The sequence below is a fragment of the Sciurus vulgaris genome (assembly GCF_902686455.1).
Source record: "Sciurus vulgaris genome assembly, chromosome: 5".
In the NCBI taxonomy this organism is placed as follows: Eukaryota; Metazoa; Chordata; class Mammalia; order Rodentia; family Sciuridae; genus Sciurus; species Sciurus vulgaris.
This window is the reverse complement of record NC_136465.1, coordinates 151,740,259-151,812,347: the sequence shown is the minus strand read 5'-3', so window position 1 is coordinate 151,812,347 and position 72,089 is coordinate 151,740,259. Positions and strand designations below refer to the sequence as shown.

The window sequence follows — 72,089 nt, the reverse complement described above, 5'->3', positions numbered from 1 at the left end:
AGAAAACTTGTTTGTGGGTCTTTTGAGTCACTTGTCCTCAATCTCTTATGACCATCCACTCTTCTGAAACTTTTCAGGATTAATTTGTATTATAGTCTGAATGTGTCCTCCAACTGTGGAGACTTAGTCACCAGTGTGACAGTGCTGAGGAGGGGTCCTCATGGATGCCTGCATAGACAGTGACCTTATAAAAAGGGTTTGAGGGTTTGAGGTTTGGGTTGCCCCTACCTTGTCTCCCTGTCCTTCTGCCACTTGAGAATGTAGCATTCATCTCCAGCTGGAAACCAGAGGCCGGAATACACAATAAGACCCCATCTTGGAGACAATGACCAGACCCTCCGGGAAACCTTGATTTTTAACTTCCAGGCTCCAGACAGTGAGAAATTAAATTCTGGTGTTCATAGATGACCCAGTCTCAAGTATTTTTCTCAAGCAGTACAAACATGAGATTTCCTGTTCTAGAATTTGATATAAATGAATTCACACAGTTCTATAAGGCTTCTTTTACTCATCATAATGGTTTTGAGATCCTTCCACATTGCATGTCAATAATTTAATTAATTAATATACAATATTGTCTTTTTTAAAAGCATATGTATTTTGATCCCCTCTGCCTTTGCTTATTATATGTTTAGTTCACTAGCAATTTATGGAATGGTCAGTATGTTTAGTTTTAGATCTAATCATTTTACTATTTTTTTTGTTTTTGTTTCTCTATTCCTTTTTTCTTTTTGTTACTTTTTTGTGTTTAAGCTTTCTGTTTTATCTAATTTTTAGTTATATATCTCCTCTTTGCAATGTTTAGGTTTTGCCCCATGAATTGGAATATACAACCTCTATTTTCTTAGATAATTCTGACTTTATATTGCATTTTCTCCATTTTTGATAACTCATGTTTGAATTAAATGTTTTCTGTTGGTCTAATTATTTGAAGGAGGTTTTTTCCAAAGGATGGGCCAATGTTATAGTCCAAGCTGGTGGAAAATGTTTTTATACCCTTGGTTGCTCTGTGTGGGAAGTTTATTAGCTTTTACTTATCCAAAAATATTGAGGTCAGCAGCTGGCAGGCAGCTCATAGTGATGTGAAGATCTCTCATCTCCCCTTCGACTGATGTGCAATGTGGGTTTTCTGTATGATTTTCCACCTTCTCAAAACCAAGCCAAACCCAAGGAAGCTCCCTCCATTTCTAGGCACCCTATTACCATTTTGTTGCAAACAAAAGCCAGTTGCTTTTGAATCTTAGGATTATGCCACCTACTTAAGAGTAAGCAGTGTTTATGGCATTTTTTATTGAACACTCCAACCACAAGTATTTTCTCTGCAGCCCTGTTGGTCTCCACTCTGGACAATCTTTTCTCCTAGTCAAGGTCAGTGTAGCTTTTTGATACATCTGCACTTTTGCTTGTTTATATTTATAGAATGGATTTCTTGCTTGTATTTCTATACTTCCTTATTGCCTCTTGATGATTATCAGAAAAAAGAAGGGAATAATAATTTTACTCATCCATACTAAAATAAATAATTCACCCTTCTGGTATCTCATTTTCTTTTTCACCTATTTTATTTTTTATAGCACATATTTAAGTTTTATTTGTTTTTTTCTTTGTTACTCCAACTTGGAAGTACACTTAATGAAAACAACAGTTTTGACTATCTCAAATGTTTCTGCATCCACAGTGCACAGAAACACTTCTAACATTTTAATTGACAATACTTTTTGTGATAATATGAATTCAGGAAATACCTGTGTAAAACCAATCTTCACACCTACATAAAACTAATTTTTCTTAAAAGTAGGTTAGATTTCCAATTGGTTGAATGAGGTATAGGTTTAGACCCAATACACAGAGTTAAATTTTATTTTTAATATCTACATGTATGTGCACACACAATAAAGGCACCCATGATTTCACATAAATCGTTATACTCCGTATAGGGTTAAATTTTTAGAAGAATCATTTACATTTGATTCAATAAAATGTTAAGAAGTAGTATGGGTTTATACAGATATGATAAAAATCACTCAAATGATTTGGGAATGATAAAAGTTTGTCAAATGCTGCTTTGATTCATATATTTATACATCACTGGGCTACATCAGTCTGGGACTATAAAATAAAATGTTATTCAAATTGCAGTGACTCTTATCTTCTGCCTGCCCAGACATTCTTTCCCCAGGACGTTTCTCCTCCAGCATTACTGGCGAGATCTTTTCCTACTATCTCCATCACTGTACCTGATCAAAAGAATAAGAACTCAGATGGGTCTCAACCAGGCAGCCCACAACTGTTGAACTACCAGAGGAGATACAGGAGGAAGGAGGAAGATGTTTTCAGGGTTCTCTGTTTTCATTGGATTTAGGTAATTTTTAGTAGGGGTGGCAGGCTTAAGGAAAGGTAGGCAGAGATGAGATGGATTTTGAATAAATTTCTAATTTCCTCTTTTTCCCCTGCTTCTCTCGCTTCCCTAGTTTCTCTTTTTCTTGGTGGAACTGCTTCCAGACAACTCTGTTAAAGGCATGTAACTGAAGATCCACCACACATTATTCCATATCTCTTCTTTCCCATTCCAAAAGATAAATTAGCTCTACGAATGGTCACATTTCAGAATAAGTGGCATGATCCAATGGCTTACTAATATGCCAGGAGATAAAGTAGTTAATAATGAAGTTGTATTTAAATTCTTATTTCTTGATGTTCCTAGTATGTGAAGCTCCTTTAGAAAACCTACCAGGAAGGGCGATGGTGTTCAGGATAGACTATTAGCATTCCTTGGACATCTACCTAAATAACTCAGAGAGCAACATAAATTCAGATACAAGTCTTTGTGAGTTACAGAATAGTAACAATAACTATCAGTGTTAACAAAACTATTTGCCAAATACTCCCTGTGCACTGGAAGCTGTGCTACATACTTTTATATGCCATATGTTACTTAAATAATCAATCCTCCTGTTAACCATAACGAGGGGTCTTATTTTGTCTATTTTACTTGAAAAAGATCTGAGAGAAAAAGAAATTGTGAGCTTTTCAAGATTTCATAATCAGTAATATTGAATATCAGAGATCACCTCACTTCCTAGCTGAGGCTCTTCACCCTGTGTGAAGAATGATATGCTTTCAAACTTTTAAGTGAATAGGAGCTAAAAAGGTTAATTTTATGTGTCAACTTGGCTGGGTTGTGATGCACAGCAGTTTGGTCAAACACTAGTCCTGATGTTGCCATGACATTTATACTCAATTGACTTTACATAAAGGAGATTACCTTCAATAATGCAGATAAGGCTTATCCAAAAAGCTGATAAACTTAAAGGAAAACACCGTCTCAAGACAATAATATAGAAATCCTGCTTGAGTTTCCAGCTTGCTAGTTGCCCTAAAAGCTTCAAAGTCAAAGTTACATCAACTTCTAAGTTTCCAGTTTGCTAATCAGATCTAAGAATTATAAATTTGAAACCCCAATATCGCAGTGGCCAATTCCTTAAAATTAATTTCTACAGACTATACATATACACATATATTTAATTGGTCTTTTTTATTTGGAGAAACAGGCATAGGAGGCACTCACACCTATCCTAACTTACATTATGTACTCAGTTACTTCTAAGGTAGTGAGTGTGTTGGTCATAAAGGTGCTTAAAATAGACTTAGTGTAACAGAACCTACAAATATCTTCCTGTGTTACATAGTGACCATGTGAACCATTGTAAACTAAATTCTTCATGCGCATTTTTCAAAAGTTCTAATCTCTTCTATGATTTAAAACTATACCTTGTTTTTAAATTTCAGGCAACATCAAGAATATCACCTTGTGTTACAAAAGATTAAAACATCGCCCCTAGCCCACTGCTGCTCTCCCAAAGCTTCATGATCCTATTCTCAAATTCTTCTCGATAAAGTTAAATTCATTGACTTTAATGACACAACTGCATACCCTATGAGAGGTATTTAGTTCTATATATTTTACATTCTTAGATGAGATTTAAATTCCCTACCTTTGTAGAGGTTCCAAGATTCTATGTGCAATCTTGGTAAAATTTGTTGGTGTGCAAAGAGATCTGCTGTTCCTCTTTTCTGCTCGAATTCTGAACTAATTATGGTCACCAGTAAAATCCAAGATTCTTGGTTAGTTTAAATGAATAAATCTTGAATATAAATATGTCCCAAATATTATATAGAACATATTGGCAATTTAAAAATTGTCATTTATTTGAAATTTCAGTAGGTATGCTATATTTTATATGCTAAATCTGACAATACTTAATAGTAATTAATTGATAAATACAATTACATAGTAAGTAAAACAGAACAGAATATCTTATTTGCTATTGGTATGGTAATCAATAATATTGATGAAATAATTAACTCTTCCCAGAGAGTTTTGATTTTAATACTGATGTGATTACTGTAATAAATTCTCATAAAAATGATTATAGAGCTCTGGCTTTTCCAGGTGGCACAATTGAATAGATAACTTATTCAGGTGCAGTGGGGGTTGATGGCCAATAATACTTTAAACTTAAGAACTAAATATTTTAAAAAATAAAAATTGTATAGAATAAAGAAAAATGGCATTATGTGTAATTTATACACATGCAAATGAACATTATTAGTATCCAGGTATATTTGCTTCCAATCTTCTATGTGGAGTGTGTGTGTGTGTGTGTGTGTGTGTACATTTATGCAGAATGAGTGAGATACAAATATACATGTGCGGAGTGAAGAATTAATATGTTCTTTCTGTTGCTTTCTGTCAGTCTCTCTAGTTTTGAAGCTTATCATGTTCCTTTATTTTTGATCCCCTATGATAACCTGATATGACAACATTTAGTAAAATCTTCTTAAATGAATGAAAAACAGGCTATTATGAAATGATGAGTAGGAGAAAAGTTAATCACTCACTGAGTGGCAAGAACGGTACTTCACACAGACCGTGTGTTCAGTAAATGGTACCAGCTTGAGGACTGATATAAGATGTACTGAAGAAAAAATCTCAAGCAGGATATACAAAGGAAGATAATAGGAAACAAATTTGAGTTTGAAGGAGTCTTGAGAGTCTCGATGAGAAAAATGATTTTTTGAGAAGGAGGAGCAACACATAAAAACAAAGGGAAAGACATAGATGAAGAACCTGAGGTGGGAAAGAACTTGTTCATTGGAGGAAGTGACTGACAGGTATGACTTAACATCTATGGGAAGTGAAGTGTGTGATTGGGAAAATGAAGTGGGCAAGGCAGGAGGCCATAACAGAAACATAGCCATGGTTGTATTACGGATTTTATACTTAAGTCTAAGTAGAAGAAAGAATCCATGCTTATTGTAAATGGCCAATGACACCAACAGAAAACTTAAAAAATAACAGCAGTATAAAATTATACTAGACAATTTAAGGAAATTCGAACCATGGACAACATATTAAGTAAAAATATAAAATTCTATAATTCTTTTCATGAAAAAGTGCCCTCATTGTTATAAACCAAATGTCTAAATTTTCCCAAATAAAGCAGAAGCAGTTCTGATTCCAGAGATGTTTATTTGGTGATTTAAATGAGACAAAAGATGAAGTTGGTCTTCACATGCAATGTGTACGTCAACCAACGTACCACATACTCACTTTTTCAAATATTTTGTTAATTACTAGTAAATATAGTAATAAAAATCACTTTTTAAACTCCTTTTCTATGGTATATTTGTTTTTAATATCTAATATAATTTTTATTAACAATTATGAGATGATAATATTTTTAAACATTAAAGATTGAATTATAAGATTACTTATAAGATAAAATAAGGAGAAATCAAACTTATTAGCAACTTGTAAAAACTATACTAAATACCATCCGAATCTGCAGAGTAAAATTAACAGTTGGGGAATACAAAGTTTGGATGTTTTGGAATCTGAATCAAGCTTAGAATTAAAAGGTTATTCACCTACACCAGTTGGGAAAGTCAAGCTGAAAATATATCATTTTGTAAACAAATCCATGAATTCATTAAACAATTTAGAACAATTCATTTAACCAAGTTAGACAACATAAAGAAACTTCAGTTAAAAGAAGACCAGATATTAATCAAAACAGAGCCAAGAGACATTGGAGTTAGAAAACTTGGTAGCAAAGCTTTAAGACTGTTGACATTAACATGCATGAAAGTCAGAAGTCTAAGAATATTCTGTAGTAAGAACATCATAAATGTACTATGTTATACAGTTTTCCTGCTTTGGCACAAACCTCTTTTGATTTCAAATGTTTTCCTTACCAAAAAAAAATATTTGCTAAAGGATACAAAATTTATTGAGTTTATGTATAAGGCAGACAGTGTGTGGTTGCAATTACAGACTAATGCAGAAACCCTTCCTTAACTAGAAGTAGAGACAGTGGGAGGGATAGTTACCTTAGCAATCACTTCATTTTAAGACAGTCTACCCTTAGCCCAGTATGATCCTTTATATTTAGTCTATGTTCTAACTGCACCCTGAGAGCTTTGTAAGGGCTTGTCTCTAGTACAGTGCCTGTGATAACAGTAGGAGCTTAAAAAGGAAAGCAAATCAGTGAGTAAATGAATATATTAATTTGTGTCATTGATATAAAGTAAAAATACTGAAAAAAATTAAAAGTTTTAGATTTACAGAAAAATAGCTCAGGTATACAGAGACCCTTCTGCACACACTTCCTCTATTATTATCTTGCATTAGTATGGAACATTTGTTTTAATGAATGAATCACTATTACAAAGTGTGCGTTGTTTATATTATAATTCACTACTTTTGTTGTGTGGTTCTATGGGTTTTGACAAGTGCATAATGTCCTGTATTCACCATTACAGTATCATATATAACAGCAGCAGTGTCTTAAAAATCCCTTGTGCTTCACCTGTTCATCCACAATCACCCTTTCCAAACTGTTGTTCTGGCAACTGTTGATATTTTCACTGCCTTGTAATTCTGCTTTTTCAGAATGTGATATGGTTGGATTCATATACTATCTAGACTTTTTGAATTAACTTTTATTTATCAGTGTGTATTCAGTTTTCCTCTAAGGCTTTTGGACTTGTTAAATTTTGCTTTAATTTCTGAATAATATTCCAACTACACAGAAATACTACTGTTTATTTATTGATTCACCTATTAAAGGATGTCTTGATTGCTTCTAGGCTTGGACAATTTTGAACAAAACTGATATAAAGAGTATTCCAAATTCTTCCTCCCCATCCATTACAGCATTGATGTTGCTCATTTCATTTATTCATAATCACCCAATGCATTTTTGTTATTATTATTTTGAATAAACTTATTTGCTAGATACATTTTGCATATAAGAAATGAATAATTTTATTTCATCATCATTTATTCCTTCTTTAACGATCCTTCTTCCTTTATATAGGTCCAAGTTTCTAACCTATATCATTCTCCTTACCTTTAAAAAACTTTTAAAATTTCTTGCAAGACTGATCTGTTGGGAACACTTCCATCAATTTACAATTGTGTGAAAAGTATTTCTTAATCACTTTTAAAAGACAATATCAGTGGATACATAAGTAAATTTTATCTACTTTTCCAAACACAAAAAATGATAAGCTAGAAGGTAAGAAAAACCACTTTGAGGAGACAAAATAGGCATCAGAATAAGATTCAGATATGACACAGATTGTTAATTATTAGAGAGAGGATGTAAAAGAATTATATTTAATCTGTTGACAATGTTCATGGAAAAGTTGATAACATGAACAGATAATGGAAGGAAATTCTAGAAAAAAAGATATTTCTAGGACTCTAGGATTTGTGTTTCTCTTTTATTCCACACTTCAAATATTTCACTCTCTTGTTCCTGTGATTTCTGTTAAGAAGTTTCATACAATCCTTATTCTTAATCTTCTAAAGATATTCCCTTCACTATTGAATTTTTTCAAGATATTTCAACAATTTTCTTTGTCTTTGATTTTGTGCACTTTATATATGATATTTCCAGGTATAGACTTCTTTGATCTTTATCTTACTTGGTTGTCTGAGTTTCCTAGATATGTTAGTTGGCATCTGTCATTAATTCTGAAAAAAAAAAAAAAAATCTGTCTTTGTTACTTCAAATAGTTCTTTTTCTCCTTTCTATATTTCTAATACTTCTGGTGTTTTTATTAGTTATATGTTACATCTTTTGTAATTGTTCTACTATTCTTGGGTAATCGATTCCTTTTTACTTTTTTTTTTTTTTTTCTCTGTATTTCACTTATAAAAGTTTCTATTGATAGATCTTCAGGCTTTCTGATTCTTTACTTGACCATATTAAGTCTACTGCTGGGCCTATCAAAGATATTCTTTAGCTCCATTACTGTGTCTTTGCTTTCTAGAAAGTTCTATTACCAATCTGTTCTATAATGTTGTATACTTTTTCATTAGTATTTTTAACATATTAACCATAATTGTTTTAAATTCTCTATTCGATACTTCAAAATCTGTGTTATATCTGAGTCTTATTGGGGTCCTACTTTGTTTCTTCCAACTCCTTTTTCTTGAGCAAGTACTCAATATACATATGATTAAATCTCAGATTTTAGTACACCTAAGTTCCTGGGCTACTGTTTCAGAAGTATCCCCTAGACTTTTCTTTTTTCCCCTCCTCTCATGTGATACAGGAAAACTAAAGGGGACTGATATTTGCTGATTCTGCTTATTCTGGGTCAGATAAGGCTTCGTTAGGTTCGGTGTCCATGGAGTACAGTGTGTTGTTATTTTGACTTGGACTTATTTCAAAATGTTTACTAAAGATAATAGAAGAATGGAAGGATCAAGAAAATAATAAAATTTCTTGGAGTGAAAAATGATGGCAATGGAAAAAAGAAAAAGAAATTTCAAGTATACTATTATTTAAGAAAAACATTTGAACACAAATAATAATTCAAAGGGGGCTAAGCTGAGGGAAGTAACCTAAAATCCTGTTCTCTATCAGCTGGGGTGTGGACAGGTGAGGGCATTCATCATCAGAGCAGTCCAGAGGTCCACAGTGGCAGATGCCAGGTGACTGCACAAGGCACACATAGGGCAGAGATCATGCTACGAAAACAATAAGGACAGCAAAGCATTACATTTTTTTTGTAAATAATTAGCACCAAAACAATCAGTATTTTAGCCAGTTTCTGAAAACCATATAGTGAAAAAACAGATCAAGTTCATCAGTGTAGGAGGTTAGGTAGATTTGCAGGCCTACGAAATCACACTCAAATTAACTTAGTACAAATTTACCACACTCATGATCATTATTATCAGGCATTCTCACAAAAGAACCCTTCCTCTACAGCCTTCAACTTTACTTACTTTTGTTAGGGCTCACACAAGTGCACATCTTAAGTTACATTAAAAAATTTGTTTTTCCTTTTAAATGTCCATGTAGGACCATGCTTTTAGGTTATACACTCTTGCCAGATATTTAAGATCCAGGTGGTCAAAACTGACCTTTTTTCTATCTACTCTTTTTTGTTTGTTTGTTTTTTAATTAAAAATCATAAATTTACATAGGGCAATGTTGCTTGATTCATTATTTTTTCCCTTCCCCCCACCCCTCCCACCCCTCTTTTCCCTCTATACAGTCCTTCCTTCCTCCATTCTTACCACCCACCTTATCTCTAACCCTAAATCTAACCCTAACCCTAAAGCTAACACCTCCTATCCCCCATTATATGTCCTCATCTGCTTATCAGCGAGATCATTCGTCCTTTAGTTTTCTGAGATTGGCTTATCTCACTTAGCATGATATTCTCCAATTTCATCCATTTGCCTGCAAATGCCAAAATTTTATCATTCTTTATGGCAGAGTAATATTCCATTGTATATATATATGCCACAGTTTCTTATCCATTCATCAATTGAAGGGCATCTAGGTTGGTTCCACAGTATGGCTATGGTGAATTGAGCAGCAATGAACATTGATGTGGCTGTATCTCTGTAGTATGCTGATTTTAAGTCCTTTGTGTATAGGCCAAGGAGTGGGATAGCTGGGTCAAATGGTGGATCCATTCAAAGCTTTCTAAGGAATCTCCACACTGCTTTCCAGAGCAGTTGCACTAATTTGCAGTCCCACCAGCAATGTATGAGTGTACCTTTTTCCCCACATCCTCACCAACATCTATTGTTGCTTGTGTTCTTGATAATCGCCATTCTAATTGGTGTGAGATGAAATCTTAGGGTAGTTTCGATTTGCATTTCTCTTATTACTAGAGATGTTGAACATTTTTTCATATATCTATTGATTGCTTGTAGATCTTCTTCTGTGAAGTGTCTGTTCATTTCCTTAGCCCATTTGTTGATTGGATTATTTGTATTCTTGGTGTAGAGTTTTTTAAGTCCTTTATAGATTCTGGAAATTAGCACTCTATCTGAAATATGATTGGCAAAGATATTCTCCCACTCTGTAGGCTCTCTCTTCACATTACTGATAGTTTCCTTTGCTGAGATGAAGTGTTTTAGTTTGAATCTATCCCAGATGTTGATTCTTGCTTTTATTTCTTGTGCTATGGGAGTCCTGTTAAGGAAGTCTGATCCTAAGCCAACAAGTTGAAGGTTTGGACCACTTTTTCTTCTATAAGATGCAGGGTCTCTGGTCTGATTCCAAGGTCCTTGATCCATTTCGAGTTGAGTTTTGTGCATGGTGAGAGATAGGGGTTTAATTTCATTCTATTGCATATGATTTTCCAGTTTTCCCAGCACCATTTGTTGAAGAGAATATCTTTTATCCATTGCATATTTTTGGCCCTTTTGCTTAGTCTGAGAAAATTGTATTTATTTGGGTTTATGTCCATGTCCTCTATTCTGTACCATTGATCTACCTGTCTATTTTGGTACCAATACCATGCCTTTTGTTACTATTGCTTTGTAATAGAGTTGAAGATCTGGTATTGCGATACCCCCTGCTTTGCTCTTTCTATTGAGGATTGCTTTAGCTATTCTGGGTTTCTTATTCTTCCAGATGAATTTCATGATTGCTTGCTCTATTTCTGTAAGGTACATCATTGCGATTTTAATTGGAAATGCATTGAATCTGTATAGCACTTTAGGTAGTAAGGCCATTTTGACAATATTAATTCTTCCTATCCAAGAACATGGGAGATCTTTCCATCTTCTAAGGTTTTCTTTAATTTCTTTCTTTAGTGTTCTGTAGTTCTCATTGTAGAGGTCTTTCACCTCTTTTGTGAGATTGATTCCCAAGTATTTTATTTTTTTCGATGCTATTGTGAATGAGGTCGTTTTCCTAATTTCTCTTTCTGAAGATTCATCACTTATATATAAAAATGCATTGGATTTATGAGCATTGATCTTGTAACCTGCTACTTTACTGAATTCACTTATGAGTTCTAAGAGTTTTCTGGTGGAATTTCCAGGTTCCTCTAAATATATAATCATGTCATCAGCAAACAGGGATAATTTGAGTTCTTCTTTTCCAATTCATATCCCTTTAATTTCTTTGGTATGTCTAATTGCTCTGGCTAGACTCTCAAGAATGATGTTGAATAGAAGTGGTGAAAGAGGGCATCCCTGCCTTGTTCCAGTTTTTAGGGGGAATGCTTTCAGTTTTTCACCATTTAAAATGATTTTGGCCATGGGCTTAGCATAGATGGCCTTAACAATGTTAAGGAATGATCCCACTACCCCAATTTATTCTAGTGTTTTGAGCATGAAGGGATGCTGTATTTTATCAAATGCTTTTTCTGCATCTATTGAAATAATCATGATTCTTAACTTTTAGTCGGTTGATATGGTGAATGACATTTATTGATTTCCAGATGTTGACCAACCTTGCATCCCTGGGATAAAACCCACTTGATTGTGGTGCACTATCTTTTTAATATATTTTTGTATGTGATTTACTAAGATTTTGTTGAGAATTTTTGCGTCGATGTTCATTAAGAATATGGGTCTGAAATTTTCTTTCCTAGATGTGTCTCTGTCTGGTTTAGGTATCAGGGTGATATTGGCTTCATAGAATGAGTTTGGGAGGGTTCCCTCCTCTTCTATTTCATGGAATACTTTGAGGAGTAATGGAATGAGCTCTTCTTTGAAGGTTTTGTAGAACTTGGCTGAGAACTCATCTGGTCCCGGACTTTTCTTTGTTGGTAGGCTTTTGATGACCTCTTCTATTTCATTGCTTGAAATTGATTTATTTAAGTTGTGTATGTCCTCCTCGTTCAGTTTAGGTAATTCACATGTCTCTAGAAACTTGTTGATGTCTACAAGTTTTTCTGTTTTGTTGGAGTATAGATTTTCAAAATAGCTTCTAATTTTGTTTTGTATTTCACTCGTGCCTGTTGTGGTATTTCCTTGCTCATTCCAAATTTTAGTAATTTGAGTTTTCTCCCTCTTTCTCTTTGTTTGTGTGGCTAAGGGTTTATCAATTTTGTTTATTTTTTCAAAGAACCAACTATCTATTTTGCTAATTTTTCCGATTGTTTCTTTTGTTTCAATTTTGTTGATTTCGGCTCTGATTTTCACTATTTCCTGTCTTCTAATACTTTTGGTGTTGGTCTGCTCTTCTTTTTCTAGGGCTTTGAGCTGTAGCGTTAAGTCTTTTATTTGTTGATTTCTACTTCTTTTGTTGAATGCACCCCATGAAATAAATCTTCCTCTAAGTACTGCTTTCATAGTGTCCCAGAGATTTTGATATGATGTGTCTTTGTTCTCGTTTACTTCTAAGAATTTTTTTATTTCCCTCCTGATATCTTACGTTATCCATTCATCATATAATAGTGTATTATTTAACCTCCAGGTATTGGAGAAGTTTCTGTTTTTTATTCTGTCATTTATTTCTAATTTCAATCCATTATGAGCTGATAGAGTACAAGGTAGTATCTCTATCTTCTTCTATTTGCTAACAGTAACTTTGTGGCATAAAACATGGTCTATTTTAGAGAAGGATCCATGTGCTGCTGAGAAGAAAGCATATTCATTCTTTGTTGGATGGTATATTTTATATGAGTCAGTTAAGTCTAAATTGTTGATTGTGTTTTTGAGATCTATGGTTTCTTTATCCAATTTTTGTTTGGATGATCTAGTATTATTGTGTTGTGGTCTATTTGATTTCTGGAATTGAGAATGGCTTGTTTGATGTACATGGATGAGCCAATGTTCGGGGCATAGATATTAATGATCATTATGTCTTGCTGATTTATGCTTCCCTTAAGCAGTATGTAATGTCCTTCTTTATCCCTTCTGACTAGTTTTGCCTTGAAGTCCACATTATCTGAAATGAGGATGGATACTCCAGCATTTTTGCTGTGTCAGTGTGCATGGTATGTTTTTTTTCCCATCCTTTCACCTTTGGTCTATGGGTATCTCTTTCTATGAGATGAGTCTCTTGCAGGCAGCATATAGTTGGATTTTTCTTTTTAATCCAATCTGCCAGTCTATGTCTTTTGATTGATGAGTTCAGGCCATTAACACTCAGGGTTATTATTGTGATATGATTTGTATTCCCAGTCATTTGACTCATTTTTGTTTTTTGACGTGATTTTGTTTCTCCTTTATTTGGCTATTCCTTTAGGCTAGTTCCTCCTGTTGCTGATTTGCATCATTGATTTTCATCTCTTCCTCATGGAATATTTTGCTGAGAATGTTCTGTAATGCTGGCTTTCTTTTTGTAAATTCCTTTAGCTTTTGTTTATCATGGAAGGAGCTTATCTCATCGTGAAATCTGAAAGTAAGTTTTGCTGGGTATAAGATTCTTGATTGGCATCCGTTTACTTTCAGGGTTTGGTAAATGTTGTTCTAGGCTCTTCTAGCTTTTAGGGTCTGGATTGAAAAATCTGCTGATATTCTTATTGGTTTCCCCCTGAATGTAATTTGATTCTTTTCTCTCACGGCCTTTAAAATTCTGTCTTTATTTTGTATGTTAGGTATTTTCATAATAATGTGCCTTGGTGTGGGTCTGTTGTAATTTTGTATATTTGGAGTCCTATAAGCTTCTTGTACCTGGTTTTCCATTTCATTCTTCAGATTTGGGAAATTTTCTGATATTATTTCATTGAATAGATTGTTCATTCCTTTGGTTTGTTTCTCTAAGCCTTCCTCAATCCCAATAATTCTTAAATTTAGCCTTTTCATGATATCCCATATTTCTTGTAGATTCTGTTCATGATTTCTTACCATCTTCTCTGTTTGGTCAACTTTGTTTTCAAGATTAAATATTTTTTCTTCAATATCTGAGGTTCTGTCTTCCAGGTTTTCTATCCTATTGGTTATGCTTTCTATGGAGTTTTTAACTTGGTTTATTGTTTCCTTCATTTCAAGGATTTTTGTTTGTTTTTTTTTTTTTAGTATCTCTAACTCTATTGAAATGATCTCTTGCTTCCCGTATTTGCTCTATTAACTGTTGATTGGTGTGATAATTTAATGCCTGCATTTGCTCTTTCATCTCCTCCTTCAATGCCTGCATTTGCTCTTTCATCTCCTCATTTGCTTCCCTGATTGTTTTAATTATGTACATTCTGAACTCCCTTTCTGACATTTCTTCTGCTGTGCTGTCATTGGGTTTTATTGATATAGTATCTAGTTTTGTTTGGGACATTTTCTTCCCTTGTTTTCTCATATGGGTCAGATGTCAGTGGGACTCTGTGATATTGCAGATTTCCTCTATTGGCTTATAGTGTACTTGTAGATTTTCAGTGTATCACCTCCCAGCCTTTAGTAGCCTGAAGTCTTGGAGTAAGCTTATAATGCAGTGCTTCTGAAGAAAGCTGCCCCTAGCCCGTTACTGGTTCCAGGGCTTGGAGCTGGTTGAAAGGCTCTCACTGGGTGGCCTGCTCCAAGAAGCTGGCCTTGTGGGAGGAGCCCACTGCCGGAGTGTGCAGGGGTGCCTGGAGAAGGCTCTAGCTGCCCTGCTCTACTCTAATAAGCCATTCTAATCCAGGCCTGCCACCCGGGCTGAGCTTGTCTTGGGGACTTGTGGCTGGCTCTGTGTAGAAAGGCTCTCACTGGGTGGTCTGCTCCGAGGAGCTAGCCTAGAAAGGCGCTTCCCACCGGAGGGAGCCGGGCTGTTTGGGGAAGTCCCTGGCTGCCCTGTCCTGGTCTCTGAAGCAACCTGTGGGCCGGAGCTCGCTGCGCTCTGGCTCAGGGACTTGGAGCTGATTCTGTGCAGAAAGGCTCTCACTGGGGGACCTCCTCTGAGAAGCTGGAGAAGCTGGCCCTGTGGGAGGAGCCCACTGCTGGAGTGTGCAGGGCTGCCTGAGGAAGACTCTATCTGCCCTGCCCTACTCTAATAAGCCGCCCGACTCCAGGCCTGCTGACCGGGCCGAGCTTCACCAGGTGGGAGAGACTCACCCCGTGGCTCTATTTTAGTCCAAGTCTCTCAATGCCTCCCCTTCTTGAATATGGGTTCTGGAGCAACTAGAAATGCAGTCACCCTCTAGTCTGCCATCTTGATCGGCCCTATCTACTCTTAAGAGTCAGCTGAGATTCCTCAGAAATGACTCCTGGGAATATGTGTGAAGCCTCCTGACTCCTTTAACTTTCTTCTACCAGTGGTGCCACTTGTCAGGATAAGTCCAGGTCTGCCTAACCATACGTGGCTTCGCTTGGAAGCATCAGGGACATCTGCATCTCCAGTAACCCTCCTCTTTGCAGAATGTGCACTGGTTGACTTCCTGTTCTTCAGGGTCCTCTCATTCTCCCTGATTAGCAGATCATGTGACCCACCAGAATTGTAGAGCCCATAGATGGGTCCTGTAGTCCTCTAGGTCCTAACTGATCTTAGAGGGCAAGAGCCAAAATATTGGTTACTTTTTACTTGGCCCTTTTACTTCCTTAACTTTGGTCCCAAGTTTTTGGTTTAATCAGCAAGCCAGTTTCACCAGTCTTAGAGAGGGAGTAACAGGTTATAACTTTAATATCTATGATTTTACAGATGCCCCTTACATTTAATTTGGGTTAGTATTAGCACTGGAAGTCAGCATTATATACTATCTGTCCTTGCAGTGATGGCTTATTGTCTCAAATTAACTGTCCATGCCCCACCTGAGAGACAACAAGGACTTTGGATTATTTCCCCCAACTTGTCCCTTTTCAGCAGGAAGCACCTTGGAGATGTCATCACCCATTTCTCCATAAAAATGGAATGTAGAAATTAACAGTGGTCCACCTTATACTTTGAATACAGCCCTTACTGCTTGCTGTACTTCTGCAACATAAATGAACATGTTCCATTCTCTTCCTCTCTCCCTGGTCCCCCCTAATCTCTACCCATCCCTAATCTCAAGGGATACAGGATTACCTTTCTTGCCCATTCTAGGCAGGGCTATCTGTCCCTGAGTGCACACCTACCATAGGAATGAAGTAATCCAAACTTAGGGGATGGTACCAGAAGATTTCAGAAAAGACTCTTTCAAATTATCAAGTGAATTACTACTCTAGACAGAGAACATGTGGAACGTAGCTTTTGAATCACCTCTTTAAAGCTCCCTGTTACAATCACAGCCTTTGAGACAGGAGTCTTCTGTATTTCTCCTTTGCTAGCAAAGCAATAAAACTTTTTCCTGTTTATTAAAAACCATGTCCTTGCTATTGGATTGGCATCAGGGACAAGGACTGAGCTTTTGACAAGAATGGTATTGTGATAATGATAGCAGAGACAGGTCAGGCTCAAAAATATTCTGTGCTCCTACCCCTTGAATGCCACCTGGGAGACAAAAGATTAAGACAGTTTTTGTATATTCCTGATTGTCTATATTCCCTCTCCTGGGATGAAATTTGTTGTTTAAATTAAATGCACAGATAACATTCATAAGGATTGACTTAGAATGTGAATTTAAGAAAGAAAGGGTCCAAAACTAGAAAAGATAAATATATCTTAATATGAAAAATTAGAAGGTAAAAGAAATGTTTCTGGATGAAAAAGTATTTTGTCTGTTAAAGTAATATTTATTGGCTAAAGTCCAAGATGAAGGAGGACAAACTAAGGATGTACAGTTGTGAATATCTAAGTAAGTCACAGAAGGTTTGTGGAAGGTAAATCTCAAAAAGTTTGTGTTTGTGATTAAATTGGCTATAATTAGCAGTCAGTCAAAATTATTTGAACTATAATGTACTGATATAAAGCAAAGTGTGAAAGACTGATCGGCTCTTATACCAAGATAATTTTCTTGTATTTGTTAAGTTTTATTGGTGAAACTAAGACTTAAAGGAATTAGGGTTTGCAGCTGTTTTAAAATCATAAATGATTACTTTGTACATGGTTAAACAAACAACTGTTACTTAGGTTATAACAATATAGTTGACACACTAAATATACATCACTAGATATATGTATGCATATAAGAACTGTCTGTCTGTCTTGTCTAAGTGTTATGAACAGTTTACAAAATGAAAGTTCATGTAAGTTTATCAGCAAGATAACCAATAAGTGCTCTCATTTATACATTGTATCTGACATAAAAGGGCCAAACTATCATTTGAAGACCTGTCTTTTATATGTTTGCTGTAAGTCAATTTCTGATCATTAACACTGTTCCCTTAATGTTGAAGAGATTTAAGGCTATCCTTTGATTTTTATTAACCCATGAAGACCTGTGACTATTGTTACCATACACTCTGGATTCTAAATTGTACTTTAAAAGTTAAATTTATTAAATGTAAAACTTAGGAGAGCACTTTGCCAAGTTGGTGTTCTCCAAAATAAAATTATGTGTAGCAACAGTCATGGATTTGTATAAAAATAACAAGTGGTTGGTATTATTCATGTCATTTGATGTTTTATAGCTGAGTAATCTGTTGTCAGTAATATATATTTTGTCAATAATATATGTATATATTGTATATATACAATGTGTTACTCTTCACATTGGAATTGGAATTTAAATGTATTCTTGCAAGATAATAAGGAAAGCCTGATGTGTTTAAAGATGACATTGTAAAACATGGACGCATTCTGTTACTTTTTTCACAAAAAAAGAGTTAAAACTCTTTTAGCCTTACTTTGAGTAATGTTTCAGATGTAATGTTGTATGTAATGTTGTGAAGAGCCCACCTTTTCTGAGATAAGACTCTGTCTCCACCTTATTCCATGTTAGAACGGCTCCAAAATAGGCTAGTCAAAGTTGTGTTCAAAAGATTGTTTTGATCGTAATGATTATTGTGATCTCAAAAAGGGATATAATGTATAACTAAGTAAAGGTTCAAGATTATAAAATTAAAAAAATAATTCAAAGATACAAAGGCGATATCTGCGCTGAAATAAAAAATAATAATATGCAAATAAAAAATGCACCTTTATTATTTTGAACAAACTGGTAAGAAACAAAAAGGCCAAGTCATCAAGTGATGACGTTATCAATGTTAGAGTCTCAAAAACCCCTTATGAGCCCCCAGAGAGGAAAAACAAGTGTCCTAAAATGTGGAAAACAATTAGTGTGGTTTCACATATTTTCAGTCCAGAACTACAAGTAGACAATGAAGCAATGTCTCCCAATGTTCTAAGGAAAATGTGAGCCAAGAATATCCTCCCAAACAATTTGTCCTTAGAATAAAAAGGTCACAGATATTTTCTCAAATATGAAGGGACTAAGTAAAGAGCACGAAAGAGTGCAGAAAAATCTGGAAATGAAAAGAACTGAAAAAGAGAAATGTCTCAAAATTATTCTGAGCTTAGGCAGAAAAAAATCAGTATTAAATATCACTGGGCATATATCTGAAGTCAAATATCAATGACAAAGTATTGTATAATGAGACAAAGAGATTAGTATAGAACCAGATCCGGAGACTTACAGTATAATTTAAATTATGAAATATTTTAGTTATCTAATCTTGGGGAAATTAACAACAGTTACACATTTTATATAGTTTCCAAGAAGATTAATGGTGTCATAACAGACACACACTACACATTAAAAACCCTCAAAACACTTTAAAGTACATAAACAGTGTGCAACTAGATATAGGAAAAAACCCTCATCAGTCCCTCTAAAGTACATATATAACAGAAATGGAAAGTAGGAAGAAATACAAATGTAAATAAGTACTTCCAAATATGAAATATTTTAAAATGGAAATTCCCATTTATATTTTTTCTTACAAAAGTTTATATTTTTTCTTTATATATTTTTATGTTTTTTGAGATGAAGCATCTAGGTGATTTTCACCAATTCCTTCAGATAATTAATTAAAATTAAATGTTTTAATTAAAATAAAATCATATTTTATCACATTTTGTAAAATTAATCTGGTTATTAGCATTATGTCTCTTTTACCTGTAAATATGCAACCATAATATTTTGGGTGCATTTACAAAGTGATTATTTCCATTTTACCAAAACAATTATAATCTTTAATTTTTATAAGGAGGATTATAAAAAACAATTTATTTTAAAAAATTGCAACATACCAAAATTTAAAAGGGACATTTTGAAAACAAATTATACTGATAAAATGAGCTTTGATGGTGATGACTATAATTGTAATTTTAATTATTAATCAAGCATGAATAATGTAAACTATTATGTAGAAAATTTAACATGAAGTTAAACATGAAGTTAAACATGAAGCAGAACTTTCAGCAAAAGAGACTTCAGCTCAGCCAAAATAACTTCCAGAAAGCTTTTGTGATCAGGTGCAAAGAGCTATTTTACTCCAGATTCTTTGGCTCTTCTTCACCTATTCCCTACTGAGAGTTGCTCTCCATTCTTTATTCAGTTCATTGAAGATTTTGAAATAAAGGCATTTGGCCTAACGCCTAAATTAGTTCATTTGTTTATTTGAAAATATTTATTTATTGAGTGCCTTCGCTGTGTTCTGGGCTGGCAATACAGCAGTTATTAAAATCAAGTAAAATAAGTTCTCATGGAGATAACATTTGGATGAAGGAGATAAACTAATAATTTGTGCAATGATGTCAGATAGATTTAGATGTTATAAAGAAGTTGGTCCTATTTTAAATAGAATGGAAGGGATAAAGTAAGAGGAGGTCACATCTAGCAGAGCTTGGTGAGAAGTCAGCCAATTAGGATCTTAAATTCTCCTGGTGCCTTTTTTTAAAAAGAATTTTTGAGTGATGTGTATGTGACTTGTTTAGAACTAATGACACAAAGGGAAATATTTGGGGGGTGGTTCTAGAATGAAGAATGTCCATGTTTCTTGGTGGATTTTAACCTGAAAATACATCAGACATGCAGCAGCTGTAGCCCCCTTCTCCTCTTGGAGGGTTATTTCAGGGTACTACCAAGGAAGCGCCATAGAAAAAGAAACTTGTGCTTTTAAGTTACTTAAGTCAATCAATTCCCCTTTACCTGAGCCAATTTGATGTTTGGCTTTCTCTACTTTTAACCAGAAGGAGAAATAAATGGTAGAGAAACATCACAAGTCCATGTCATTTATCTTTGTATGTAACACAAGAAAGACTTAGCTGCAAATAAAGGTAAAGCCCTCCTTCAAGAAACCCTGGAGTAACAGCTTGCAAAGTGTCTTTGGACAGCTTGACAGTCAGTTAGATCAGAAAAAAGAGTAATTAAAGAAGAACAGAAAAAGTAATTGAGTACCTTAGTCAAGAACCAGCTACTGTTACCTCTGTACAGGACACAAATGTGATGTGAAAGAGGAGGGCCTCCTTGCATATACAGGGCACCGGGAAAGCCTCTTTGCAGTGATATTTGTGTAGACACTTACACAGATTTAAAAGTGAGGCAATCATTCCAAAATAAGAATGAAATAAGAAAATAAGAAAGAAATACTTAAGTGTACCATGCTTAGAAAACAATGATCTGTCATTATTCCTAAACAGAAAGGTTGTCTATAAGTCTGTGGTCCAGAAATGGAGGCAGAGGTGCCTGACGTTAGCTTGAAATAGAAGGCAGGTCAAAGCAGAGAGGGAACTCTTTGGATCATCATCCAGGAGTCTTAATTTTACAAAGAAAAATATGAAATGGTTGAATATCTTTTTAAAAAGCAGGTTTTATATATTTGCATTTTCATAACTTCTCTAGATGGTATTTGGAGCATGCATTTTTTTTTAGAAGCACAGAAGAGGAAGCAGGGAGACTTAGTAGTATGTTTTTATTGTTGTTTTAGTATTCCAGATGGGAGATGGTGATGGGGAGAGATGCATTTGAAGTAGAACTGATTTATTTTGATGAATTGGTTGGGGAGGAAATTAATAATAATTTTTGACTTTGGTCTAGAGCCAACTAGGCAGATGTGATATCACTTAAAATGCAAAAGGCAAGAAAAGGACAAAGTTCAGGGTGAGTCCAAGAGCCATCATTTCAGGCATATTGTGATTTTCCAATCAGATGCTACTATGGTTTGAATGTCCATGTGGAAATGTAATCCCCATTGGGAACCACCAAGAGGTAGGAAATTTAATTTAAGTACAGCTTTTGGAGGTGAGACCTCTGGGAGGTAATTAGGGTTAAATGAGAACAAAAGGCTGGGGCCCTATATAATGGGACCCTGGTTTTATAGGAACAGATAAACCTGTATTAAGACTGTCTTTCCATGTGATGCTGTGGCCCACATTAGAACTTTGAAAATTGTTCCAACTGCCACAAAGGATCTCACTAAATTGGGGACAGTAGTGTCTGCCTGTAATCCCACCTGAGAGGTTAAGATGGGAGGACTGCAATTAGAGACCAACCTGGGCATCTTAGTGATACTATCTCAAAATAAAAGAAAAGGGGTTGGGAGTAAATACAAGGTCAGTGGTAGAGTTGGGTATCCCCAGTACTGAAAAATTTTTAAACACTTAAAAAAGGATACATCATCTTCTCAAATTCCCCAGTTTTCAGAATATGAACCTTTTAAACTTCTATTCTTTATAGATAACTTAGTTGGTGGTATTCAGTTATAGTAGCAGAAAACAGATTAAGACAATGTATATCCCAGTGAAGATACCAAGTTCCAAGTAGTCAGTGGCAATAGAGAAGTCTGCAGCTGAGAGTGCAATGTGGGGACCAGAGATGTAAATCTGGAAGATTTAAACAGAAGATGACAGTTTGGTGCTGTGGTTAAGAACCTAGGCTCTACTGCCAGATGGCCTCAGCTTTTGATTTTGGCTCTGTCTCTAACTTGTTGAAGTCACTTAATTTCCCTAGACCTTAGTTTCCTCTTCTATAAATGAGGCTAATGAACAATGACAGGCTCATAGTAAGTATTCAAAATGTTAGTTATCATTAACACTGTGATTGTTTTTGTTGTAATTATACTATGGAATCAAATGAGGTCACCCAAGGAGAAAGGAGAAACAGAAAAAAAACTAATCAAAAGACTAAAACACCTGAGGCACTCCAAAATTCAGAGGCCGGATAAAGAGATGGCAAATGAAGAAACTGAGAAGATACAGCCAATGAGGTAGGGAAAAAAAAAAAAAAAAATAAGAATTAAAGCCAGCATAGGCTACTCAGACACTAAGACAAACAAGAAAAAATAGTGGAATGAAGAGGGAACAGGATCACAGCAAGGGAAAACAGCCCATGAATAGCATTTATTTGGGAATTTGTTTTTTCTGTAAAAGGAGACATAGAAATAAGATAGTTGTCAAATAAAAATTCGGAGTCAGGGACTATTATTTTTAAAAAATGGGGCATAAATGGGGAAGCCAAAATTTAATGATTCATAGGTTAAATCAAGCCAGTAAAGAAACTTTAAAAATACTAGAGTGTTTTAAAATAATTTGATTTTGAATTCCATAGATTTAGTATGTGCTTGTGCTTCCATCTTGTTCTCCTGACTAAGGGTCAGTTCACTATGTTTTACATAGTGACATCTGACCTGAGCCCAGAGAATATATCTATCTTCACAGAATTGACCTCGGGAGGGGGGATATTGAGAAGGAGGACATAATATAAACATAGATCTTGAGTGGATGAAAGAGAATAAGGTTCCAGGCATCATTTGGAGAATATACATTTTAAAATTCTTGTACTATGCAGAAGCAAAGTCAAAGAAGAGGCATATTAAGTGAAATGTGGTTTTGAGTAGTAGAAAGTCAATTGTTTCTTTGATGACTTCTCCATTTTTAGTGTTGAGAAAATAAATATAGGCTGTTTGAGGACAAAACAAGTTGTAAAATAGTCATCTTCGTGTTAGGGAATCAACATCAGAAACAAAGTAGTTCTACCACATGATGAAGCTCATCTTTAAGAATTTAAAGGGGAACCAGTCACTGCTGTGTGTGAATGTCACCATTAATATAAATCGCTTCTTAGATGCAGGAGGGAAGAGAATTGAGAGTTACATTCAGCCAAAACTGAGGTTTTCCCAAGTGAGTAGGACAGAAAGAAAAGAAGAAAGGACAGAAAGTGTTTGAGCAGCATCTATGGAGTGAAGGTCTCCTGAAACAGAAAGAGGCACGATTTTAGCACCACCCTAGTAAAGATTATGAAATGCCTGGTGAAGGCACTCTGCAGGACATGGCAATGATGGTGGGTAGCAGAGTAGGAATGTGCTAACTTTACCATACATGAGAAGACAGAACCACCAGGCCGCCATGATGGATGGATCATGTACTTGGAGGGTCATGTCACTGGGGAGGATGGAGCGGGTGTGTGTGGAGGGGATGAGTGAGTGGAGAGCAAACGTCATCATCCAGGAGAAGGCTTGTCAAAAGGAGGTCAAGCAGTCAATGACAGGGAAGACCTTGTGGGTAAGCCAAATTTCATGACTTCCAGGATAGAGTTTCTGAAAAAAATAAAGAGAAGGTATCACTTGGAGGAAAAAATATTGAGAAGAAAAATCTCCACATGCTTGAGCTATATGAATGAGAAGGAACAAACAGCCAAAGCTTGAAAAGGACTGCAGAAGAAAACCTTTGTCAAGAGGCAGCCAGATGCTTTTAAGGCCAAGTAAGTACAGGGATAATTTTCTAAAGAAATTGAGGACATGGTGAGTTTTTTTATTACGTACAAGGTTTGAAAGATTCCAGGAGGAGATGACTGGATAAGATTAAGGGATATGGGCCACACAGTGCATATGGGTTCACAGTGATGATGGAAAGCCCTGAGGTTTGGACCTACTGGTGAGTAGACCTCCAGGGTAACATGGAGTCATCCTAAAAGTTCTTTTTAAGAAGGAAGCTGAACATTGCAAGCAACAGTTTTTTGTTTTTTTGCTTTTTGTTTGTTTTTTTTTTTTTTTTACTTATCATCAGAGGGGTGGGATATATCCACACCTCCTGCAGGTATAAATGATGTGGTATTTTGGGGGGCCAGGGAAAAGGGCAGGAAGAGGTGGGCTCCCTCGGCATGACTATTCCTCTTTGCTCCAGAAGAGAAAGAACAATAATTAGCAGAAAACCCTTCTGGTTACAATTAATTCTGTTATAGCAAATGGGATGGTTCTATACAAATTTTGTAAAGAGTTGCAGTCAAAAGCTTTTGTAAAATGTTTGGGAACTTAAAAAGAAAAAGAAAAACATAAAACCACAGATAATACAACTAGTCATAATAACTGATCCCCTGAGGGTTTCTGATAGCCATGCTTGGGCTCTATAAAGAAAATTATCATGTGAGGGGAAGATATTTACCAAGGACAAAATAGGCTGGAACTTGTAATTAATCCTTCTTCACTACTCAGTAGAGATTAGGTCTTCATGAGACTTAAAAACCTTGAGCTCTCCCAGTTCAAAATAGATTTTGAAATGTTGGAAAGAGTCCAAGTAAGACCAAGAAAAATGATGTAAGAAGTTATCATTCTGTATAAAGAAAGGTGAAAGTCTTATTTAGTTGGAAGAATAAAAGCTTGAAGAATTATAATTTCTGCTTTCAATCCTTCAATAAGACAAGTAGCTTAACTTTTAAATTGTCATGAAAATGGGACTTCAACTTCATTAGCAGACAGTGTTTCAAAGCCTAAGGAAGACATCATTTAAACATCAAAAGTTTACCACAGGATAATAGGTATTATTTCTGGAAATAATTTTACAGGTTCAGCCAGAGCCTTTCAGAAAGTAAATGGTACATAGATCCTGCTTCTCTGTCACCTGAAAGTATGCATAAGAATGAAATTAAACTAATGAGGAAAGAAAAAGAAGTGTTTGGGATATTCTACTAAGATCTTTTTCTTATGAACTATTTGAAAAATTCTAAAGGCTCATGACAGGTAAACAGGCCTTGAAATTAGAAGCCAAGAGCTACCACAGCCTTTATTAGTCTCTCCATATCCCTCATATGGGGATTGAAATGAGAAAACCCAATTTGGCTCTTTCTTTGTGTCACAAATTATACTGGATCATTTCACATCAGAATCTCAGTTTTACCATCTGCAAATAGTGATATTCATTCTGCTTAAGAATGTTGAGCGACCATATGTGAAGTCAGTGTGAGACCTTGCTGCTAAACAGAGCTGGCACAGGAACAGAGTTAGGGCTTGTATAGGATGGGGTGAGAATTTAAGGAAGCCAGGATGAAGTCCCTGCCTCCAGGACATCCTCTCTACTTTTTGAAATGTCTTTGTAGGCCTCATACCCTATCCACTATCACTGGTCCCATTCCAAATAAAATTGGTCCCAAGAACACTAATGCACACTGAGAACAGATCATTTGGAAGCAGAATTGGTTGATGGGTATAATGAATCAGAGTGTTATGAATAGATCAAGTGGACAAAGATGTTTTAGGAGCAGAAAAGGTTGGAAGGGAAATAGACAAGGGAGTGAGAGAATCCAGAAGACAAACATCTTCTCCCCCAACACTTTGTGTGGAACCAAATCTGCTTTCATAATTCAATATACTTATTCATTTGGTCCTATGGGAAAGATTCTTGATGCATAGTAAGTACCTGAACCCTAGATTTGTATAAAATACACCAGAATGTATGATATAAATTTCATCCTTCTCTAGAGCAGTGTGAAAGTGAACAGCAGAAATGTAATATGCATTTTCCTTCTTTATATCTGTAATAAAATTCAGTTTCACAAATCACATTAAGTATCAAGAACCTATAACAAGTCTTGAATTCAGTGGGGAAATTTTTTAATGTAATTTGATTTGTTTGGCTCTGATAGATAAAAGAGTGAAGAAAAAGAGCCTTTCTTTCCCCTCAGAACACTAGGATCCTATTTATGCTTTATTTCTACATATTTTTAGAATTTCATGCAAAAGGTTCATTGTTCATTGCTATCAAAGCATTCCAGGCAATCAAAATAATTTGGATATCTTTCTTTACATACACAAAGTTAAACAGGTAAGGCTTTTGTAACATTTACAAAATTTCAGCTAACATTAATGAAAAGTAAAGAAGATAACTTAAAACATGCAAGGTTTACGAAAATTATTTCTCATCAGAGCATTTATGAAATGCTCATTTATAGTATCCCTGAATATATTAAACTTGCTTTCATAATTGTTGAGTTTGTTATAGATGAGGCATATTAAAACAAAGTTTTTCCACTTAAAAATTTTAAGGTAAAACCTTAGCATTATAACTCCATTAACATAATTTTGGGGGCTTTATATACTATGTAATTTAATTCTGCTGCTTAGTTTGGGTGATCATAAACTAATTTGGGGTTTTAAAGACTGAGAAGGATTTCTCAAGGTTAGTTCTCCAAACAGAAAGTTGAGTGTTATATTCCACCTCCCACAGACCAGAATTCACATCCATTGGTCAGGGGCAAATACCACTGGCTCTACATCTTCAGTCACTCTGCCATTTCACCAAGTCGGAGCCAAAGGTAAGTTTTCACACTTGCTTTCTTCTTTGGTTAGAGAATTTTTTCCCATGCTATAACAACCTTTAAAAAATAATTAAACTTGTTTTAATATCTCCTTGTGAACTTTGATCCAATGAATATGGTTTAATTTTGCTGTTGATTTTATATTTATGTTATTCTTGGAAAAATCCAAAATTCTGAATCAGCTTAGGAATTAATAACATGGGGAAAATTGTTTATCTTAATACTCATAACAGATGCCAATAAAATTTCAGTAGTTTCCAATATATGCCTTAACCACAACCTTTGGCAGTAGATACAGGCACTATTGATTAATATTGATTGAAATATTATGCAAAGGGAGAAAGTAAGGATAATTCAGGTTTTGAAGATATGCTAATGATCATATGGCATCATGCATTTAGAATGACTTTTCAAACTAAATATTCTAAATCTTTAAATAAACAAACATTTTCAAATTATTCTGGAATGGTACAAACTGAACAACAAATTCAAATTTCCAAGAAACTACATTGAATGTTAATGTAGTTTTTTAACGAAACAGATAGATGCTCTTCACATATGTAAGGTTCACATAGACAACTTTATTGCTGATAGTTTTAGGGGACAAATGAAATGCAAGTAAACTCTGATATTTAGCCTTTTATAGTCACAGTAGAGGATAGAATGAGAGAAAGTATCAGCAAGTGCATGATTTCTTTGAACAATGGAAGTTGCCATAAATATACAAGGAAAATATTGTTTCAGGTTAGTGGCCACTATTAATGCTTCCCTCTTGAGTATGAAAACAGTTCATGGAAGATTTGCAAATCATACTGTTTTATTAAGCAGGACTTTGTTGGTAATCACCTAACAGTGCCAAATCTGCAATCCTGCAAAGGCCAGTGAAACAGAGGCTGAGTTTATCCAGTGTGAGTGAAAAATTTACTTGAAGAAAGCATAGGAAGGAAGGTTAAAAAGGAGCTCCTTGTACTACTTCTTATTCTCAGAGGAATTTCATATCCTTATGCCTAAACCTGCTTCATAAAGACTTTCTTTCAAGTCACTGAAGGTCAATTTGTCTGCCAGTGCATTTAAGTTTAAAAGTAATATTTATCATGAATTCCTTTTTATATGCACGTATGGTACTAACACCACATGCACTGCTCTTAAAGTGAACTCAAGAAGTGTATCCAAAATATAAACTCTTTAAAACTAAGACATGATTGATAAAAAGTTTTATAGTACTTTGCCTGCTGAATAAATAAATGATCACAAAGTAACATTTTCGATAGAACAAACTTGAATGTTTAAAATAAAGCATGAGAATTTTTTCCTAAATTAAATGTATTCAAAGGTGTATATACAGAAGTAAAATAATTCAAATTATCAGATCTTGATTGAAACCCCCTGAATAAAACATAATATTTGTTATCATGGAAGATAAGAATGGTGCTTCCCAAAGAATTAAAAATATTTTTCTAATTCTACCTGTGTGCAGGTCATTCTCTAAGGGAATCTTGCCAAATAGTGCTTTTAGACATATATTACAATTGATTCTACCTTTAAACCTTTGACAGCTACCAAGAAGTAAAATAAAATATTAAGGACTAAAGGAAATATAATTTTCTGCTCTACTCAGTTAAGAACATTTTGAAAACTATTGCATTAGATATTAATTTATGTACACATTAAATTATGTATCTATTCAGATTCTCAGAGTCAACAGAGAACTAATAGGTGTAATTTTTTTTTATTATTTTGCTTTGGAACAAGATTTAGCCTCAAATGTACAAGAAAGAGTTGTGAATTATGTCTCTGTAGACAACTGTGCTTCAGTTTCCTCAACTGTATATGGTATGACAGTTGTGATCATCATCATCTTCATCATCAACTCTATATCCCAGAGTTGATGAGTCCTAACATTTATGAAATGATAAAACTCTGAGATGCTTTAAAGTCTTTTTATGAATAAGTGTCTCACAATCTTTCTGCATTCTATTTTCTTAAAATGAGTTTCTCTAAAATTGAAAACTCCACTGTGAAAATGTGAATAATTTTGTGAATTAATTCAAACATCTGGTACCCATGGTCCTCAAAAACCATCCAAATTTCGTGTATTATGTTTATAAATTATCCATGTAAAGAAAGCAACCAGCTTGAGTTCCTTGATGTTGACATTGATTTATCATTCCTATTTGGTGTGAACTATTCCAAAGCTATTACCAATTAAATATTTATGCATTTTAATATTTTATGACTAGGAGTGTTTAAAAGATGAAAATGTTAGCAAGATTTGTTCTGGGACTTGTCATCTTTGATGCTGCTGTGGCTGCCCCAACTCCAGAGCCCTTCAACTATGACTCAGAATCCTATGATGCCACCTTGGAAGATCTGGAAACCTTATACAATTATGAACACCTACCTATCGATCAAGCAGAGGTAATGATTGCTCCCACCCTTGAGATTTTAAAGGCATCAAAAGAGGGATAGTTGAGGTTTGTTCTCTTCAAATAGATTCATGCTATTTTTTAAGTAAAGAGGTTTTATCTTAATTATTTTATAGGAATAATTTCCACAGAACATATTTAATTTTTTAGATTAAGTTGTCTAAGACTAAATGGGAAGTCTTGATTTCTTGCAATTCACTCTATTTTCATCAAATCTTCTTACTAAAATTTTTTAAAAAGGAGTTTTTGTCACACTATAACAGAACAAATGAGAAGAAAAGGTAAGAAGCCAGGATAAGGAGAGTTTGGGGCAAAGAAGTTGTGAGACTAAAATAAATGAAGAGAAAATAAAATGAAAGCAGAGATAGGTCAATAGTTTGGAACTGTATTGCCTCCAGGGAGTATGTTTCTCTGAATGACTGACCATCTCCCCAGCAATCATGTAGGTACTGGCAAGGTGGCAGCCCATTGCACAAATCTGATGTGACATGTTCCTAATTAAATTCTGGACTTTTGACATAACTAAAGGATACAGGATAGTTATTATGAATCAGGAAACAAACAGACCTTGCAATCCTGGAGTATGATTAATGTACAACATTGACAAAAACTAGTACTAAACAACATGGGAAATTACATCACCTTTAAAGGATCATAACACATTGTGGGCAGTTTGTCAAGCATATGTCTTAGAATAATTACTTTTAATATGGAATAAGATATTTTTAAAACATCTTGTTTAACTTGCATGGAACTTAGATTTATCTTGATGAAGAAGATAATAAAAATTTTCAATATTGCTTATGTTGCCTTGTGAAATGAATCAGATTTTCACAATATAGTGATCTTATGAGTCATTTTCTTCTTTTCTCTCTCTCTCTCTTCCCCTTTCTCTGTTCCTTTAAATCTGATTCTCTTTGTTCCTACCCAGTCTTCATCTCTCAGTTCCCTTTCCTCTTCTTAATAAAACTTGATGTTCAAAAAACAGATCAATTTTCTGCTGCACATTTGATTGTGACTCTTTTTTTCCTAAATCTATATTAACACTTCTCCCTGTTGGGTTTACTTCACCATTTGGCTTCTCTTACAACAATGTGCTCTTCTGTTGAGACTTTTTGGTCATGAACAAAAATTTTGCTCTATATGGCTTCTATATCACCAACCTGAAGCATCAATGTGGAGTATAAGAAGGCTTTACTGTGGCCAACTCATCTGCCATACTCCTTTATAATTATACATTTAAAAAAACCCTCAGTGCATACATGCATTTATTGACAAATTAAATATTCTAGTTTCAACTTATTTGCCATTCTACAGAAAAAGCAATCCATAAATTCAAAGAGACTTGATGATTACTATTAATGGATCCTTTATTTTGAATAGAGATGAGAAGTGGATTCAAGGTTCTATTTGTTCATTTCAGTAGACCAAATGCAGAATAGATGAAATATTGTTGGAACCAGAGCTTTCCTAGACAAAATTATGGAGGAGATGAGCTTTGCCTCAAAACTTTTTAACCCATTCCTTGCCTTGCTGTCAAGATCCTTTTTATGGCCTAAGAAACCTCAGATATTCCCAGGAGGTACTGATTTTTTTGTTGCTATCAAGAAATTTAAGCTAATAAATATATCTATACAAAGAAGATTTAATATAGGCCCTTTTCCTTGGTATTTGCTTACTCTGAAGTAACAAATTCCTGCAAGATTCCAAATATGTAGCAGTGTATCCTTACATGCACATACCCTATACAAACATCCCTAATTTTGAACAGAATTGTTCCTAGAAAATTCTAGGTCTAGTCAAATTCAGAATCCTTAACAATTGAGGGCTCCAGAGAGTCACAACAATTCCTATGGTTAAACAAAATATATTAGTTATCCTTGACTTACTCCTTTGTGATAGATTCATCAACAGAAAACTGGTTTATATAAAGATGATAATATAGATCTAGATCTATATATGCTTATACAAATATTATAATGAAAACTAATGCATTTTTAAAAGCTATATAATTTTTAAAATGCAAGTTTTTGAATTTAAAAAAACTTGCAAAAAGCAACCAAATCACTCATCCATTATCTGTGGAAAAAAAATATAAAAGCAATATGTCAGAGTACATAAATGACATGCAGAACAAAATTTAGAACTTTATCTCAGATATGGACAAAGTATTAATATGAATGATTTTACAAACAAAGAACTAGTATAAAATTCCTCATGGAAAACTGTGAAATAAAGCCAATATATGTAATCATAAGGATATATTCTAGACTTTAGTATTCCTGTTATGAATTTCTTGAATCTAGTCTTAGAAATCCATTTTGGTGTCTCCTAGAAAGCTAATATTATCTCATCTTTATGACTTAAAGTTATCTGTTTCAGATGTTCCTGATTCTATATGAAACTTTCTGGCTCAGTATGACAATATATCCATACTTGGGACAATTGGTGAAGAAAATCATGATAAATAAAGCACATGGGAAATGGTGGGATTATCATATTGTTTAGTTTTTATCTTCAGTTCTAAAGGTACATTTCTGCCTATTTTAGCCTAGAATTTATCTTATCTATAGAAAATGAATGTTGAATGCTAAATTGTGAATTTATTTTATTTTTTACTTTTTGGTACCAGGGATTGAACCCAGGGGCACTCCACCACTGAGTCACATCCCCAGCTCTATTTTGTATTTTATTTAGAGACAGGGTCTCACTGGGTTGCTTAGTGCCCTGCCATTGCTGAGGCTGGCTTTAACTCCCGATCCTCCTGCCTCAGCCTCCCAAGTCACTGGGATTACAGGCGTGCTTCACTGCGCCCAGCTAAAATTGTGAATTTATGGAATAGCTGAAAAATTCTTCTAAAATATATTCATTATCTTTCTTATATATCACAAGACTTCGTATCTTAGGCCAAAGTAGTAGGTAGGCCCTTTAGTTTAGGCATTGGATGATTAATCTTTAAGTCCTTTGAAATATGTTACAGGCAGAATTGTAAGATGCCCCCAAAGAAAGCACATGCTCTAGTGTATCTATTTATTGTATAATACTTAGCATTGTGGAAACATTGGGATATCAAACTTGTAATTAGATATGTTGTTGATTGGATTATTTGTATTCTTGGTGTAGAGTTTTTTGAGTTCTTTATAGATTCTGGAAATTAGCGCTCTATCTGAAGTATGAGTGGCAAAGATATTCTCCCACTCTGTAGGCTCCCTTTTCACATTACTGATAGTTTCCTTTGCTGAGAGAAAGCTTTTTAGTTTGAACATATCCCAGTTGTTGATTCTTGCTTTGATTTCTTGTGCTATGGGAGTCCTGTTAAGGAAGTCTGATCCTAAGCCAACAAGTTGAAGGTTTGGACCTACTTTTTCTTCTATAACTTGCAGGGTCTCTGGTCTGATACTATTCTGGCTTTGAAGATAGATAGATCAATGGGGTAAGGAATGCAGAAAGCTTTTAGATGATGAAACAACAACAACAACAACAAAAAGATAGGCAGCCATCATCTCAGGACCAAAGTCTTACAGGTAGAGGACAGTTAGAGAATTCTATTCTACATATCACGCCAACCCTGGACATCACCTTAATTTGGTCCTTTTGAGATCCTGAACAGATAACTTAGTCAGGCCATCCCTAGACTTCTAGCCCATAGTATTTGTGAGCTAAAAAAGTGAGTATGATTTTATGCAACTGAATTCATAGCAATTTGTCATGCAGTAATAGAAAATTAATTGAACTTGTAGCAACTTAGAGTTTTCTCCCTGAAAACCAAATTTTAATTATACTGCTTCGAGTCTTGTGTTTGAGAGCCCAGTGATTTAAACTAGTCAATAGAACAAACCACTCCCCCAAACCAGTGTCAGAATCTCAATTGAGCTTTGCTGATTTCTACTAATAGTGGTATATTTATTGCCACCTTAGGTGGCAGGAGAAGCCAGTAAAATATTACTTTCTTTGGAAATTTTATGCACCAATAGTATGCAGACTACTTAATGATTTCTAATAAAATCAGGGACCATCAAATTATTGGTTAAATTCAGGCTTTAGAAACAATTCCATTATAGCACTATGTACTACCCAGTGGATAAATTTGTTGGTATAGATTAGATGATTAGAATTGGTTATAGATTATATGATTAAAATATGGACTTTTTTTTCTCTAACGAACAATCCTTAGTGAAGGCTCATTACATGTCAGGTACTGTTGCAGGCATATTGCACATTATCTCATTTATTTATCACATAAAGTTATGAAGTGCTGTCATTATTCCCTTTGAGCATATGAGGATATTTAAACTAAGAGCAATTAAGTAACTTTACTAAGATTAAACATAAAATGATATATAATCATGGCAAGGCAGTCTTTTCACATCAGAGAATAATAGTCCAACAGGGTAATAAAAGATTGTATTATCCTCCCTCCTTTTTCTACCCTTTCAAATTACACTTTTAACTTGAAATTGGTTTTAACTGAACTGAATGCCATGTAGTCTAACACTCTTAAAAGAGAAAGAAGAGCATTCTTCTATGTGTTCATAATGTTAACTACAAGTAACTTTTATAGGCAGCTGACACCAATAACTAATTAAGAAGGAATGACTAAGGAATAATTATGAATAGGTATTCTCCAACAGACACTTAAGTTCTGGAAAGTGGCATAAGTGATATAAGGAAACATCATTTTTTTAAAATTTGTCTTAAAGAATTCATCAAAAGTTATATTTTTCAAAAGTTGGTAATCTTTGAGTGGTTTAAGTCGAGATCGTGCTTTTGATGAAGGTGCTTCTTTGCTGATTCCATTTTCATGGATTAGCTTATGGGTTATTGATAGTCTATTTCTCTTAGGTTGGAGAGGTCTTCAAATTGTTCCTAAGGAAAGCATTGGACATGCCCAAGAGTAGTGTCTTTTGCCAGCAGTGTGCTGAATGACAGCATTAATACTCACGGAGCCCTTCTGAAAGAGGTGCTTTTCCATTCCCCCAAATCAATTTCCTTGACTCCATGCAATGAGACTTCTCCTCACCTACACTGCATTAACCTAGTCTTACACAGTTACTTTGACTTAATTTCACCTTCAGTATTCCTATGGCTTCAATAAACACCAAGAAATGTTTTACTATAGAGCTTATGGGGCTCTCAATTACATGCACTGTAATGGACTGTGGAGGGTGTTTACAAGGAGACCACAAAATGTTGCTTATAAGAATATAGAGAAAAGTTTCTCTCAGGGTTCAGTATCAGAATTCACTGCAATGTCTAAGGAATTTGCTTGTTTTCTGAGCTCTGTAACATGTGAGTGAACGTGCTTGTCATTTTACCTTGCCTTTCCAGGGATCCGGAGCCCAGTTCTCACTTCATTCTTCCCTGGTTTCATAGAAGGTCCTCCATCTTTGTTTTCTTATCAGCCTCAGTTCTCATGAAGAGGTTTTAAAGCATTATCATATACTGTTTTAAAACTGACCTATATATTTTCTGGAATGTGATAGGGTATACATTCACAAGTAAATTACAATAAGAATATATAAGTGAGCATTAATATAAGAGTATAGGAAATTTATTGCATGAGGGATGGTTTTCTTGCCAATACTCCTCCACCAATCTTCAAATTGAGCCCAACTTTTTTTTTCATGAAGAGAACAAGTGAATAGATAGCTTAAAACCATTCTTATAAAACATTGCATTTGAAAAAATAGCACCCGACAGATGATGATGCTGTATAAGTTTCTTCAAAGTGATGCAAATGAATTTGACACAGTTTTAAGAATGGGAGAGAACTCAATGAAATCCATTGTACCAACCAACAATTGAGGAATAGCCCCTTTTTCTCCTGTGATTATTGTAATGTGGTGCCACTACAATTATCATAGAATATATGTTGGTTCACTGTGATACCAGTAATTGCTTAAGAAGAATCAATTCTGGACTATTTACAATTTCAAAGTTTATTTTACATGATTGTATATAAAAGGATCTTAACACTAGATTTTATTAATATAATAAATTCATATAGAGCTTTATTAAAATTAAAGCTCTGTCTCAAAACTTTTCTCTATATTTTAAGAACCAAAGTACTCACATTACTAATATTTCTACTATTTTTTTCTGGGTGACAAAGGTTATATGATACTTAGAATTATATCTCACTTTTGACAATATGTACAGTGTATTTTGACATTTCAAACATATGGTTTGCATGTCCAGTACCTCATGCTAGAGAGAGAAATTTTAACTTTTATCAGTTTGCATTAAATAGTTTCCTAAATATGGTGGAAAAAAAAAAAAAGCTAATCTCCCTCATCACTGGAGATACTGTGAAGAAAGTGAGGAAAGAATTTTGTTGATGACCTTTTAATGTTGCTGATAGACCTTCCTTATGGTTGTTTTAAAAACATTTGATTCTTATTTTAAGCTATTTAAAAACTTTAAAAATGAAGCAACAAAAAGCATACAATCATGAAGGCTCATTAGAAAAAAAAAATAGTACATATAGCCTTTTACAGTGACCTCTTTGTATTTGTATTATATGTTATTTATGAGACCATAATCATAAGTGAATTCACACTGCCCCTGGTAAGAAGATATTATTTACCCAGTTATTAAGAATGAATGAGAACCATAATTTTACTCAAGGTTATTCAGCCAGTAAGATTCAGAGTAAAATTTAGGCCAGTTGGTTTTTTTTTTTTTTTTTTTTTTCACTCCAAAGCAGAGACTTTGACATTAAAAAGCCTTCATTATTTTTCTGCCTTTTCTCGGTCATTTTGGCATCTCTTAACTATGCCCAATATTAAAATTTATTTTCTCTGAAATTATGCAATATAATTTCTAGCAATCAGAAAACAGTAATTTTCAAGGGATTTTAATTGATACAATATGGCAACATCCTTTAGCTTTCAGACTATTTGAGGGAGCAAGAGGGTAAAACGGTCATTCAGAACTTTAAGTGGCTTTGTCAGAAATATGCCACAATCTTTGCCAAACACATTTCTTTTCCTCCATTTTCAAGATAAAATAGAAAATAAAATGCAGCTTTTATGGCCAGGTGTTCATGGTCACATTCTTTTAAATAGCTAATATAGATCACTCAAATGAATTTGAGCACCGGACTCATGTTTAAAGCAGAATTCCATGTGCTTAACATAATTACGTGCCACATGCGAAACCCATAAGAGTACACCTTTAGTAACCTTGCCTGAACAGCACAGAGCCTTTTAACACCTTCAGAGCCAACTGTTGACACAATGTTAACAATGAGGAATAGTTTCAAGACTTATTCAATTGTGTGAAACAATTTGGAAGGAGAGTTAAATTCAAAATTCCATTACTTGAATAAAAACTTTGGCCTGTACTGAAGTCAATTTTCAAATAATAAAAAGGGTTTAAAATACTTTCCCCCCAATAAATAAATAAATACAATGGGAGACAGACCTCTAATTTAAATGTTGTCACACTGGTGATGACTTGAGCTTACTGGTCAGGAACTGCCTGGCATGGTGGGTGTCCTCAACTAGATAAGTAGGTGAAGATATTTACTTCTGAATCTGACTTTGGGCAGGCAGCCTGTTGAGATGTACACTACTGAAAATGTTAGGAAAAACTATTGGATTTGAGTGTAATCCACCTTCTTGTTGGAAACCCATCTGTCACAGGACTGTGTAACACAGGCTCTGGAACCAGATTCCCTAAATGTCGGTCCAAGTGGATCACATCAACTGTATGACCTACAACAAGGCATACAACCACTCTGAGCCTTGGCTTCCTATTTAACTATTAAAGATTACATAACATAAGAATGTTAACTACTTAATACAGGGCTTGGTTTAATACATAAGTAACTCTCATGGGAATCATTCAATTAACAGTCACTGAAGCTTACACACAGGTGATGACAAATGACTTAATGGATGGGGTGGGATTTTAGCCATGATGAAGGATAACCTCTGTTGTGCTTAGGTTCACTTTGGGACTTAGCATTCTCTTGCTGAGAGCCAGGATTTGGGTGAATGCAAGTCACCTCTGATCTGTACTCTCAGTCTATTAGTACTTGCTTTAATACACTGGAGGAAATGTAAAAAGATACATGTAAAATGCACATATGCAAGCAAGATCTATAGTTATGTATTGGGGTATTTATAGGGTTCACTCAAAAACTGCATGTTGGAGAATTGTGTCCAGGAATCTCTACTTAGTCATATACATGGTATCTATTCTAAGACATGAAGAATTTTACTTGTGTTTTTATCTCTCACTTTTTCTAAACAGTGTTCAAGGGCACTTTGAATGAACACATGTGGTAATGTATATACAAATAAATATATAAAGATAAAAATATAAATATGTATACAATGATTTTATTACATAAAATATAGAAAGCATACTATTATACATTATATTATATTATATTCTCAACAATGTCATGTTTTATACTATATATTATTAATTATGAGTTATAACATCATGAGATGACAAACGTAAATTAATTATCAAAGAAAATCTAGGGAAAAAGCAAAGTTGGGGACATAGCATGAAGTCAGTAGTAAGGCACAACTCAAAATGCATGCTGTTCTGTATTATAACCTACAGAGATACATATGATATTGAAGTTTTTCTAGGCAATAAATATTAGACTTTAAGGAACATACTTCACCTATGCCTTGACTCATTTCAGGATTGTATGAAAGGAATGAAACTCAGACAAGTAGATCTCAAAATATACCCTTTAATACTGATAAACACTAGTTTGAAATATATGACATGAATTCGAAGCAAGTGTGGACCAATACAAAACCCCTGAAATCAAATATAGCATCAGTAGGAGGTAGTGCTGATCAAACCTGGGTCTCAGAACAGAGCCTGTCCCAGCAAATCTTACTGCATGGAGGATGTGTGTTTTTGGCAGGCAGGCAATTTGCCCAAAAAGGAGGTCATTCTTTTTCCGTCATGCCCTATTCTCCAGGATGATGTCTTCTCAAATCACTGAGTCCAAAGTGGCTTAACCTTCCAAAAGGGGAAATCAGACCATTTTAAGGACAATCATACTCCCACATTCATTGACTGAGGTCCATGCCAATCACCACTCTTAAGTATGTAGATTTTGATTCCAGAAGACTTTGAAGTAGATCACAGAACCATCAATGAATCTATCTCAAAGGTCTCTCTTATACTCAAGATTGAGAGTTCATTCTTTCAGTATAAGTTCTACATACAACTACATCAAGACAAAAAGATCCTGTGAGAAGTTCTGCAATGAAATCAAATGCTAAAGAAAAATATTTCAATACGATTTCAGAAATATAAAGATGACACAAATTTGTAAATTAAACCCTACGTCTATGAAGTTTTTGAGGAAAGGTTAAAGACTTCAGAGTAATGCCTGTTATGGTTTGAGAATATCCCCAAGAATTCTTATGTTGGGAGTTTGGTGAGAGACTTTTAAGAGGTGGGGCCAGTGGAGTACAGATCACTGAAAGTGCTGCCCTCAGAGGGAACTGATTCAGTCTTCGTGAGACCCAGGTTAGTTGTCATAAGAAACTTGTTATGAAACTGCAGGACTGGTTCCTTCATGATCTCTCTGACTTCCTGCCTCACCTTGTGATCTCTCTCCTTTGCACATGCTCCCTGTGTAATACCATTCCACCTCCAGGACCTCACCAGAGGTCAAGCATATGGGGTATCTGATTCTTAAACTTTACAACCTCCAAAACTGTGAACTAAATAAGCCTTGTTTCTTTAGTTTTATTCAACCTCAAGCATTTTGTTGTAGCAATGTAAAAACTAATATATTTTGCAAATAGACTAATTTTATACAGATTTAAAAGATTAGGGTGCAAAATTAGATTTCTTACCTTATATTTCAAGTCCAAAGAGTACAAAGTATATAATTCCTCTTCCTCAATTACTTTGCTTCATCTCAGATGCATGGATCCTTAATGCTTGGGTCAAGCTGGATTCTTTTAGTACATATAATCTGAGTAGATTCCTACAGTTATGGTTCATGCAGTGGTACATAAATTGTATTAGTTCATTACCAAGTTGCCTATGACCTTCATATTTAAAGAGAATGAAGCCTTAACCACACACACAATATTACCATAACATGGGACCTATCTTCATCAATTATAAAGAACATGTTATTCCTTATTCCCTAAAATAGTTATATTTACCCAAACTTATATTCCCAGAAACCAGTACATAATGTTGCCAGGGAACCAAAAAGTGACTTGATGAAAACTGAGGAAAGAAGAAAGAAAAGAAATCTTGGTTAAGCCTCATTCAGATGTTGGTCAGTTCATATCCATTGCCTCTGTCCATAACCCATACACTTAACACACCCCAAGTTAAATGATGACACCATGTTTTACCAATCTTAGGCACATTCCTCTTTAATTATCATCCCTGAACAGGAAGACCTGCATCACCTGGTAGTTAGGAATGCCAAAATTCAGGGCCCACTGGAGATCAAAGAATCAGAAGCTAGAGATGGTACCCAGTGACCAGCAATTTACCAAGGTCTCCAGGTCATTTTGATCAACCCTAATGATAAACAGAGAACTAGGAACCTCCCAACCCCATTCTACAACATTATTTCTCTTCTCTGAGAATAGGGCTTGAGATCTCCCTGATTTTTAGCAGTATACAAGTGTAAAACAGTAGAAGCCCAGTCACCTGATCTTACCTGAAGAATCTTATTCACTTATTTATTTACTTATTTAGTTTTGCATATTCAAAATCTTTGGATTCCCATTTTCCTGCCAAGTCCTGAGTTTCTGGCACCTAATGCTGCGTTGAATGTGTATTCAGTCCGGTGACAGACTCGTGTGATCAATAATTTTCAGCCAAGAGCATTCTCTAGACTGGAAATGATGGCTTTGATTCTTTGATACATCATTTCAATGTCCCAACATTTAACTAGCATTTCTGCTCTCTGTATCCTCTTCTGTAGAATAAGTTAATTCTCTATTGTAATGATTCTCTACTTTGACCAGATATTTGGATCATTTTTAGAGCATTTAAGAATCTGAAGGCCTAATCCACATCCCAGAACACTAAAACCAAAGTACATTTGGATGAGACCCAGGTTTGTATTTGACTTCCTTCAGCTTTCCTTCAGTGTCATTCACCTGGGCTTTAAAAATTTCCTAATATGCATCTTAATTCAGACCTTTACTTCTCTAGTACTATTTGGTAGGTAGGAGACTTCCTTTCTTTCATTTTCTCTTCTCTTCATGGTCCACACTTTTGATTTTCTAATATAGTCCTCTAGATTTTGTCTTGTGGCACCTTCTCTAGAGAAAGTATAGTTGAGAATCTGTCCAAAGTTTTGTTATTTAAAAAGTAGGAAATCCTTATACATCTAAGTGGGATAATTATTCTTCTGTGTATTTTCTCATTGGTCTAATGTCTAATCCAGGATTAAACTATCATTGTCCTGCCTAGTCTTCCATTAATCTGAACGATTTCCACTGAATCTTCCCTAATTCCCCAAATTTCCTTTTTTTAATAGCCCTAGAGCAAGTTGGAGTAAATCTTGCCTTGAGTTTTCTGAAGACAGTGCAACTTATCCTGTGTGGATTAACATCCACATCTTAACAAAGATATTGAAATAACTCAAGAATTATTGCTTGTGATCATTGTTATCTATCAGGTTATATAATTATTGGTTTGTCAATAATTATTATCAACATACCAATGAGAGATGCAGATGGGTGAACTATAAAGGATAATCACAGTGCTAGCATGCCAATCTCCTTTTTAACGTTCAAGGTTGGCTTTATAGAGTTAAAAGGTATTCATGCAAATATATAGTATATACTCCCTTCCTTGACACATGTCATAAGGAAAACATGGAACATGCATCTAAAAGATAGTAAGAAGGGTAGAAGAATTCTTTCCAATAGTTTTGTCCTCGGAGTTACGATACAAAACTCTGATTAAGGACATAAAACTGAATACGAATCAAGTCTAATACATTTAAGATTTTTTTTTTTTAAAAAAGTCTGCTATAACTACATTGAATCTGAAACAAATAAAAAGAGAAAATGGAGATTAAGAGGTATCAGTAACTTTAGGTAGCAGAAATAAAAATGGAAGATCCCAGAGGCTAATGTTGTCAAGGTCAATACATCACTAATCAGCAATCTTCTCCCATTGGCAGGTGATTTCTTCCTTGCTAATGACTGCACAAATTTATAATAGTATAAATTGAGAGATTCTGATCCCTTGTAAAAGAACCCTTCTTTTTCCCCATGTTATTATAGGACTGATTTATCTAGAGTCCTTTTATCTGTTATACTTTGTGCTTCAATAAAGGCTGTGTTAGGAGGAACAATTTGCTTTGTGTTAGAGTTGGAAAGATTGAAACTTAAAATGTTACTAAATTACACCATCAGAAATAAAGAGTTGAAGTTTGGAAGGTTCCAAATATATTGGTTTTTCAGTCCAACTTTTTGTTTTCAATTACTGTGATTGACTCCTTCCTTTTACCCCTGTCTTAATGAGATTACTGATTTTAGCCTACAATAAATTGTCTAAATTGTCCTTCTGGCATTCTTACATGGAGAACAAGGGCGGCAAGGGGACAGGGAACATGATCTGACTCTACTATTAGATACTTTTTCTAAAGCATTTGCCAAAGTGCCCTACTAATATTGCTGGGAGACATTAAATTAGAAATAGATAGTATATTTGTGGAGAACTAAGATATTAGTTACGTTTTAAATTTCTGGAGACTAAGGAGGTGATGGTGAATGGAGTGCTAAAAAGTCTGGAATAAAACTGAAGTTGAAAATCTTTCTGGCAATTAAAAATGGAATACTGCCATTTTCTGACAGCAATAAAAGGAAATAAGAAAATAAACATGTGCACACAAGCAAAACAATACTGACATCCCGAAAGAGGGATGTCATTCTAGAGGGTATGAGTAAATAAAACCTTCAAGTCAGTTATTATTTCTTTTGAAATGAATTTTTCACTTAAACACCACATTTAATACAAAGAAGCATTACATTTTATAGTTATGAAATTATGAAGAATATCCATACGTTGAGGTAGATTGAAGAAAAAACAAAAAAATCATTTGTGTGTCCTTCATACACAATAATCCTAGCAAACCAATGTTAAATATTATGATGATTTTATTAAATTTGACATAAACAAAATCTATTAACTAATTTTTATACTCAACACACATTTATTCATTATATAACTTAATTAGTTTTGACTTAAGTAACTGTGATGAGATTTAAAAACTGAATTGAAATAATGGTGAATTCACTCAACTTTATGGCATAGTATTTTAGTAAATACTATTCCAGTCAGGACTATGAAACAGTTGTTTATAGAAGAGAAATCAGAGAAGATATAGAAACAAAAAAATGTATGTTTATTTTTTCCTAAAGTTAATGGTATGTATTAGATAAATCAACCCTTAAAATATTAAAAATCATTCTTTCCATATAGCTAGGAAATGGATAAGAAAAGAATAATTGAAAGTATCTATATTCAGACAAGTTACATTACTACCTGTAATAACTATAAGATCTCAGTGGCTTAGTACAATAATATTTTATATCATTCTGACTCATAACTGTCCAGGGAAAGAAAACAGGTTTACTTTGCTTCATGTAGGGATTCAGAGATCCAAACATTTTTAATGCTATAACTTCACTATCTTCAACTGGAGACTTCAAGGTCCACTTAAAATTCAATGGTCTAATGTTATCTTTCACCAACAGATTTAGCAAAAAGAAGGAATGTAAAAAAAGCACATTTGCTCTTCACCACCTTGGACCAGATATGCCACATCATTTCTTATCCATTCAATTGGCTAGAACTAGTCACATGACCCAAAATGCAATGTTCAAATGAACAAGTAGCAGTTTCATTCTGAGACAATATTCATTTCTCAGAAGATGAAATATGGATTGTGATTGTATTTTGCAACCAGCCTAGATCTATGTTAAATAATATTTTCTACCATACTTGTCAATTTCAGAGGACAACCAAGTGCCCAGTGTACCGCAGGGATACGTGGCCTTGGTAGGGTCTTTAGCCTTCAGGTTCAGCAGCTGAATTTCATGCACACAATCAGTTGTGATTAGATCAGATTTTAGGCTGATGAATGGTTCCAAGCAAAAATAATATTAATCATAAAATAGGGACAATAAAGTCCATTTGTGAATTTGTCGTGAGAATTAGCATTTCCCAGAGATGATAGGGTTCACTTGTTCTCAGAATGAAGAGACATAAAAATTGGGTTATTCAGTAAAATTTTACTTGGCTGAGTACCAAATGAAATTTAGTGAAACCTTTCTTTGTGTCAGATGTGATCTCCTTAGTATATTGTTCATGTTCAACAGATTTCATATTTCTTTCCACCAGACAGTGCTGGCCACAATAACAAACTACTTTTCCATGAGCCAATTTTTCTAGGCTTCGTTCTCTTTAGTTTACTTTTTCTTTCTTCAGCTGTGTTATCATCACTAATGCCCTAGAGTCAAGCATTAAGAAGAAGCTTCCAAGAGCCTGGCAGGAGTCATTTCCTCTCATGGTGTAACTTTGAGATCAACTTTCCGTCATAAGAACAACTTAAATTAACTTCAGATTCTTGGGTTAGGGATGTTAGGGCGACTCTATCCCTGCTCTTAAGTGTATCTAAAACATGCATTAAATTTCCTACTCTGATAGGAAAACTTTTATCCTCGTTAATCAATGAATATCAAAAAGTGAACACGATTTTGGTGTATGCATGATTTAACTTTCTCTTTCGTTAGGAACTATCTGGATTGTCTAATTTCCCAATTGTACACACAAGTAAAGGAAAGATTAACAAAATGTTTCCCATCTCTGCCCCAATCAAAAAAAGTCAAAGTGGGAAGTATAGTTGAGATAAACAGAATAAGAAAAAAGAAAAGGGTAACCTAGGTAAGGACTGTTAATGGGGACACATGACCCAACCTAGATTCAAAGAAAGCAGAAAATGCAATTTAGCTGAATTCCAAGATTCCATCATCCAAAGGTGGAGCCATCACCTTAGGACATATTATACAAATCCATTGTACAAGTCTAGAGAATACCCTTCACATAGAAAACCACATGAATGGCGCCTCTCGAAATCGCACAATGGAGTGATTCTAATTCTAGATGTAGAGTTCCATCTTTCCCTCATATATGCAACATAGCTAATCAATATCGTTGGACCCACAATGGATTGAAAACTAGTTTTATCAAAGGAAGTCAAAGTACACCTTTAGTTTGCATACGCAATGTTTGCACCTGCAAGTGTGGAGAACACCTGAGCCATAATTTATCTCTTTTCACACCTGCTCTTTCATGTTCCTTTAGTTAAGTTATAAAATTTTCTTACTTTAATCACAAACAACCCTTTAACTTATAAAAAATTACATTGTTCTCTGTACTGATATAGCAGTATTTATCAGGAAGTCTATAATTGCTAGGCACATTGGGGTAAGATCTGAGAATTTAATGATGAAATAGAAAAAGTATAGCATTTACCTTCTTGGGTAGATAAATATTAATCAAATAATCACATATATATATAAAATTCTATATCAGTTAAATTTTACTGTATAACAATTCCAAATTTTGTTGACTTAAAACAATTACTTAGTTTGCATTTCTATAGTTCATCTGTTCAGGCTTTTCTGTGCTTCTGGTTTGCACTTGGTTCACTCATGTTTCTGCAGTCAGCTGCTGGGTTGATTCAGGGCCTGCTGGATGGGGTCGGCCTCGTCTGAGATATCGTTTCTCTCTACCACATCTTTTCTTATCTTCCAACAGGCAGTTTTACCTTATTTCTGTGACTAATGGGCAGAGGGCAAATGGAAATTTGCAGTGTTTCAAGAAGACTACCCTCAAAATTAACATGACTTCAAAACATTGTGTTGATTAAAACCAGGAAGTAATTTGTCCAAACTCTCACGGTTAGGCTAGATCCAAACTTACTTAGTCTGAGTCCTTCCTCCTAGCCAAGATGTGATAATGGTTATGTAAGGCCATTGCCATTTATGATTAGGAAGAACAATAAAAAGGCACTGAACAATTTGAAGCAGAGTGGTCAGTTTTGTCTTTATACAGGTTCATTCTCAGTGTACATGGGAGAATATCCTACCTTGGTGGAAGTAAATATTGCTGTATTCCAGGCAAGAAAGGTGGTAATTTAGATCATGGTGATGTTGGCAAATGAAGTAAAGAAAAATAATGCTACTGATATTTAGAAAATAGTATCAACAAGTAACATGGACAATGGGTAGTTACTTAAGCATAAAGCTTGCCATAGACATTGGTTGATTAGATAATTTTAAAGACAGGCAAACCTTCCATAGTTCAAAAATTCACTCATATATTCATAAATATAGGACTCAAATTGACTAACTTGAATTCCTTTCTACTATATTTTCAATCATACATATATATATATGTATGATTTCACTGATATCCTCATTGGACTCTGAGCTAGCTAAACATTAGTGGCTGAGACTAAAAAATTACCAAAATATCAATAATATAAACCACATTGAAGTTTATTAATTAAAACACAATGCTGAATGGCATAAGCTGTGATTGTCATAAATGGCTTTGATCTACATGGTCCAACAGGAAGTCTATGCTACAGAGACTCAGGTGAACAAAGCAATCACGAAGAGGTGCTATTTTTGCATATGTTAGTTTTGCGTAGTTTCGTTGTGAAATTAAGACAGATAAGTAGGTTTATTGGTAGGGATGTGATTATAGGATCATGTAGATGTGATTTTTGCTGAGGGATGAATGGATTATATAAAGTTATTTTAAACTAAATGTAGTTCTAAATATTATTGTCACAATGGTGCTGAGTACTTTTCTAGGGACTCTTCTGCAGACAATGTTGATTATCAAAAAGTTATATTCTTAAATTTTTTCAGTAATATTCATAAGAACATAAATATTGCTGATACAAATCTTGGTACAGTCTGATACATGAAAAGTAACTGGATTATTTTCTATGGAAAGGTTTGTTTCTCTGGAGAACAGAACTGTAGACTAAGACACTTCAGAGTCTTGCTGGCTTTCTTTACTCTGAGGTTAGTTTGAGGTGCTGGGCTGCCTATGTGGAGTCTAGGCTGTTCATGGTACAAAAGCTGGGGACTTCTTTTCTTGGCAGTTAGCTAGCTAGGCTGACATTTGCTGAGATCTCACACTGCTGAGATCACTGACTCTGAGTTGTAAGTTTCTCATTTCATGAACACATAATGGGCACCTAAACATTCCACCATGATATGAATTACATTTAAAAAACCTGATAAATAAGAGATTAGAAATACCCAATTTACTGCAAAGCAATCAAATCAAACATACCTTTCTGATACCAATTTCAGATCTATAAGTGCAGACTGAAGTCATATGTAGTAACAACCTTTTTGTATAGTGTTTCTAAAGTTCAGAGAAATATAATGGACAGATTAAAAAGTCAATTCGGTTGGAAGCAACTCAGAATAAAATAAAGAGGTAAAGAAAAGAAAAGAGGTGGAGAAAAGCTCTAGAAATCATGATAATTTATATAGAAGGGTCAATTTTATTCACAATTGTAGCTTCAGAAAAAAGGTGTAGATATTTTCTGGTTAATTGTTTTATATCCAGATTTAGGTCTCTGCATAAAGCTGTGTAAGCATAAAAATCTGCCACATGGACAGACAGGTGGCCTGATTCCCTGGCCTGATTTGCTTACATTACTTCACACCTCAAGTCACAGTATGAAGGTTGTTAAAAGGGGAAAAGGCAGAGGCCCAAATAACTTCTGTTTCATAGTAAGAATAAATGTGTCTGCAATGCAAAAGACTCTCAGGGCACAGTACAATGGGGTTACAGTTCTGCTATTTTGCTGAACTGAAAACACATTCTTTTTCCTTGGTTTTAAAGGTTGTTCACTTTATTTGCAAGCAAGCATGAAGAGAACAGTTACTGATAAACACAAAAGCTGTTTTGCCTCATTATGTTGGATGACAAATGAGATCTTACAGCTTCCCATCAAATCAGTGGAAAAACAATTATCTGTAGAAAGTATGTGCAAACGTTTCCCTACATAGTTAAAGATTCAAGGCAACGTGTCCGGAATGTGCTTCTCCCTTTAGGCTGCCTCCACTCCATCAAACATCTGTCTCAATTTCCGCCCTTCCTGGAGCCTCCTTTTGGTCTCTCTGCAGATCCATTCCTTCTGAATATGCCTCATCCTGACCCTGCTAATGGAAACCATGTGTCTCTGTTTAAGGAGAAGCGCCCAGTCTTCTCAGCTGGAAATTTCTAGCCAAGTTTTAGAATATCTTCATGTATGGTTTCCAAAGTATCAAGTACAGCATAATCTTCTTTGGGCTTGATTTTGTGCTTTAAAAGTTTGAAAGCAGGCATTCACACATTTATTGCTTCTTCTCAGCAAAATCTCTAGTTAAGCATTGAGTTGTGAATTAAATTTTTCTTGGACAAGCAAATTCTTTTTAAAATTATACCTCAGTAAGTACTTGTTGATTGCCTATTATGCTACAGGCTAGAGATTCCAAGGATAAAGAAAATGCAAGAGTTTACCAGCCAGCCTCAGGTATGCATAAAACTGGTGGAACCATTACAATACAGGATAGGGAAAGCTGAAATAGATTCTATGAGAGCAAAAAAGAAAGTTTAGTGCTTCTTTAAAAGCATTATTTTTATTTGTGATAACATATATTCAAATCTATCAAAAATGATATTGAATGATAATTTTCCAAAAAAATCTATGGTTATCTAAAATCATCAGAAAATGTCTGATATAATTATGTAACTACGAATGAAAGTCACAGTTTGCACATCATTTTGGCATTAAGTTTTATAGAAAGTAATTTATATATATAAAGGACAATCTGGGATTTCTGGTGATAGGATGAAGACAATGGACCTAATAAAGTGAGTGAGTGCTAGATGTTGTCACCCCAAATGTCTTCAGTAAATTCCCAGCCCGAGTTTACAAGCTTCTCATGGTGGAAGACTTGTATTAAGAAGGCAAAGGAATTAACATCAAGATAAGTGTCGGTTGCTGGAAGTGAAGGTTTGTTCTAAATGAAAATATTGTTATTTTTATTTATTTATTTTTGTTATACATGACAGTAGAATGCATTTTGGCAGAATATACATATATAAAATATAACTTATTCTATTATATTCCCACTCTTGTGGCAATACATAATGTGGTGTTACCCTGGTCATGTATATAAATGCAAGGCTAGGAAAATTATGACCAATTAATTCTACTTTCCTTCCTATTCCCCACCCGCTCCATTACCCCAGGTTTGGGTTAGCATCCATAACTCAGAGAGAACATTCAGCCTTTGGTTTTTTGGGTTGGCTTATTTCACTTAGCATGATACTCTCCAGATCTATTCATTTACTGGCAAATGCCATAATTTCATTCCTCTTTATGGCTGAGTAATATTCCATTGTGTTTATATACCACATTTTCTTTTTCCATTCATCCATTCAAGGATACCTAAGTTGTTTCCATAGCTTGGCTATTGTGAGTTGAGCGGCTAAAACCTTAACACCAGAAAAATAAACAACCCAATCAATAAACAGGCAAAGGAATTGTACAAACACTTCACAGAAGAAGAAATATGAATGGTCCAAAAATATATGAAAATATATAAAAAATATATGAAACGTTCAACATCTCTAGCAATTAGAGAACTACAAATTAAAACTTTACTGAGATTCCATTTCACTCCAGTCAGAATGGCAGTTATAAAGAATACAAGTAACAATAAATGTTGTCAAGGATGTGGGAAGAAAATTACTCATATATTGTTGGTGGGGCTGCAAATTGGTGCAACCATTATGGAAAGCAGTATGGAGATTCCTTAGAAAATTTGGAATGGAACCACCATTTATCTGACTTTTCGGTCTATACCTAAAGGACTTAAAAACAGCATACTACAGTGACAGAGCCACATCCATTTTTATAGCAACTCAACTCACAATAGCCAAACTATGACGATAACCTAGGTGTTGTTTGATGAATGGATAAAGCACACACTATTCTTAGAAGCAAGAACTCATTACATAAAAAATGCAAGTAAAGAAGAAAGTAAAGCAAGTGTAATCTGAAAAAAATCTGAATTTTTTTTTTTTTGCAATTTTATAAATGATGACTATTGTCAAAGATCTGAGAAAGGTCAAGTTTAATAAAGTCAATTATTGTTTGTGGTAGCCATTATTCAAATAACATGAAAAATGTGAGAAACAGCATATCACAATCAAATCATATAGCTTTCATGTCACTATGTATTTTATTTTAGTAAAAAGGATACTTTTTAGTAAAATGTCATTAGAGGAAATATAAATTGTTGGTAAGGAAGAAAACATTTGAAACGAGAAAATGAAGGACTAAAGGGAGAACATTTCGATTTCTTATTAGGTGCTATTTTCTAGAGAGTAGAATTTAGGGCTGGAGAATAAAGGGGATTTTTAATTTTACTTTGCACACTTCTGGATTAATTTGAATCAGTCACAAGAATAATCCATTCTCATAATGCTATATAGCATTAGTAACAAAGAATGAGATTGGTGTTTTTCAAATCTATCAAGTGAACAAATACGATGTTAAAAGAAAATAAAGAGCATAAATAACAAGAAAAAAGGTATTGGAAATGATTTCTAGAATTTAAGGAACAAAATTAATTAAAAACACCCGTTAGTGGAACCAAATGTGCTCTCCCAAGGAGGCAGCCAGGAACCTCGCGCTGAACTCCAGGACAGCAGTGACATCTGGTGGCAAGGATGGAGGAATCTGAAACTTGTGTCTGCGTCAGGGATGACACTTTGCCTAATTAAATTCTGCTTTTTTGTTTTAACAGATTGAAAGAGTTACAGTGATGCCTTCTGGGAGCAGAGAGCTCCTTACTCAGGCCCCCCATCCAGGAGACGTCCAGGAGGAGGAAGGGGAGGAGGAATCCACCCCCAGGCTGATTGACGGCTCTTCCCTGCAGGAGCCAGAGTTCACAGGGGTTCTGGGTCCCCACACCAACGAAGGTCAGATACCTCAATGCTGAATTATAATTGAGAACACTTTAACATCTCTCACAACTCCCCAGTTCCAACTTCATAGAGAGCCTCTATGCCAGCCACTTAAGGACAAAGTTGTGAGACAGACCAAGTTTGAAACAGGAGTTATACATGTATTTTCTATTCAAATATAAAATAGATTTTCATCATTCATCTTTAGCCCGACACAAAGGGTCAAATAACCAAAGACTTGCCATGGCAATATTTGTCTGGTATCCTTAATCAAAACCTTTGTGATGGAATGCATTACTAAAAGTATAGGGTTAGCAAGATGAAATCTATGACTCTGAGATAAAGCCACCTCAGTCCAAGGTGATAAGGCCACTATGATGACGGTGGTAATAATAGCATTTTACACTGATTGAACACATGCTATCTGTAGGCCATGGTAAGCAGCACTTCGTTTTATCTCATTTGACTATTACTGCCTCTGTGGACTTGCTGGCATTGCTTATTTCATTATTGTTGAAGAAACGCTAACTCAGGGTAGTAACCTGCCACATGCCCATGGCTCTTGGCATGCTGCACTGAAAACCAGACTGTTGGGATTCTTGACTGTGTTTATTGGAAAACAGGCTTTTTTCTCCTCACTCAGTTCTAGGAAGCAACAGAGAGAGGGAAAGACAGTAAAATATTCCATAACGTCAGACACCACCTTGCATGACATGAAGGTGGAACCAGACAGACTCTTTTAGTGAATGAGAAGGATTTCCTCAAGAGAACTCACACCAGAAAAGTTTTACACAGACATTTGTGGTGAGGGACTGTGGGAAAAAATGAGAAAGGGTCAAGGGTTTCTGCACATTATTTTTAAATGGCCACTCTTGTCACACATATGTCTGTCTAGTAAAGGGAGGCAGCCATAAATGCTATCATGTCTCACAAGTGTTTGAGAAAACCCTGTACCAAATACCCTGGGAGACAAAACAAGAGGGGTTGGGGGACATTATGGCTTAAGGCAAGATGGAAAGCAAGTGCACTGAGAGTGTCTTGGAGAAGCAGAGTAGCCGAGGTACATGCATTCAAACCCCTGCCCTGCAACTTGATCCACGTCAAGTCTTGAGCAAGGCATTCAGTATTTTTATGCCTTAGTTTTCTCTATTAAAATGGTTTAATAAATAATAGAATTTACCTTATAGAGTCATAGCCTATGATAAATGTACTAAATGGTAGATGTTAACAATATTCTTTTATTGAGAGAGGGGTAGATTCATTTTTTAACTGTTAATGAATTTCTCAGTGTACAATATGGTACTGGGAACACAGCAGCTCTCTAGTACTTACTAATGCTATGGTGATATAATTACAGTGTGCGTTGGAAGGCCATGTTAAGTAAACCTGTTGAGAAGGTCCTCATTCTGCTCCCCTGTCTCACCAACCCCTGGTCACTGTTGTACTCCTCTCTGTATCTAGGAGTTTTTAACTCCTAAACACTACTGCACCAAGAAGTAATATAAAATGTGACCTTTTATCAAATGCTTCCTAAATGCCAGCCACTTAAGGTGTTTTATGCACATGAGCTCTTTGAAGAGCTTCAGAAACACTACATATTAGGTATTGTTTCCCTCAATTAATACATAAGAAAAATAAAACTGACATATTGCAGAATTTTTCCATGATTAGTGGAAGTGGTATGCTGTGGTCCTGCAATGCCAACATAAACCACTAAGCTCTAAGTCAATGTTGAACACATCATATTCTTTCCATATAGTAAAATTGCTATGTAGTAGGGTATCATATAAACAGAGCTAGGAACTAGCATAGTCAATGAGAAGGGTATATAAATGCCCAACAGAAAGCACCCAAAGATATGAAAATTAAGTTACCTTAGAAGATTATCTACTGTGTAGTATATTCGGATCTTTCAAAAGTTGACTCGACGGGATCCATACCTGTACCTGGGGATTTTTAGCTGAGCCAGCAACAACACAAAAGTATAATGCCCCTTCTTTCAAGAAACTTAAGTCAAGGTTAAATAATGCTGGTTTTGCAACAATGCCAATAAATCAAAGATTTTTTTCCCTTATTTTTTCCTCTAGTAGTGTAAGAGTGAATAATAAACTTTAATTTACATCTTAATATTGAGAGAACAAGTATAAATTAATCAAAGTAAAACAGTTTGTGACTATTTAGAACATAAAAATCTAAATATATTTTTAGTTAATAATTTCTGCAAAAATATCAAGAATATTTTAAATCCATGTAGGCTCAAATTATGAGTGGAGAAACCAAAATTAAGTTATAACTAGTGTGACTATATGTGAATTATCCTCAGTATTTATTATTAAATTAGCAAGACCAAGAAAATAAAGAATAATCAAATGCCTTACTTTAAAAAATTTTATGGTAAGTGGAAAATGTTCATGTATAATGATTGGAGAAATTAGCAAGCATCAAATATTTCACAGCTCCCCCTTGAATGAATTTGTTCTGACTTTCCATTCTTAAAATGTTTTTTATCCCTGTGGTTATAATAAGAGATTTTTCTACCGTTAGTAGTAGTATTATTAGTTCTTGATCATCAACCACAAATGGATCTTTCACCTACACTAACTAAATATCCCAGTTAGTCTGGGTATTTGGAATTCCTAGAAGTGATTTTCAGTGCTTAAACCAGGAAAGTACCAGGTAAATCAAAATAAATTAGTCCCTCAGCAACTGCAGAAGGTTTCTTCCATCACTTTCCTTTGCTAGTCTCTGTCATGGCTGTTCCACTTACTCCATTCATCTCGAATCTTACAACTCTTCTCCATGTCCCCAAAGGCCTCAAGTTCACCAGATAACTTAAATATGCCGTCTCCTAGGCAGCACTCCATGGGCTTTCTATCAGCAGATTTATAACTTTCATGTCAACATCTGTGTAGCCTATCTCCCTGTGCTTCGCACAGAAGCAAGGTCCTGTTCATCCTCCCACATGTGGCATGTGAGACCTTCCTACTCTACTTTCAATTCCATTTCCCACTTCTCCCTTGGGATCCCTTTGATATTCACCTCTGCTCCTCTGGATCCTTTCCTCTAGTCCCTCCTCTTCATCTGAAGAAGCACACAAACATATCTTACATCTACTTTCAGTCCTGATTCTACACCACCACACACATCAAAAGCATCATCTACATTTGTTATGACTTTATCTTCCTTCCAACTTCCTCCCGAATGGACTGTATACTTCTTTCCAACCCCACCACTCCACATATTTTCTAAAGTCTCTCATCGAATCCAAGAACAATTCTCAGTCCTTAACTTACCTGACATCCCAGTAAACTTGGACTGTGGATGATTTCATTTATCTTTAAACTCTGTCCACTTAGCCTCCATCTAGTGCCCTTCCCCAAGTTTCATCCTTCCTGCTGTGACAGCTTCTCTATGTCCTCAAGAAGCTCCGACATTCACTACATAGCTATTAAACAAATAGAGGAAGGAGGGGAAACTGTGTGTGTGTGTGTGTGTGTGTGTGTGAGAGAGAGAGAGAGAGAGAGAGAGAGGACATTGTGTTGAGATACAGCACAGTCTCATCATCTTTGGGTCTCTTTCCTTCCCAACAGACACTCTGCTAAGCTACCGTTATGTTTTGTGGAGAACACAACTCCTCTTCACTCTCCCACCTGCTGTCTTTCAGTCTTCCACCATACCTTCAAGTAGAATGATCTCTAAACATGCAAATCAGTTTGCATAATGCCCCTGATCACCCTTAGGATAAGGAATAAAACCTGCAGCACATCCTACAAGGCTCCTGCACAGTATGGCCTACCTATTCCCCTGTTCTCTAAGCTGTGCCCACATGGACCAAAGTGAAGGGACTTGGCACATGCTGCTTCCTCTGCCTGGCACACTCTACCCTCCCTACCTAGTCAATTCCTTCTCTTCCTGCAGATCTCAAGTCAATTACCATCCCTCCAAGACCTCCTTCCATTACTCCCCACTTGGCCAAACCACCCTAGATTTTGCTCATATATTTCACCCCATTCATCACCATTATAATCTCACTTGTTTCCATGATTAGCATTCATCTCCACATAGCAGATATACAATAGAACCGTGTCTGTGCATACCACTGCTTCACCAGTTAGCACGGTGCCACTGACATAAAAAAGATTCAAAAATATGTACTGAATGAATAAATATCAGTTATTATATCTTTTTCTTGCAGCACATTTGTTTCAGCAGGTTGCTTAAATATTGAATCCAAACTCTAATTCAAATATTAATTTTAACTTTGTAAAAACATAATCTTTACAGTTTGAAAACAGAATTTCTAACAAGTATAAAATTCACTATAATTTAAAATACTCTTTAAATACTCTATAATTTAAAATACACTTTAAATATGTTGGGGCAGCTTTAATTCATGTATTTAATATCCCCTTTATGAGAAAACTGGGACAGAGAATATAAAATGGACCAGGATGGTCTGTGAGAGATTCCAACCTTGTTTACCAAATATTCCTAACCATCTTATTTCATAGAAGAAATATTTGTTACTTTCCTATAATTATTTACCTCTTTGTTTTAGACTTTCCGACCTGCCTTCTGTGTACCTGTATAAGCACCACTGTGTACTGTGATGACCACGAACTGGACGCCATTCCTCCACTGCCCAGGAAGACTGCCTATTTCTACTCCCGCTTTAACAGAATTAAAAAGATCAACAAAAATGACTTTGCAAGCCTCAGTATGGATGACAGCATTAATGTTCTTCTTTTCTTTACACACTTGCCTGATATTTTGACAATATAAAATCTTAGCATGGAGAATGAAATATGACTCATAAGTCCATTACTTTTTCCTATTTTAAATATTTGAGAGTTTGCTTTAATAATGATAAGAAGAATGACTAACTAATGGCTATTATAAAACTATATAGCTGATATTTTCAAGTGAGCCACTTTCAACTAAATATAAATCATGAATAATCATATTTATATGCTAGAATGTATTTCATTATGACATTAAAAGAATAAAATGTCATGGCCATGTATTTACAAAGATTTGGTGGTTTTGGAAAAGCTTCCATTAAAGCATAGTAGTTTTCTGATTGATAAATGTAAGCCAAAATTCTGACTTTATAGCTGTTGCCAACTGAGAAGAATTTCGGTACTTGTCATTGTAAAACATTTTAATCACTTGAAGATTTCTTTTTCTATGCCTGTATTTGGCTATTAGAAAATTTTACTTTTCACTGAGAAAAACACTGTCAATAGTAAACTCTGTCTCTAAATAAATATAAAATAGAGCTGAATGTAGCTCAGTGGTCGAGTGTCCCTGAGTTCATCCCCCAGTACCTTCCTCAAAAAAAAAAAAAAAGTAGTAAATCCAGACAAAGTTTCTGAAGACTATAGAGAATAGACCAATTACTTTAAATACAAAATGCCAATTTCATTTCTAAAGTTAAAATTTCTTAGAAGTGCATGCGTGTACAATGTGTTTGAAGGAACCAAACAAGTTTTATAAAATAACTAGAGAGATAATTATGTCCTTAACTATTACTAATCAAATTCATATTCACATTTTTATTATGTGGGAAATTTTATATTCATATTTTACATGTGGTAAATCATATTCAAGATAATTTGATGATTTCCTTCATTTTTTTCATCTAGCTGATTTAAAAAGAATTGATCTCACATCAAATTTAATATCTGAGATTGATGAAGATGCATTCCGAAAGCTACCTCAACTGCGAGAGCTTGTCCTGCGAGACAACAGAATAAGGCAGCTCCCGGAACTGCCAACCACTTTGACATTTATTGATATCAGCAACAATAGGCTTGGAAGGAAAGGGATCAAGCAAGAAGCATTTAAAGTAAGTTTTTAGGTTTCATATGAAAAACTTTTATCTTTTCATCTTATTTTCTGTCAATTAATAGCCATTTTACTTCTATAAGAGTCTAAACCAGTTGGCCTGTGTGGTGGTGAGTCAGCTCTTTGAGGGTGTTTGGCCAGGGTAGATGAATTACTCTCTAAATTTTGGACTTGTGTTAGAAATTCCATTTCTCCATGCTTATAAAATCAAGAAATGTCTTGTTGTGTTTCAAAGTTTCACCATGGAATGTTTTCTATGGGAATTGCTGTCTTGCTTAAATTGAGAAAATTAGGCAACAGAGGGAGGTTCTTCCTAGAGATAGAGAAACACTTTCAATTTTCATAAAGAAACCTTTGCTCACAGCCAGTTTTTCCAAAATTTGACTGGATTTTCTACTACCTCAGCTAACAAGGCCTATATGGGCACATGCCATTTTACCAACAATTGCCTGGAAAGGGAACGAAGGGTAAGCTGCGGCACCACTAATGTCTATTACGTCCCTTCGTTTGGGCTGTTCACAGGATATGTATGAGCTCCACCATCTCTACCTCACTGATAACAACTTGGACCACATTCCTCTGCCACTCCCAGAAAACCTGCGAGCCCTTCATCTCCAGGTAGGCTTCTGACAGGAAGGTGAGCCCCAAAGCTCCAGGGAGAACAAAACCAAACAGAAGGAAGTCAGGACACAGAAAGCTGTCTAAAATGGCCTGTTGACACACTGTGATGACTTTTTTCTGGTTTTTCTAGAGCGCGCACTTAGAAAAAAGTGTGCTCTATATCTGAACACAAAGTATTTATATGTCCGTGGCCCTATCTATCCCACTTGATTTCTGAGTGCTGCTACTGCTGCTGTTGCTCCTCCTCCTCCTCTTCTTTTCCCAGTACTGAAGCTTGAACCCAGGGGCATTTTATCAATGAGCTACATCCCAGCCTGTTGTTGTTTTTATTTTAATTTTTTGCGGGACAGTGGGGGGTACTCGGGGATTGAACTCAGGTACACTTGACCACTGAGCCACATCCCCAGCCCTATTTTGTATTTTATTTAGAGATAGGGTCTCACTGAGTTGCTTAGCACCTCACTTTTGCTGAGGCTGTCTTTGAACTCATGATCCTCCTGCCTCATCCTTCTGAGTCACTGGGATTATAGAGGTGTGCCACCATGCACAGCCAATTATTTTAAACTTTGCGACAGGGTCTCATTAAGTTGCTGAGACTAGCCTTGAACTTGCTATCATCCTACATCAATCTCCCAAGTAGCTTGGATAAGTATGTGCCACCCAAACCATCTACACAGTATTTCTTAAAAAGAAAAAGAAAAAAAATATATATATAGCCTCCCCTGATGAACAATTGTATAAGGATTAGAAGTGGAGGAGAAAAAGGAGAAAGAAAAATTGAACCTGACTTCTGTTTTTCATGAAAAGTATCAATTTTAGCTTTTAAGTTCAATGTATTGAATTAAATTCAATCCTCAGGCATTCCCATCTACTCAGAAATCACAATCCTCCATTTTTCTGCAAAACTAAAATAGAGTTGGTTCTTTTCTTTCATTTTTAACCAACATATTTGAAAGTTTGGGTTATTTTAATCCCATTAAGTTGTATTTTATCTTTGAAGGGATGAGTGAAAACACATTTTCAAAACATTATGATCTAATAGCTTCTAAATATATTTTGTTTTACCCAAATGATTAAAATGTGCTGAAATGAAACATTTTTGGTTATTGAAAAAAGAAAGATAAATTATTTCTTTTCAGATGTGAAAAACTTTTGCTCTACAGTGCAATCAATAATCTCTAATAATTTCATCTGTTCCATAGGATAAATGTGCAGAGAAGACATCCATTAAATGCTCAAGTAAACATCATAGTCTAATATTATAAACTTTTAGCACAAAAAGTACAGACCACAGAAGTGATTTTGCTATGCAAGAACAAGTCTCTTGATCTTATGTTTTTCTCTATGGATTCTATGAATATTTATTGTGTGTCTTTCTTTTATTTCTATTAATATATGTTATCTATTTTATATATAGTATATTATCTATTATGTACATATAATATGTACATACATATATACACATAATCTTTCCACATTTTACGGTGTTTGAGCATATGTCTTGGTCTTCTGTACTTTTCTCTTTTGTGAGTTTATCTTATCATTTTCTTCCATAATCAATATCCTTTAATGTATATTCTTTCTCACCCTCATTCTGTTTCTGGATGGATGCACTTTCCTTCCCTTTGGAGGGTGTATGTTTATGTAATTAAGAGTTCTTGCCTTATTTGTGACAAAAGGGAGGATTTTTAAGGGAAGTCTTAAAAGAAATTTTGGATTATATTTTCCAGTTATGAATCAAATTTTATTGCCATTGTCAGGGATAGAACTGACCCTATAAAGTAATTAAATCTCTGATGTTATATTTGAACATAGTGTGCTCATCTGTACAAGATAATATGAATTTTTAAAGTAATTGGCTTTCCTTTCACATTCTAAGTTTTGGAAGGTAGTAAGTACACATTTTAAAATATTTTACTGTCAAGACTTCTTCACCAACATCCAGAATACAGCTGTTTTTAATTTAGATTACTCTTATCTCCAACCTATATGTGCTTTCAATACTCAGATAAAGAAATTATCTTTTTGATACAATCGAAAATTTTTTATCAACTGAAAGCATAGTAATTAAAAGTGAAGGTTCTGGCAAAAACATATTCTCTGGGTTGAATTTCAAGTACCAGTACTATCTAATATCTGAACCTTTCTGCCCCTGAGTTCTCTCATTTGAAATAGAGATAACACACTGTGTAGGAAGGCTGGGTAGATTAAATAAGATGAAGTTTATAAAGTGAGCACTACAGTTATTGGTACATGATCAAAACTTAAATGTGAGGCGCAGTTTTTACTTACAACATGTCTCTCACCTATCAAAGGGAACAGTAGAACTAACAAGCACTAAATCTGTATTTTTACTCATGAACACTTTATAACACAAAGGGGTCAATCCACTAAGAAGTTATAATGAACCACACATACATCTAGCAAAAGAACCCTAAAGTTCATGAAACAGAGTCTATCAGAAATGAAGTCACAAGTGGAAACTTCAATATTCTACTTTCAACAATGGACAGACAGCTAGCTAGAAGATCAGTAGTAAATGGAAGACTTAAACAACACTGCAAACCAATTTGATTAACAGTTGTTTACAGAACATTCCACCTCACAATAACAACATGCATTCTTTTAATATGCACAAGGAATGTGTCCTGGGGTAGAAAAACTAAGAGACCACAAAATGGCTCTCAACAAATTGAAAAGAATTAAAATAGCACAAAGTATATTTTCTGATTCCAAAGAATTACATTAAAAATCAATCTCACAGAAAACTAGAATTTCACAGACATGTGAGTATGAAACAACACTTTCCTTAACCAATGGTTCATAAAAGAAATCCCCAGGAAGTTAGAAAAACATTGAGAAAATAAAAATATAAACACAGCATATGAGAACTTATGGAATGGAGTTAAAGCAGTGCATAGAGGAAATGTTTAGCTTTAAATGACTATTAAAAAAAATCTTGAATTTATAGTCAAGTCTTCTATCTGAAGACACTGGAATAAGTAGAGGAAATTGATCCAAAAAGATGAAAATAACAAAAATTAGAGCAGGAATAAATATACAACAGAAAAATAATAGAGAAAGTAAACAAAACTAAAAATTGACTCCTTGACATCAGCAAGACACATTATCAATTATAATTACCAAGAAAAACATCTCAAATTATTAAAGTCGGGAATGTAAAAGGAGACACTGCTACCAACTTTACAGAAGCAGAATAACAATAACAGGAAACACTATGAACAACTCTGAATGCCAATAGAGTGGATCAATAAAATGGACAATCTCATAAAAAGACACTGAATTGACTAAAGAATAAGTAGCAATTCTGAGTAAATATAAATAATCAAAACACATGGATATAGCTATTTGTGAAGATTTTCCAAGAAAAGTCCAATCACATATATATGGATAAATATATATGTATGGATAGATATATAAGATTTATTTATATATGGAAGATTTATTTTTAAATCATGAAAATGTTTTTAAATTAGTTTGAAGTGGTGATTGTAAAACTTTGTGAATATATTAAAAACCATAAAAGTGCACATTTTAAGTGTACAGCATGTGAAATAAATTCAATAAAACTATTTTTAAAAAGTCAGTCCTGGGCCTTAAGCATCTTCCTGGTATTGGCTTTCCCACTTCTTCACTTACCTTCAGCCCAGCTGACTTGAAGTTCAAATGCAGAGAATAACATTCCGTGCTGCCTCCTCAGGACTTTGAATATCATATTCTCTTGCCCTGAATTTCCTTCCCTTGGTTCCTCCTGTCTTCTAGTCATTCTATTCTCAATTCCATTGCTACTTCTTAGGATAGCTTTTTCCCCTTTCTTCATAGTGCTCATCATTTTGTAAATGACTGTTATTTAAAAAATTGATCTCTTACCTACTTATATTTTCCTTTTTAAAAAGTCTAAATTTCATGAGGGCAAGATATGTCTCCTTTGTTGTTTGATTCATCCCCTTCCCTTAGAAAGTGCTTGGCATATAATAACTGAAAAATATGTAGTTTTTTATTGAAGGAAGGAACAGCATAAAAACAAGGGTGAAGCTAAATAGATGATGATATCAATCAATACTAATGATATACAATATCTTGTCTTATTTATGTTCATTGTTTTAGAATAATAACATTCTGGAGATGCATGAAGATACTTTCTGCAATGTTAAAAATCTGACGTACATTCGGAAGGCACTAGAGGACATTAGGTTGGATGGAAACCCTATCAACCTGAGCCGAACTCCTCAGGCCTACATGTGTCTACCTCGTTTGCCCATCGGGAGTCTCGTGTGATTTCAGATAATGGCTAGTATTATGATGCCAACTACAACAAAATAATTTTTCCTGCTTTACTCAGAAACAAAGCTTAGCCTGACACTTTCAAATTGCATTTCGAAAACTCTTATGATGACACGAAATGCAACTCAAAATGTTATGATGAAAATTTAATGTTATGATGATTTAATTTAAGGAACATCAGATCAGGAATAAACTGATAACTATACAGAAAGAGCAAAACTAAATGATAGAACCAGTTTTACAGATATTCTTAAGAATCAGTTATAACTAGCAAGTGTTAGGAATTTGTTAATTTCAAATTAAGTATACAATAAAAAACATTTTAAGACTGAACATTAGGTATTTAGCTAAGAGTTAGATGTTTTTCATTAAACTCTTCTACTTCTTTTTTTATTTTTTACTAACACATGTTTTCTCCTATTTTGTTAAAGAGCATGAAGAAAAATAATAAAAGTGTTTGAAAATTACAGGGGCTTTGTGCTTTCTTATAATCCATTATGTACATAATTATATCCAACAATAACACAGATAACTCCTGTTTTGAATCATTTAAATATCTGTCAATTCATTTCATATTTTTGCCCATCTGATTGGTTACTTGGTATATTTCTGTGCCTGTTAAAATATATATATATATATATATATATGGAAAATAAAGATGATATGGTAACCACACTAGGAAATAAGGAATACTTCATAAGATGAGTTGAACTTTTAAAAAATGTATAACAATAATATAGGAAACTGATTTAAAGCTGAAACACAACAAAAGGATATCTATAAAGGTTGAACTTCCTTTCAGCTGCAAAACACTAAGTTCTACTCACTGAAAATGTCTTATTGTATATCTTTATAATATTTTCTCTGAGAAACAAAAACTTGTATATAAGTAAATTCTCCTTCTGTACACATAGATATGTGCTACTTGAATGTACATATATCCACTGCATTTGTATGTATATGTATACATGAAAGCAGGCATTTAGAGTATGAGCGTACGAACTACTATTTGTAACCTTGCTCATTTCATTTTAAAATATTTCTTGATGATATTTCCATATCAACACAACTCTACTGATTCTGAAAACTATACATAATGCCTTTACAGAAATGTATATATTTTGCACTGAACACCAAAACTGCAAAATATCCTTGCTTAAACATAAATAATTTTGTGTACATGTAAAAATACATAAAGTAGAATTTGCAAATATTATTATTTTACATTTTAATAAATGTCACTACATTGCCTTTAAATTAGTACACACACATTTTCACCTACAGTGTGTACTGATACATGATTCCGTACAACCTTGCAATAATAGTTTAATATTAAACTTTTCCACCACTGCATAATATATTTCTGAATTAATATATTATAGTTAAAATCAGATAATTATCAGTACATCTCAAATATTTAAAAATACTCTATTTTTTTAATTATCTTTCTCTTTCAATCAATTTCAATACCTAAATTATCTGGATATTTTTCCTTAGCACTCCACATCATTTGTTGTATGACATTGTTTATAGACACTGAAGCTAAATCCAAAATTTCTATAATGTAACAATTAGAGAACACTCCTCTAAGTATATCACTTAAGGTATATAAATACTTTCTTTTTTAATTAATTATTTTATTTTTACAGACTGCATTTTGATTCAATATACACAAATGGGGTACAACTTTTCATTTCTATTCTTGATTCAATCTAAAAGTATGGCACCAATATCTGTCCAATAATAAAAAGTATGCGTTAATTTTCTTGAGCTCTAGGGAGGAAAACTATTCATGACTTTGATCAGACACTGAATACCCACAAAACTGAAAATCTTAACCATTCAAGCATCGAGTGCCACAAACCAGTCACATTTAAAAATTGAATTTTTTTTGACATTCTAGAAACACTCCCTTATAATTACATTACTGTGAACCAGACTAAAGTGGAATTTGTTCCAATGCTTTACATCAAGAATAATTTTTTATTACAACCTCACAAAAATTTCAACACAACTCTTGGCTTAAACTACACCCCTTAATTATCTGACAGTTCTCTTGGGCAAAGGTCCACATGACTTGCCTGAGCTCTCTACTTGGGAATTTACCAGACTGACATGCAGGTGTCATTGGCTGAGCTTTTACTTGGGCATATGGAATCAACTCATACTCAACTCATTTAGATGGCTAGAAAAATGTGTTCCTGTGGTTTCAGGACTGAGGTTTTTAATTCCTGGTTGTCAGCCTAGGGTCCTGCATATCTTCTAGAGGGCACACCCATCCCTCACTTCATGGTACCTTCCATCCTCAAACGTCAACAGTGGCACTTTGAATCCTACTTGGCTTTCTAGTCTCTCTGATTTACTCTACTGTTCTCTTTAAGGAAAAGTCTATTTTTTTAAAGTTCTCAAATTTTAGGGTCACGCCCACCTGGTTAACCTTCCTACTTAAGGTCAACCTCTGAAAATGAAAACATATGAAAATTTTTTTTCAAGAATACTTTGATGAATATTTGAATAAGCAGAGGATAGAAATTCTGTATAGCCATCTTTAAAATTCTGCTTATCATATCTCCAGGTCCTAGTAAGCAAATTGTAGCTCACCCTGGGTGATGACTTTCTTTCTCTATCCTTAAATCTTCCTAGAAATACACAGAAAATATCAGTGGTAGCAGTGTCAATAATAAGGAACATTGGTAAAATTTAATGAATCAAGTTTACTATTATATCTCTGAAGTGGAATAGTTATTCTTTGGTTGTGTCTCCATGTGGACAAGAAAACAAACAATATCACTGTACCTCTAGCTCTGTTATGCCAGTGAGGGAACCACATGGATGATTAGATTTTTGACTCATTTGTTAGTGTTTAAGAAAAAGAATTGCAAAGATACCTAGAAAATAATTACTTTTAAAAAGTACATAGGCATAATTTTAACCAGAACTGTTTTACAGTGTTACTTTTGCTTGTGTATGTGGGAAATGTGGAGGAAAGTAATATAAGAGAAAGAAAAATCATCTGATAGATTCTATGCATTCGTTTTAATGAGGTTAAATGATTAACTCTGCTAGTAGATAAATTAGTAGTTCACAAGATGTCCATAAAGCTGTTAGGACAACTTTGTACAATGTTATATAAAATACTAAGAGCTACAGCACATCATTAGCACAAAATAGAAGACGGTAAAATACAAGAGACCATTAAAATGGTATATACTTCAGAGGAAAGTGATAGAAAATCATTTTTAGGTCTAGGGTTAACTCTGAAGGATACTAAATGTTGTTTTAAAAGTAATCCCTCTTAACTCACATTGTTATAATAGCAATCAATTATCAGATTAAACTATATGCCAGGCATTCTGCTTAGGTTTTCAACATGTCTTAATTCACAACATCCTAAAGTTGGGGAAAATTACCATCCCAAGTCACAGATCAAATGAGAGAGTTTAAATAATGTGTCCTGGGTCATGGGCAGTCTCCTAAATCCAGTCCTTTCCATCCCATTGTTGTATCTCAAATACTACAGTTCTGCCTTTTTCCTGTTTTACAATATAAGAAAATGGTGTACAGATTGGATGGAGCTGCAAATATCAACATGGTCTTTTGGATGTGATGAAAACCTACAAAAGACCAATAGCCTTCTTTCAAGTCACAGTAGAAAAACCATTTCAGCAGTTCTGTAGACTGCCGACTTCAGAAAATCAGCAGGAAGATGGATTGACATCTTTATGGTCATGAGGCTGAGAAGAACCTCCTAGAAGGCTGTGTTGACTTATTCTTTAGGCACAGTATTTCAGTAGCTCACAATAATTTTCAGGATCAATGAAAGTGTTCAATATATTTTTTAAAACAAAAAGAGAACATGGAAATAATATCATTGTTGCATATAATAATCTAATTTGGATTATACTTTTTATAGTAACAAATAATAAAATACATAATTGTTTCATTATTTTTATGAAGGAAGGGACCTATGAAAATCATAATGAGGCCCAGCCTGCAAGAACATTATTGATGATATCAAGTCTTCCCACAAATGCTGCAGAATACATTTCCATCCTCATAGCCTCCTCAGTACAATATTATTACAAGATCAAGGGTATTTGTAGCAAAAAGTAAAATACTGGCATAAAAAGGACATTCTTATGCAAACTTGAGAGTGCTAGTTGATATTTACACCAGCAAAGTGATCACACACTCACAAGGCTGCTTAGTACTTGCTGTTCACCAAGAACTGTAGAAAGGAAAAGTACTTATTTAAAGCCTGGGAATGAGATGATAACACTTTAGCAATCTTTCTAACTAATCAAATTTAAGTGGTCATTTCAAACATATCACACTTTTCATTGACAGCACTAACTCCAAACCTGACCTCTGACCAAACACAGTGTGTGTGTGTGTTTTAAAAAAATTTTTTTGTTGTTTCTTTCCCTAATTAATTGCTACATGTCATTTTTTTTTTTCCTATACATTGCAGACTTTTTCTACTGTCCCAGAATATTTAATGCTTTAAAATCAAGCAAACTTGTCCAGGTTAACAATTCGTATCTAATCATTACTGAGTACACTTTGGAGGTGTTAAGACTATCATTGTTATCAGTTCTCTGAAAATCTTGAGTTGCTACAGGATTAATAATATCAAAAGGCGACAGCAAATAATACCTACACACAGTAATACTATGAGCGTAAAACAGACATCTTTATTTTTCTCTAAATCTATCAAAACACTCTTTTTGTAATTATCACTAAGTTAACCTTCTCTTCATAATTTGCTTAAAATGATCTGAATTCATTAATGGGCAAAAGTCATAATAGTGTTCCCTGATAGACTAACGCTCATAGATTTCCAAACTAACCCCTCTACTTCCCAAATTAATAAGAGAAAGCAATGAAAAAATTTGAAATTCCTTAGCTCAACTTTGAAAAGCTAGAAAAGCTTAATATCGTATACTTAGTCTCTGTGGCTACAAAATGGGGCCAACATTTTTAGTTTTAAATTTCTATATAGGGTTGTCTTTATTGTGGAAAAAGGCAAGCATTTGACCATGCATAACCTGTGCTCTAATTGTTTGTTTATATTTGTATCACATAGCGCAGCATTAGTTGTATAAATGATCTACAAATTATTTATTGAATTTCATTATCTAACAAAATATATCAGGTATACCCAACTTCTCTCTGAGGAATTTTATTTATAGATTTAATCAGCTGAGGTTAGTTTTTTAAAAGCCAAATATAAAATGCTTAAATCTAATAAGTACACCCAATTCCACTTTGCCATAAGAATAATTAGTACTGCCATATGGAATATTTTAAAAATGGAATTGGTGGTAAAACTTTTCAATGAGGTGTCCGTTCTCTTCTCATAGTTTGCTTTGTGAAAGGATGATTGCCGACTGAATTTTGACTGAGCTACTACTGCCACCAAGTGTTAGAATTCATTCAAGTCACATAAATGAAAAAAAAAAAAAAAAAGACAAAATAACAAGGTTGTAATGTTTTTGACATATATGAACATAATGTTCTGCACAACATAAAGTGTAGTATAACCTATGTCAATATGCAGCCTTTATTGGAATTTCACAATGCCAACATCATCAAAATTTTCCAAATAAATTGGGGAACATAAAGGATGTATTTTAGACATTTTAGTGGATTAACTTTGCATATATGGCAAACAGACTATAAGGTCACCCCGCCAAAGATTTTCTGCTTCCCGGTGTTCATAGCTTTTTGTTTTCCAGCAACCACCCATCTACTGGTGTGCTGGCAGCTCTGAACCTTGTTTCTAACCAAAAGAGTGGCAAAGATGGTGAATGATACGAATGTCATGCCCATGATTATGACAGACACACATATGCAATATCTATTTGTACATCTTCATCTGCCGAGTAGGAACTGGGGACATTCTCTTTGTAGGCGTTATGGAGTGAACACTGTGTTAAAGAAAGTTATGACAAGGAACTATGGCAATATTTAGGATCTAACATTGACCCCTGCGGGTAGCCTCTGCATCCTAAAGGTGGCTTCCAGCCGACAGACAGCCAAAAGGAAGGACCCTCATCATAGATCCCCAAGGAAATGAATTTTCCTTTAACTTGACTGATCTTGGGAGTGGATTTTCCCAAACTGTGCCCTAGGATGAGAACTCAAATCAGCCAACACCTTGATTATAGCCTGCTTCACTAAGCTACTCTTGGTCCTCTGACCCTTGGAAACTCTGAGATAAAAAATGTATGTTGTTTTAAGCAACTAAGTTTGTGGCAATTTTTAATGCAGCAACAGAAAACTAAAACAGTACATAACAATATGGTAAATGTGTTTCATTTTAATATTGAATGTGAATATTTCATTTTGCAGTATTCTAAGACTATAGGTCAATTAAAAGTGTGTCTTTAAAAATTCTTCAATTAGATTTCTGACTTATATTTAACATACTCTGGTGGTAAACTGTGGTTTATCAGTGCATTACAAAAGTTGCAGTATAATTCAAATCTTATAAAAACAGTAAAAATTATGAATCACATCTTACAGTTTCACATAATAAGAGATGGGTATGATAATACTGATTTTAATATGGAGAATGAATAAGAAAGGTAAACCAATATTGTATAAGTAAAAATCAAATCAGCATATCAAAACATGATACCCTTAATCATCTGTAAAATAAATCAATCATCATTTTTAAAAACAAAAAGAAAATAATGGGAATTCCATTATAGTAATATGGTCGATTTCTTAAAGGTCTCAATTAAAACCCCATATAGTTTGGCATGTGTCCTTAGAAAAGTAAATCTGGACTGTCACCTTTCAATTTTGAGTTAAGTAGAACAGGTTAGATAACTGCCAAAGATATGAGTCTGTATCTAGAAGGGGTCACTGGAGGCTAAAAGTGTCAGCACTCTGTACTTTGGGTCAAGAAGTTTTATCTTCAGCAAATCAAAGAGCAAGTGCAAGTGAATGAAGCCTGTGGAGTTGAGAGGTCCCAGGGCAACTGTGGGCTCCTTAACCAAGAACCCCCATACTGTTTTCAGTTTTCAGCTAGAACTGCATAAATGACCTTTGTAAGCTTCAGGACTTTCACGAAATTTGCTTTCCTGGGATTTAATGGACAGACTTCCAGCAAACACTTTTCTATTTTTCACGACTTCATTCCCTGCAGAAAAGTAATAAAGGGAAATAAATACTTTGGGCTAGTTTTCTCAAGGAGCACACCTGGTGATCCTTGATATTTCTACAAAGTGGGAGAAGAAAAGAACACGAGGGTGGTAGAGATGCCTATTGTTGCATCACCCAAGAGGTTAGGTGTGCTTCCATATCCTGAAGTAGTCCTGAAGTAGTTAAGTATGATAATGATAACTAAATGACTCAGTATTTATGGGTTTCTACACTAAGTGCTTTAATGAAGCGCCTTATTTAATCCTTCACACAATACTGCGAATGGTATTGGTAAAGAACCTGAGGCTTATGAAAGTAAGCTGAAGTTGAATCTCATCCACCTAAATCAAAACTCATATGCTTAACCATAATACTTCAAAAGCTCTCAATGTATGCTAAGGTCAGTGAAGGGACAAAAGGAAAGACATAGAATATTCCTATTCTCAAGAACAAACCCATGCCACTCTTCAGGATAATAATGTTTAATCAACATATACTCATGGTATGTTAAAAGGAACAAAATACTTTCCAATATGTTTTACATTTATTTATCACAAGAGTCCTATTTAAGTTGGGTTGGTAGTATAGCAATGTCATTAAGAACTCTGGGGTAAAAAAGATTGAGGCTTAAATATCAACCCTGAGGATCATTAGCCCCACAACCTAGGGCAAAATAATCCCTCGGCTCCCTAATCACTGAAATGTGTTAATGTCTCAACAGACAAGATGATTAAATGCCATAAGCACACCTGCACTTAGCAAGCACACTCAGTACATGTTTGTAACCAATTTGTATGTGATGAATCCCAACTTCGGGAGTCAGAAGAGTGCGAACCGGCCAGAAAGTAAGGAATAGGGCCCCGATTTCCAATTGTAGATTTTCTTTATACTTGCACCTATCCCCAGTAGGGGTAAAATATTGATTTTTCAACACCCAAGTTCTTCCACCTCTGCCCAGGTTCAATTTAAAGTCAATCTTCCACATCCCTGCTCCTCAAGATGATACAAAGGAATTTAAAAAACTCCCTCAAGTGTCGCCTGGGTTGGGCAGCACAAACCCAGCCTTGGCCCCTCTCCCCACACCCCTCAAAAACTGCGTCACAAGCCCCTTGAGAATGTTCACGGGATACCTAGTTCAGGCCGGAACCCCGCCTCCACATAGGGAGGGCCATCTCGATCCCAATTGGCTGTCGTCCTGGGCAACCGAGGACGCGGTGGGCACGCGGGGCCCCCAGCCGGTATTTAAAGGCTGCCGCTGCCAGGATCCCCTCAGTCCGGCCAGGACCGCGACGGTGAAGCACCTGGGTTGAGAGGGAGTGGCAAGGTAACGCGCAACCACTAGCTCCCCCGTCCCCAGCCCAGGCCTCTGCTGAGGCGGGTGTGTGTGGGACCCGGGAGCAGCTCTCACTGCGTGTCGCCAACCAACACCTTTCTCCCCCACCATCCTTACCCAGCCCCAGTCCCACTCAACCCGCCTGGGTGAGACAACCCAGGTGCGAAGGACAAGAGGTCACTTCTAGCAAGCGGTGAAGAGGGGGGCCTCCTGGAAAGAGAGGAAGGCAGGTTCCCAGCCGCGGGCACGTGGCGGTCCGCCGAGACAAGCTGACGAGGCTCTTCAAACCACCGGATCTGGGCAAACCTGACAGCTCCTAGGACGCTACCACTTAGACCTCTTGGGGGCTCCCTGAACCATGACCCAGACCCTCTACAACAAGGAGGACCCTCTTAATCTGGGCGGCGGCTGGTCATCTGCCCCCTTACACACCTGGTCGTCCTGCCATCGAAGGCGCAGAGGCGCTCCGATTTACAAGCGGCGGTACCGCTATGGCCCCAAGGCCGAGTATGAGCCTCCCAGGAAAAAGCCCAAGCAGCAGTACGGTCCAGGCCCGTGGTTCCAACATCCCCGACGGCCCTGTTGGGCCGTGTACTCCAACTGGGGACGTTGCGGAGGGCCCTGTTGCCCACCTCCAGCAGGATTCCGGAAGCCCCCCTACCAGATGCACATGATCCGGGTGTATGGTCTGCACCCACTCTGCCCTTGCTGCTGCTCCTGCTGGCGTGGGCCCTGGAATCCCGGTTGGGCGAGGCCTCCAGGCAGGAAGAAGCGCTGGGGCCGCAGAGGCCGCGGCCTGCGCCGCCACCCTCGCCGCTCTGTCCCAAAGAGCCCCCCGGCCGATGTGAGCACTCTGCTGCGGCCGGTCAACCTGTATGGGTGGCGGGCGCCAGGCATGAGAGCGCCACGGAACACCACCCAGTTCATTATGAACCAGATCTACGAGGACATGCGGCAGCAAGAGAAGCTGAAGCGCCAGCAGGAGGCGCTGCGGGTGCAGCAAGCCCAGGCCGAGGGCTGGGCGTCCTCCGCCGGCTCCTCCGGAAATGACGCGCCCCCTAGCGGCGGCGAGGAGGACTCGGAGCTGCAGAAAACTTTGTACAGTTTCATGCAGAATCCCCTAGTCTTCAGTCCTGCCCCAGTGGAGGAAAAGCAGTCTCCCAACCCGCTACTGCTGGAGGAAGAGGAAGAGGAGAAAATTGATGAGGAAGAGGAGTGTGACCAGGAGGTGTGTGATGGAAAGGAGGATAGTGAAGAGGAGGAGGAAGAGGAAGAAGAAGAGGAGAATGGAGAGACAGAAGATGAAGAGGTGGATGAGGAGGAGGTGTATGAGGCTGAACAGGGGGAGGAAGACGAGGAGGGAGTGGAAGAGGGCCTGGAGGAGGAAGAACAGAGACAGGAAGAAAATCACTTGCCTCTGGAAATGCCTTTATCAATCCTAGTAGGGGCGGAAGAAGAGAGAAAGAATTTTATAAACTATACTTATTTCAGTACAGAACAGATAATTCCCAAAGTGCCACAGAAAGCTCTCTTCATGGTGCAGGACATTAACCATTAGACATCTGGAAGGGAATTGAGGAATGGGATGGAACTGATTTGAGGCTAAAATCGATTAGCAACTTATTAACTAATTAAAAAGTGAGTTCCATTAATAAAACATATTAATGTAAACCCCTTCTTTGGCCACTATAAAATGTTTAAACATTGGTGCGTTTGTGTATGCCTATGGGTGGGGGTGGGGAGCTTTCAAATATAAATTTATTGGAAGTGATTAAAGGCCAAATATTTTATTGCTACACTTTGAATATTTTCATTTGCTCTTTTCTCCTCTAGGCAATTAAGGTTTTTTTGGTTTTGTTTTGTTTTTAATTTTGGCAATGCTGAAAAATATCCAGTTTATACAACTTAATGAACTTGGTATCAAATGTTTCGAGTATGGTTAAACACATATAATGGCTATTGAATATCTACCAGTGCTCTTATACATTTTAAAACCCATTTTTCCTACATTATTTTTTCTTGTAGATTTGCTACCTTCAGAGTTCACTTTTGAGGGTTGTATTTGGTAACCCCATTTTCAGTCTTTTGTGGCATTGCTCATTTATATTCCTTATTCCACAGTGCTATGGATCTTCCTCAGAAGAACATGAAGTTGCTTCTGTGGAACTGGTTATCTGCCATGGCCTCAACAATCCATAATCCATGCATGGAGAGGATTCCCCATGGTCAGAAGTCAACTTGCACATCTAGTTAAAATCCAAGGTAACTGCAAACAATGGAACATAGCTCAGGTTTTGAAACCTTGTTCCTGGATATATTCCTTGCATAAATACAGAGGAATCATAAAACTAGTTTTTGCAGAATGGTTTTATAAGAAAAGATCATTGTCCTTTTGGGGGTGGAATACCTTATTTTGTTTCCCAGTCTGTCTTCCTTATGAAGGAGAGTTAAAAAAAAAAAAAAAAAAAAAAAAAAAAAAAAAAAAAGATGTGTAAATGACAGCCTGTGTGAGCTAGTTTCTGATGTTATCTATTACCTATGAAGAATACATCATCAAAGATACCTTTTGTTCAAACACTTTTAGGAAGTAACACATTTGTTCCTAGACACTTAATAAAAAGTTCCATTCATAGCACATTTCCAGAATATCACTCGATGAAGAATTTGAACCTGCCTTCTCCAAAATATCATCTTTTGACAAACTATGCTGCCTAGTTGGAACCGCATTTAATATTTGCTGGTTGAAG

General features: G+C 35.3%; 2 protein-coding genes across 2 annotated transcripts; both read left to right on the top strand.

Moving 5' to 3' along the window:
- Window positions 1–28,884: 28,884 nt before the first annotated feature.
- On the top strand, window positions 28,885–61,179 carry EPYC (epiphycan; the record flags this gene model as incomplete). Its single annotated transcript, XM_079141592.1, has 6 exons — window positions 28,885–29,049; window positions 49,925–50,099; window positions 54,643–54,801; window positions 55,730–55,932; window positions 56,454–56,549; window positions 60,681–61,179. 6 exons carry the CDS (start codon window positions 28,885–28,887, stop codon window positions 60,849–60,851), a joined length of 969 nt encoding a protein of 322 aa, XP_078997718.1. The 3' UTR covers window positions 60,852–61,179.
- Window positions 61,180–69,700: 8,521 nt separating this feature from the next.
- On the top strand, window positions 69,701–70,900 carry CCER1 (coiled-coil glutamate rich protein 1; the record flags this gene model as incomplete). The annotated part of the gene is made up of 1 exon (XM_079142084.1): window positions 69,701–70,900. The coding sequence occupies one exon, from the start codon at window positions 69,701–69,703 to the stop codon at window positions 70,898–70,900; it is 1,200 nt and encodes a 399-aa protein (XP_078998210.1).
- Window positions 70,901–72,089: the final 1,189 nt, after the last annotated feature.